Source organism: Triticum aestivum, chromosome 4A (genome assembly GCF_018294505.1).
Source record: "Triticum aestivum cultivar Chinese Spring chromosome 4A, IWGSC CS RefSeq v2.1, whole genome shotgun sequence".
Taxonomy (NCBI): Eukaryota; Viridiplantae; Streptophyta; class Magnoliopsida; order Poales; family Poaceae; genus Triticum; species Triticum aestivum.
Window position 1 is genome coordinate 536,061,080 of NC_057803.1, and position 72,089 is coordinate 536,133,168.

Consider the following 72,089-nt stretch of genomic DNA (forward strand, 5'->3'; position numbering starts at 1 on the left):
ATATAGACCCAGAGCCTCCAAAAATCATCCGATTGGGGTTAAATCAATATTTTGGTTTGACTAGATAAAAATATTTTTCTCCTCTCCAGCGCGACTTTTGGAAATTGTCTCCTTTCTCCAAAGTCATCTTTTCTCTGTCTTATAAAGGTATCTTTCTTTATACTTCCATAGTTTATTATTTCTAGACTAATACGATAGAATAATTAGATTATCAATTAGTCTATGTATTTATACATTAGACCCTAGCCGTAGCTATTTTTCTTCCGTAAAACAGCTTGACCCTGATTTTTCAAATAGCCATAATTTTTTACTCGTTCATCCAAATTAGATGAAACCAACGCCTATAGCTTCGTCTTGTTTTTATCTATCTAGTGAACCTGTCACGTCAACTTTTTGAAATTTTGAAATTTTGAAATTTGTATAGATTCATATTCAAACTTCTTTTGTTCATAACTTGAGTTTCGTAACTCCGATTTAGTTGATTCTTTTTGCAAATCGAAGCTCTTGACCTAAACTTTCTGATTAGGCCAAATTCACATAATTTTGGTACTGTTAGAAATTGTTTTATGTTGCAAGAGTTATTTGCTTAGTTTTGATGTTTTCCGAACTGTCTTCTTCGTTCTTCCCGATCTTCTGAGTGATTGCTTATGTCTGGTTCTATTGCTTGCTTACGATAGATTGACCGGAGTGTGACGAGTAGAACTATCAAGAGTTTTGAGTGTGAATTATCTTCATCAACATTGCAGGCAAGTTCACACTTTGATCATATCCCTTTTCATACCCAGTTTTTATGAATTAGTTTCAACCCTCAAACATTGCATGAGTAGGATTGATAACATGTGGGTATTGGGAAGTAGTTGATGAGGTAGGAACCTATTGCCCTGCATTCAAACCTTGGGAGTTACTATTACGTTATGCTTATACTGCTATGCTATGCATAGACGTGGTTTGGGTTTGAGAGTATTCATGACAGATGTGAGATTGTTAATTAATGGTTCAACTTAAGGTGGCAACTTAAATACACATCTGGGTGGATTGAGGCACCTGGGTATTCCAGCGATTGCCTATTTAGGCACCTGGGTATTCCAGCGATTGCCTGTTTTCTTTATGGACCGTCACCCAGGCTCAAAGGGATCATGAGATTATTCATACTAAAAACTTCCGTGTGCAGGCACAAGCTACTATGGGCTCTAGCATAGTTGATTAAGTCGTGCGAACTCTTACAGTGGTAGACTAGCAGATGTAGGGGAAAGTAGGTGTAACGCTCTACCCGATCGTAAGGTGCTAGCGCTTCTGAAAGACTATGTCTCGGTCATCCGTTTCTCAAACACCATGTAGTGCGAGAATCCCAACGGAGGAGATCGAGTCTTGTGGGGAAAAGTGCGCAAACCTCTGCAGAGTGTATAAACTCATCATGATTAGCCGTGTCCCCGGTTATGGATGTCTTGAGTATCTAGTACTTGGATTATCATGTGAATCTCATCATGTGACTTTAATTAATTTTGTTGGGTTTTAATGATGATGCTTAATTGGGATTGAGCGGGTGTCTACACTCTCAATGTTTAACAACCACCATGATAGTTAAATAAAATTTATTTCTTTGCAGTAGGGAAAAATTGGCTTTTCGCAAAAACCTTAACCATAGAGCTTTTCCACCAGCCATATATGCATGTAGTGATAGCCATATTTCATCATTTCTCTATGGTGTGAATTTGCCAGTACATTCAATGTACTGACCCTTTGTGACTGCAACATCTCATGTTGCAGGATTTTCTTACGACGAGTAAGTGATACGTTAGGGTTACGATTTCAACACTCAACTTTGTCGTTGGTGTTGATGGGAATCCACAACCTTGTTACTTCCGCCGTTTGGATTGAGGTAATAGTATTTATGTTACTTTATACATGTGATTTACCTCTGTTTTAAATCCTCGAGTACTGTATGTGTCAGCATACCGATCCAGGGATGACACTTAAGCACAGAGACTTGATCCATTCGGGTCGGGTCGCTACAAGATGGTATCAGAGCACATGTTGACTGTAGGACGTGACCCTAAAAATTGGCAAGCCCATAGGAAAGATTTTCTCTACAACTTCATTTTCAAAAGATCTTTTACCTCTCTTCTCTTATGAGCTTATTCAAATATTCCCTTTTAGTGAGACCATACCCCTTTTCCCTTTTGACCACGAAGATTCGACTGATGAGACCACTCCAAGAAGTACAAGATATCGAACAAGTAAGATCATTTCGGAATGAAGAGGATTTTATCGTGCATTATAATAATGGAAACTACAACGGGTGAAGACTTCGAAGACTAGGAGAATTTGAAGGCCATGTAGAATTTTCCAAATTTGTATGACCTAGGAAGGCACCCCTTATGGAACTTGGCAGACTATTGAAGCTGTCAATACCCGAGATCAAGGTGTATCGGAGAAAGACCGAAACATGGAGCATGAGAACTCAAAGTTTTGTCAAGAAAACCCTAAGGCAGGAGATATCAACTATGGAAGACAGCTCATGGCAATGACAAGGGAAGAAACACGGTTATCCGTGATGTCATCGCCACTGATACTATGGTCACCGAGCTGAGCTAAGCTTGCATTTCTTCGGAAGCATTGGATGGTAGAAGGCTGATGGAGCACCTATCAGCAAAAGATGAAGTTTTATCCTTAGCCGGTGTATCACCAGGATCTGGAGTAGTACATTAAGAATTCTAAGATGGAGCTCTAGGAAGCCATATTTGACAAGGAAGCATTCATGAAGAACTTAGGACCTAGAAGCTGAAAGTAGCCAAGTTGGAGGAGCAAAACCTCGAGATACTGGAGATTCGTCAGGAACTGAAGGACAGTAGAACATGGTTCATGCCAAGGATAATCAAACCCAGAAGTTTGGGATGCAATTCCAGAATAATAAAGGACGTCATGAGAGACTTCGCATCAACATAGATGATCTAGTAAAAGAACTTGAGAAGACAAGCATGATCGGAAGAAGCCATTGGAAGCACGAACAAGACTTGAAGAGTTTGGCGACGTTGAAGATTTATTGACCATTAGAAGACCAAACCCCTGTTATACACTTACGTTAGATGCGACGATTGTGAGCTGTCATTTGTTTGATGTTTTTCGACAGCCACAATAAAAATCTGTCTTTTCAAAACTATTTTTTGTATTGTGTGCATCTCGCTCTATCTCTCTTGTCCCACCCCAAAACCCATGTACCCAATAGAGGATGAATGGAGTTGAGCTTGTAATTTTCTGGACCAATGAGTCAATTGGATACGGACCGATGGATTCAGAACATGGAGGATCACATGGAGAATAACCCTATAGTTGGAAATGATATGACCCCAAATGCTCTTTAGTGTTTTGAAAGAGGTGCTGCTACTTGGTAGAGGATGTACCAAACCATGAATGGATGGCAAGGAGCAACCACTTGGAAAGAATTTAAGTTGACTCTGCCAAAGTCTCGGCTTGTGTCCCAGAAGTTGAAGCCTTATGGAAAGGATATGAAGAAACCTTGTGCATGCAAGATTTGTGGAGAAATAGGACACACCCATAAAGAACACAAGGATGAATGCCCTAATCGTGAAGGAAGTCACCCAGTTGAAGAATGCCCAACTAGGCAGATTACTTGTTTCTTGTGTGAAGGGACTACCCACTATCCTACTCAGTGTCACATTTACCCCATGGTACGAAGAACCGTACAACAGAAGAAAGAAGTAAAGAAAGGAGTCCTTATGGAAATTTTAGAAGAACCCGTGATGAACGAAGATGTGGAGGACACACCTAAAGAAGACCTGAGTAAACCCTGCACTAAGTCTTGCTATTCATGTGGAGAAGAAGGACACATCTCCCAAAATTGTTTGAATGGGGATCTAGTAGAATTCCCGACAGAGGAAGTAGAATATGACCCACAGGAAATAGAAGCCCTGATTGGAATGGAAAAGTCCAGGAAGAGAAACCGATTGGAGCCCAGGAGGGACCTGAGTCATATCACCTGTTACAGGTGCAAGGAGTCAGGGCACTACGTCAACAGTTGCCCAAAAAGGAAACCTCGATACTTGTCAGAAGTAATATGTTTTAGTTGTAATGGAGCAGGGCACTTTGCCAGAGAATGCCCTAAGGAGAAGGAGACTTGTGATAATTAGTGGTGTCTGTGAGAAGTATAGTAGTAGTAGTAGTAGTACTGAGAGCATTTTTTTCTTTGAGGTGTTGAGTTGAGACATGTAATGGAAAAGCGAGAGATTGTAATCAATTGAGAGTGAATAAAGTTAGCATCGTTGGTACTGATATGGATTTTATGAGTTGTTACTCTATGAAGAAGGATTTTGACCATTTTTTGGATATGATAAATATGGTCTATGGAAGATTTGTGCATTTTTAGGGTGGTAGTACCCTGTAAGAACCCTTGACCCCTGGAAAAGATAAGGATACTCCACTGAGTGGATTTCAGACAAAATGAATACGAGTTTTGTCTCGATATGTGTGATACCCCAAGAGTATGTGGGACGAAGTTGGAGACCTTCAGTTGTTTGGACCAAATGTGATCAAGGAGTCAGAAGAGAATGTTAAGTTGATTCGAGATAGACTGAAGGTAGCTCAGTCTAGGCAGAGGAGATATGCGGACTCAAAAACTCAAGGAGGTAGTCTATGAGATTGGAGACAGAGCATGTCTTCGTACCCTCCACGAGGAGTTAAACGATTTGTAGTTAAGGGAAAGTTAGCCCTGAGATTTGTAAGACCATACCGAGTTTTGGAGCGTATGGGAGAAGTGGCCAACAAGTTGGAGTCACCCGAAGGACTGTCAGGAGTTCATGATGTGTTTTACGTTTCCCAGTTGAAGAAGTGCCATGTAGAGATGGCCAATATTCCCCTGTAAGGATGCTTGACCCTGGAAAGGATAATGGTGTCCCACGAAGTGGAATATGGACTTCATAATTATAAGTTTTATCTCGGTATGTGGGATATCCCATGAGGATGAAGAGATGAATTACTATTGGATATAAAGTAGGTATGATGTTGGAAATATGGATCAATGGAAATTCCACGATGAGTCTGAGTAATCATGCCCTAGTTTGGTGCCAATAGAAGGAAGGGAGACAATACAAATGGATGGATTTTTAGTATGCTAGGAAGCTGGAAGTTGGATGTTGGATTAGAGATCCGTTGCCCCGGTGATGAGTTCAAGGTTTGCAAGTGATGAGACGGGTCATAACCCACAGGCCCCAGGACCTGCCAAGAAGCAAGCACATTCTTGCTGAAGGAAAAACCTTGGAAGAAGAAGTTACGTTTAACGACAGATGATCTTATAGGAGTTTACGCAAAACCTGAGAGTTGTGAAGGAACGATAGATGTTTATTTGGGTTGCAGAATCCATGGATTTATCCGAACTTGGTTCGTTGACAAGAGAAATTCTGCAATGCTTGTGAGGATGACCGAGTGTTAGAATGCGAGATTCACTAAACCGTATACAGGGTAATGATTTGGGTGTGGGATGGATTGATCACCATACCGACTTACTCTTATTATTCGACTTGCTATATGGGATGGTAAATCTGAGAGACTTACCTATAGTAGAGAGATGACGATCAAAAACCTTGTTTAAACCTTAGAATGGTATAGCAATTTTTCCCTTGTACAAGGCAGCTTTTGCCAATCGTAGGTTATACGGTGAGGATCAACCCAGACCCATTTCCTGCAGGAGAAACCATAAATGGATGACCGCCATGAGATGTCGATAGTTGTTTAGTTTTTGTGCCAGACCTGTCAGCTAAGAAGACCCAGTCATGGAAGAACCTTACCAAGATGAAATGACAGAAGAATTGAGGAAAAGGTTATGCCACTACCGAAATAGCCCAGATAAGGAATTATCCTGAAGATCTGAGAAGACCAGCCCTATCAAGAATAAGGATGGAGTATATGAGTATTGATGGGACCGTAATGATGTTTCTAAGGGTGGTAGCACCCCAGACCCCTGGAAATGATCGATGGATTTTGAGAAGACCCCAACCCTAACCTATTTCTTTCTAGCCTCTCCGAATCTCGAGGACGAGATTCATTTTAAGGGTGGTAGGTTTGTAACATCCCAAAATTCTAAATTTTGGAATGTTATAATAAATAGATAGATTGATTGATTGTTTGATTGTTGTGTGATTGATTGAGTGAAATTCGAAACTTTTTGAAAGTTAAATGAGAGGGAATAAAAGGACTTTCCCAAACTTTCACCTTTTCCATTTTGATCTCCGTGAATTCAAATTCTTTTCAAATACAAAACCCACGAGAGAAGATGACATGACTTCTTCCATTTAAATAAATGAAAAGGGTTTTGAAAATATTTGAATTTCATTTGGAAATATTTTTAATTGAAAAACTTCAAGCAACTCAATGATTTTCATGAGAGAAGATAAAATGACTTCTTCAAATTATATGAAATATGAGTCGGGAGTTTAAAAGGATCAAAAATTAAAATCCTTTTGAAATTATTTTCAATTTGGAGTTATTTGGGTTTTATTAAAATTATTTTTCTCCAAAAATAAAATATACGTAAAATAGGTTAACATGATTCCCTACATCAGAAATTTGGAGATAAATAAATTTGAATTAATTTTGGTATTTTTAAAATGATTTTTATTGTATTTTATTAGACCAGTAGCACTCTTTGAATTATCTGAATTTGTGTGAATTTTATTTAATGCTAAGAAAATGTTCAGCTTCTAGAAAATCTTTTTCTGAAAATTTTAATATATAATATGCCTATATAAAGTTTTAGTTTTATTTCCGTTTTTCAGTTTATCGCTTTTTGTTTTAAAAAAACAAATAACAAAAACTGCGCGCGCGCCTGAAACTAACTGTCGCCCACGTGCGCATCATAGTACCAGCGGGCGCCCCATCTTTTCCTTTTCTTTATCCTATATGGGCCAGGCCGAGCCGGCCATATTCCTTCCTCATATTTTTTTCTACAGTTTTTCTTTTCTTTTCTATTGCTCAAAAAAAAATTACTGTGTGCGCGGCCGGCCGAACCGTGCCTTTTGGCCCATGGCGCACCTCCCATCTCTGTTTTGTATATTTTCGTCTACGTTTAGTCCCACATTACCTAGCCTTTGACCCTTAAACCTCTTTTTCACCTATAAATATAGACCCAGAGCCTCCAAAAATCATCCGATTCGGGTTAAATCAATATTTTGGTTTGACTAGATAAAAATATTTTTCTCCTCTCCGGCGCGACTTTTGGAAATTGTCTCCTTTCTCCAAAGTCATCTTTTCTCCGCCTTATAAAAGTATCTTTCTTTATACTTTCGTAGTTTATTATTTCTAGACTAATACGATAGAATAATTAGATTATCAATTAGTCTATGTATTTATACATTAGACCCTAGACATAGCTATTTTTTTCCGTAAAACAGCTTGGCCCTGATTTTTCAAATAGCCATAACTTTTTACTCGTTCATCCAAATTAGATGAAACCAAAGCCTATAGCTTCGCCTTGTTTTTATCTATCCAGTGAACCTGTCACATCAGCTTTTTGAAATTTGAAATTTCAAAAAAAAATCAGATTCATATTCAAACTTCTTTTGTTCATAACTTGAGTTTCGTAACTCCGATTTAGTTGGTTCTTTTTGCAAATCGAAGCTCTTGACCTAAACTTTCTGATAAGGCCAAATTCACATAATTTTGGTACTGTTAGAAATTGTTTTATGTTGCAAGAGTTATTTGCTTGGTTTTGATGTTTTCCGAACTGTCTTCTTCGTTCTTCCCGATCTTCTGAGTGATTGCTTATGTGTGGTTCTATTGCTTGCTTACGATATATTGACCGGAGTGTGATGAGTAGAACTATCAAGAGTTTTGAGTGCGAATCATCTTCATCAACATTGCAGGCAAGTTCACACTTTGATCATATCCCTTTTCATACCCAGTTTTTATGCATTAGTTTCAACCCTCAAACATTGCATGAGTAGGATTGATAACATGTGGGTATTTGGAAGTAGTTGATGAGGTAGGAACCTATTGCCCTGCATTCAAACCTTGGGAGTTACTATTATGTTATGCTTATAGTGCTATGCTATGCGTAGACGTGGTTTGGGTTTGAGAGTATTCATGACAGATGTGAGATTGTTAATTAATGGTTCAACTTAAGGTGGCAACTTAAATACACATCTGGGTGGATTGAGGCACCAGGGTATTCCAGCGATTGCCTGTTTAGGCACCTGGGTATTCCAGCGATTGTCTGTTTTTCTTTATGGACCGCCACCCAGGCTCAAAGGGATCATGAGATTATTCATACTAGAAACTTCCGTGTGCTGCCACAAGCTACTATGGGCTCTAGCATAGTTGATTAAGTCGTGCGAACTCTTACAGTGGTAGACTAGCAGATGTAGGGGAAAGTAGGTGTAACGCTCTACCTGATCGTAAGGTGCTAGCGCTTCTGAAAGACTATGTCTCGGTCATCCGTTTCTCAAACACCATGTAGTGCGAGAATCCCAACGGAGGAGATCGAGTCTTGTGGGGAAAAGTGCGCAAACCTCTGCAGAGTGTATAAACTAATCATGATTAGCCATGTCCCCGGTTATGGACGTCTTGAGTATCTAGTACTTGGATTATCATGTGAATCTCATCATGTGACTTTAATTAATTTTGTTGGGTTTTAATGATGATGCTTAATTGGGATTGAGAGGGTGTCTACACTCTCAATGTTTAACAACCACCATGATAGTTAAATAAAATTTATTCCTTCGCAGTAGGGAAAAATTGGTTTTTCGCAAAAACATTAACCATAGAGCTTTTCCACCAGCCATATATGCATGTAGTGATAGCCATATTTCATCATTTCTCTATGGTATGAATTTGCCAGTACATTCAATGTACTGACCCTTTGTGGCTGCAACGTCTCATGTTGCAGGATTTTCTTCCGACGAGTAAGTGATACATTAGGGTTACGATTTCTACACTCAACTTTGCCGTTGGTGTTGTTGGGAATCCACAACCTTGTTACTTCCGTTGTTTGGATTGAGGTAATAGTATTTAAGTTACTTTATACATGTGATTTACCTCTGTTTTAAATCCTCGAGTACTGTGTGTGTCAGCATACCGATTCAGGGATGACACTTAAGCACAGAGACTTGATCCATTCGGGTCGGGTCGCTACATGAAAGTAGGATGAATAGTAATTGTTTGATGACTAATAACACGGTTTGTTAGTTTTCAAGAAAGTTTATGATTTGTACTTTAACATGTGAATAGCTTGTTACTTGATCATAAGAAGTCCTATGAGTTAAGCTACTATTGTGATATATAATGATGCTTGAAAAGGTGATTGAAATTACCATTGATCAAACTTGTGCACCCACTAGCATTCACACTTCATAAATTATTTCTTTTATCATTTACCTACTCGAGGACGAGCAGGAATTAAGCATGGGGATGTTGAGACGTCTGCAACGTATCTATAATTTATGAAGTATTCATGCTATTATATTATCTGTTTTGGATGTTTATGGGCTTTACTAAACAATTTTATATTATTTTTGGTACTAACCTATTAACCCGAGGCCCAACCCAAATTGATGTTTTCTTGCCTATTTCAGTGTTTCGAAGAAAAGGAATATCAAACGGAGTCCAAACGGAATGAAACCTTCGGGAGAGTTATTTTTGGAATGGAAGCAATCCAGGAGACTTGGAGTACACGTAAGAGAAGCTTCGAGGAAGCCACGAGGCAGGGAGGCACGTCCCCCACCCTCATGGGCCCCTCGTGGCTCCCCTGACCGACTTATTTCGCCTATATATGTCCATATACCCTAAAAACATCGAGGGGCAGAATAGATCAGGAGTTTCGCCGCTAGAAGCCTCCGTAGCCACCAAAAACCCATCTAGACCCGTTCCGGCACCCTGCCGGAGGGGGGAATCCCTATTCGGTGGCCATCTTCATCATCCCGATGCTCTCCATGACGAGGAGGGAGTAGTTCATCCTCGGGGCTGAGGGTATGTACCAGTAGCTATGTGTTTGATCTCTCTCTCTCTCTCGTGTTCTTGAGTCAGCACGATCTTGATGTATCGTGAGCTTTGCTATTATATTTGGATCTTATGATGTTTCTCCCCCTCTACTCTCTTGTGATGAATTGAGTTTTCCCTTTGAAGTTATCTTATCTGATTGAGTCTTTAAGGATTTGAAAACACTTGATGTATGTCTTGCATGTGGTTATCTGTGGTGCACTAAAAAAATACACTTCGGTGATGATACGTGTTATCACAGTAGGTCGCATTTTCTGTCATGCATGTACATCCATGACGATTTAATGATAGAATCAAGATAGTCATATTTGTGCTATCGTAGAAGTGTTCCATGACATTACCAAAATTATCATCACGGAAGTGTCCACTTCCATGATGATAAATCGCGCGTCACAGAAGTGCTTTCGTCAAGGGTGACCGACATGTGGCATCCACCGTAACGGAACACCGTTAAGCTATCGGGTCGGGTTTTAGATCCGATAACCCGTTAACAACCCCGACCAATGGGGATTTTCCACATGTAAAATCATCATTGGCTGGAGGAGACACGTGTCAGGTCCGCGTTGGCACAGGTGCCACTCATCCAATGGGCGAGACACGCCTATGATATGTTGACACGTGGACCGGCCCATCAAGTTTAAATGGGCCGGCCCAACTAAAGGCCCACAAGATTTTGCGGACCATAATGGGCCAGCCCAGCTAAAGGCCCACGAGATTTTGTGGACCATAATGGGTTGGCCCAGCTAAAGCCCATAAGATTTTGTGGGCCATAATGGGCCGGCCCAGGTAAAGGCCCACAAAATTATTGTGTGCCATAATGGGCCGGCCCAGGTAAAGGCCCACAAGATTCTTGCGGATCATAATGGGTCGGCCAAGCTAAAGGCCCACGAGATTTCGCCGACATTAATGGGCCGGCCCAGCTATAGGCCCACAAGATTTTGAGGACCCTAGTAGGCCGGCCCATTAACTGGCTGCCATGTTTTGGGCCAAATGTCGGCACATATTTGATCCGGTCCATTAATGGCCTGTCACGCTCCGGGCCTAATAGTGGCCCATATGAGATCCGACCCATTAAAAGCCTACCACGTTCTAGGCCAAATTACGGCCCAGATCAGGTCCGGCCCTTTAAGAGGCTTTGGGCTCAATTATGGCCCATATCAGATTCGGCCCGTCCATTGGACACTATGCTTTTGGGCCCACTTGCTAAAGGCCCACTTAGTAATTCGACGTGATATTAGTTTTGGCCTGTTAAGGGCCCGTTTAACATTTCGGCCCTATATTAATTTCAGCCTGTTAAAAGCCCGTCATATAGTTGGGCCTAACTACGGCCCGGTTTGCATCCGGCCTGCTCACAGCCGATATCTGATTGGGCCAAACAAGGACCGAGACAATTTTGGCCTGTTCAAAGCCCGTGATTTGATTCGCACAATCATGGGTCGGGGTTCATTTCGGGCTGCTACCGGCCCGTGAGCTGTTCGGCACGTTTCAGGCCCAACCTACATCGTGATTGCATGACGGCCCGATTATGTGCCGTAATTTTACGGTTTGGACGGTTTACTGTGAAGACAGGATATATATACAGTAAAATAAGTGCACCATCGTGAATAAGAAAAAACCTAGACTATACAATAAAGAAATTACGGCATATTACATCCATTGGGCATCAAAGTTCACCACTATGATAATAAAGCACAAGCAGACAGCAGATTACATACACTGGGCATCAAAGATCGCCACCAGTGCAAATAAACACGCCGACAAAATAATATACAAAACCGACATTACTTCAATAGAGTTCAAGAAAGGTTAGCCCTGCTGGGGAGCTGCAGCGCAAGCAGCTGAGCAAGATGATGAGACTGCGCTTGTTCAACATTTATATCTTCCTCACTCTGAAAGATAAACAAGCAGACAGATGACAGGTTTTGCACATAAAAGTATCAGTTTTGACAATTCATCACATTTCTTGCTGACGAACAAAGTGACACAGTTTAAAATTGCATTAAAAATATGGTATTGTTTAGGTCAAGACATGGCGGGAAATGACATTGCGAAGGAGTTGGCAGCTTCACGACACCACTAGATTACATATCAAGAACTGATAAGTATCAATGGTTAGTGTGCTGTCAATTTATACCATTTCAGATTGGCAAATAAAGAGGCGGTTTAAATAATACTAGAATAATATGACATTGTTCATAGTTAAGACATTGCAGAATATGACATTGTGCTGTAGTGGGTAGGTTCACCACACCACTGGATTACGGATGAAGGACAGAAGCATACATGAAGTGCAAAAGAAGATCACTTGCTCTGTATAGTTTAATTTACATGGTATGAAGAAGGAACTTGGTTGTCCAACTGAAAACTTAAATTGAGAAAGGACAAACTTTTGTTTATGAACTACATAATAAACTTTAAACAAGCAATTTTATGCAAACACCAAAAATAAACAGTTGTTGCAGTCATGCCTAACCAAATATATACAACAAAGTTTGAAGGCTTGAGATGGACAAACTTACATTATTGGTGAAGATAGGCTCTATAAAGGCCTTGTCCATGCTGATGGGGGGGGGGGCAATTCAAGAAGTTTACCACAGAATCTTCTTCAAAAGCATTGCCTTTATTCTACATTTTGTTAATAGTAAATATAGATGTGATAATATATGAAAAAATGGAGAATATTTAAGATAACATGAAGAGTGATGCTACATAACCAAGTAGCTAGAAATGTAAGTGCAGCGATACAGGCAAAAGGTACAGCCAAGAGCAATGCACAGCTAAACTTCCTCAGTACCAACCTTATGGTAAGAGTAAATATAGATCTGATGTGTAGAAAATGGAGGGCAAAGGAAAATAAGCTGCAGAGTGATGGTACATGAACAACTACCTGTCATTATAAGTACACTGATAAAGGACAACATGTACTTACAAGAACAATGCAGAGCTGAAAAAAACATTGGCATTGGATATATTCTACACTAATGTAACCATTCATACAGATCAGATAATTTGGAGCGAACAATTGATAAGCAAGCTATCATGCATACTTCTGTCGCATAATGAACCAGGTATGTATGCAAGTACAGTGATACAGGACAACAGGTACTAACAAGAGCAAAGCAGCGGGCAGCATATTTGCGATATCCTGTCATTCTTGTCAAACAGGAATTCTTCTTCAAGCAGATTTCCTGCAAAAAAGATCCATAAGGCACATGCGGAAAAGTAGAAGTTCAAATTGTCATGTGATTTCATAGACAGTACCTCATCCTGGGAACGATACCAGTGCATAACAAGGTTTTTCCATTCAATGTCTTCTAAATTTAGCATAGGAGACTTCACCGGAAATTCGTTTACAGACTTGCCGTCAAAGTGTGATTTCCTCAGGTAACACCGATACTGCTGCAATGCTTCCTTGAAAAGCACAAGCAAGCTTTGCTCGTCATGACTATCCAGATTGACCCTCGCCTAGTTACAAGAATGTAATATAAATCATTGATGTGTTCAATCAGCAGAAAACAGGAAAATAATAACCATGAATAATAGCACTTACACGTAAGTTGGACAGGAAGATGTGAAAATGGTGTTTGTCTTCACAATAATCTTCCCATGATGGGAATATATGCACGTAGTCCCTAACAACATTGAAAGCATTGTCTTTTAAACCGGGAATAAATGGAATGGGGTTCCAATCTGCAGGAATTGGCCGTCTCTGCAGTTGGGATAGGTCTTCGGCCGGTGGACTTGCTGTACTTTTTGCTGGAGTGGAATTTTTCTGTGGTACAGCTGGTGCTATGGCAAATGAAATCGGTATACCTTTTGCTGGAGTGCAGGTCCTGTGTGGTGGGGCTAGTGGTGTGGCTAGTGAAGTATGGGTACAGTCTGCTGGAGTCGGTCCTGCGTTTTGTGTCACTAGTTGTACAGCCAATATAAGTGGGGTGCTGTCTGATTTCTCCGGCACCACCACGTTTTTCAAGGACTTTGCTGGTGCTCCTTCAGGTTCGGCAATCACCCTCTTCCTTTTTGATGTCTGATGCACAAGAACAACAATTGAGTGGAAAAACATGGCATGATGACAGATGGAATATGTATTGATACTGGATGGGCATGGCATCTCGACATATATGATGAGTAAACTAAGCATATGGCGCTGCAACAACGTAGAAGAAATGCAAGACAACATATGCAAGATACACACAATCAATAAAGCATTGCCAAATTAGAACATGCACCTTGATGGGTGAACAGGACATGCCATCTGCCTTTGACTCCTCGAGGTTAGAATAGTCATTAGGATCATATTCTGAACAAGAATCAACAGGTGGGTGCTACATCTTGAGCTTGCGTTGGTTTTCTCGGAAGAGGAAGGATGATGCAGCAGAGTAGCGTAAGTATTTCCCTCAGTTTTTGAGAACCAAGGTATCAATCCAGTAGGAGCCCACGCTCAAGTCCCTCGTACCTTCACAAAGCGATAGCTACTCGCAACCAACGCGATTAGGGGTTGTCAAGCCCTTCACGGTCACTTACGAGAGTGAGATATGATAGATATAATATTTTTGGTATTTTTGGTATAGAGATGCAAAGTAAAAAGTAAAGGCAAAGTAAAAAAGCAAAGCAAGATTAAAGTAATGGAGATTGATATGATGAGAATAGACCCGGGGGCCATAGGTTTCACTAGTGGCTTCTCTCAAGAGCATAAGTATTCTACGGTGGGTGAACAAATTACTATTGAGCAATTGACAGAATTGAGCATAGTTATGAGAATCTAGGCATGATCATGTATATAGGCATCACGTCTGTGACAAGTAGATCGAAACAATTCTGCATCTACTACTATTACTCCACTCATCGACCGCTATCCAGCATGCATCTAGAGTATTAAGTTAAAAACAGAGTAACACCTTAAGCAAGATGACATGATGTAGAGAGATAAATTCATGCAATATGAAATAAACCCCATCTTGTTATCCTCGATGGCAACGATACAATACATGCCTTGCTGCCCCTTCTGTCACTGGGTAAGGACACCGCAAGATCGAACCCAAAGCTAAGCACTTCTCCCATGGCAAGAACTACCAATCCAGTTGGCCAAACCAAACGGATAATTTGAAGAGACTTGCAAAGATAACCAATCATACATAAAAGAATTCAGAGAAGATTCAAATATTATTCATAGATAGACTTGATCATAAACCCACAATTCATCGGTCTCAACAAACACACCGCAAAAAGAAGATTACATCGAATAGATCTCCACAAGAGAGGGGGAGAACTTTGTATTGAGATTCAAAGAGAGACAAGAAGCCATCTAGCTACTAACTATGGACCCGAAGGTCTGAGGTAAACTACTCACACTTCATCGGAGAGGCCATGATGATGTAGAAGCCCTTCGTGATGACGGCCCTCTTCCGGCGGAGCTTCGGAACAGGCCCCGAGATGGGATCTCGTGGATACAGAAAGTTGCGGCGGTGGAATTAGGTTTTTGTCTCCTTTTCTGATCATTTGGGGATACATGGATATATATAGGAGGAAGAAGTACGCCAGAGGAGAAATGAGGGGCCCATGAGGCAGGGGGCGCGCCCCCCACCCTCGTGACCGCCTCTTTTGTTCCTTGGAGCAGGGTCCAAGTCTCCTGGATCACATTCGGTGAGAAAATCACGTTCTCGAAGATTTTATTCTGTTTGGACTCCGTTCGATATTCCGTTTATCTGAAACACTGAAATAGGCAAAAAAGACAGCAATTCTGGGCTGGGCCTCCGGTTAATAGGTTAGTCCCAAAAATAATATAAAAGTGGAAAATAAAGCCCAATATAGTCCAAAACAGTAGATAATATAGCATGGAGCAATCAAAAATTATAGATACGTTGGAGACGTATCAGGCATCCCCAAGCTTAATTCCTGCTCGTCCTCGAGTAGGTAAATGGTAAAAAGAGAATTTTTGATGCGAGTGCTACTTGGCATAATTTCAATGTAAATCTTATTAATTGTAGTATGAATATTCAGATTAGAAAGATTCAAGACAAAAGTTTATATTGACATAAAAAAGAATAATACTTCAAGCATACTAATAAAGCAATTATGTCTTCTCAAAATAACAAGGCTAAAGAAAGTTATACCTACAAAATCATATAGTCTGGCTATGCTCCATCTTCACCACACAAAGTATTTAAATCATGCACAACCCCGATGACAAGCCAAGCAATTGTTTCATACTCTAACTTTTTCAAAAAAATTCAATCTTCACGCAATACATGAGCATGAGCCATGGATATAGCACTATAGGTGGAATAGAATGGTGGTTGTGGAGAAGACAAAAAGGAGAAGATGGTCTAACATCAACTAGGCATATCAACGGGCTATGGAGATGCCCATCAATAGATATCAATGTGAGTGAGTAGGGATTGCCATGCAACGGATGCACTAGAGCTATAAGTATATGAAAGCTCAAAAAGAAACTAAGTGGGTGTGCATCCAACTTGCTTGCTCATGAAGACCTAGGGCAATTTTGAGGAAGCCCATCACTGGAATATACAAGCCAAGTTCTATAATGAAAAATTCCAACTAGTATATGGAAGTGATAACATGAGAGACTCTCTACTATGAAGATCATGGTGCTACTTTGAAGCACAAGTGTGGTAAAAGGATAGTAACATTGTCCCTTCTCTCTTTTTCTCTCATGTTTTTTTATTTGGGCCTTCCCTTTTTTATGGCCTCTTTTTATTTGGGTTTCTTTGGCCTCTTTTTTTCGTCCGGAGTCTCATCCCGACTTATGGGGGAATCATAGTCTCCATCATTCTTTCCTCACTAGGACAATGCTCTAATAATGATGATCATCACACTTTTATTTTTCTTATAACTCAACAATTACAACTGGATACTTAGAACAAAATATGACTCTATGTGAATGCATCCGGCGGTGTACCGGGATATGCAATATGACAATGATAAATGTGTCATGAACGGAACGGTGGAAAGTTGCATGGCAATATATCTCGGAATTGCTATGGAAATGCCATAATAGGTAGGTATGGTGGATGTTTTGAGGAAGGTATATGGTAGGTGTATGATACCGGCGAAAGGTGCGCGGTATTAGAGAGGCTAGCAAAGGTGGAAGGGTGAGAGTGCGTATAATCCATGGACTCAACATTAGTCAAAAAGAACTCATATACTTATTGCAAAAATCTAGAAGTTATCAAAGCAAAGTATTACACGCATGCTCCTAGGGGGATAGATTGGTAGGAAAAGACCATCGCTCGTCCCCGACCGCCACTCATAAGGAAGACAATCAATAAATAAATCATGCCCCGACTTCATCACATAACGGTTCACCATACGTGCATGCTACGGGAATCACAAACTTTAACACAAGTATTCTTTAAATTCACAACTACTCAACTATCATGACTTTAATATTATCACCTCCATATCTCAAAACAATTATCATGCTTCAATCTTTTCTTAGTATTCAACACACTCAAAAGAAAGTTTCACAAATCTTGAATACCAAGCATATTATTATTAAGCAAATTACCATGCTATTAAGAGACTCTCAAAATAATTTAAGTGAAGCATGAGAGATCAATAGTTTCTTTAAAACAAATCCACCACAGTGCTCTAAAAGATCTAAGTGAAGCACATAGAGCAAAACTACTTAGCTCAAAAGATATAAGTGAAGCACATAGAGTATTCTATCAAATTTTAATTCATGTATGGCTCTTTCAAAAGGTGTGTACAGAAAGGATGATTGTGGCATACTAAGACACAAAGACACAAATAATACAAGACGCTCCAAGCAAAACACATATCATGTTGGTGAATAAAAATATAGCTCCAAGTAAATTACCAATGGAAGTGGACGAAAGAGGGAATGCCTTCCGGGGCATCCCCAAGCTTTTGACTTTTTGGTGTCCTTGGATTATCTTGGGGGTTCCATAGGCATCCCCAATATTAGGCTCTTGCCACTCCTTGTTCCACAATCCATCACAATAATTCACCCAAAACTTGAAAACTTCACAACACAAAACTTAAAGTAGAATACTCGTGAGCTCCGTTAGCAAAACAAAACAAAAGACCACTTCAAGGTACTGTAATGAACTCATTATTTATTTATATTGGTGTTAAACCTACTGTATTCCAACTTCTCTATGGATTATAAACTATTTTACTAGCCGTAGATTCATCAAAATAAGCAAACAACACACGAAAAACAGAATCAGTCAAAAACAGAACAGTCTGTAGTAATATGTAGCTAGCGCAAGATCTGGAACCCAAAAAATTCTAAAATAAGTTTCTGGACGTGAGGAATTTATCTATTAATCATCTGCAAAAATAATTAACTAAATATCACTCTCCAAATAAAAATGACAGCAGTTCTTGTGAGTGCTAAAGTTTCTGTTTTTTACAGCAAGTTCAACAAGACTTTCCCCAAGTCTTCCCAACGGTTCTACTTGGCACAAACACTAATTAAACACAAAAAACACATCCAAAGTAGAGGCTAAATAATTTATTTATTACTAAGCAGGAGCAAAAAGCAAGGAATAAAAATAAAATTGGGTTCCCTCCCAACAAGCGCTATCGTTTAACGCCCCTAGCTAGGCATAAAAGCGAGGATAGATCTAGGTATTGCCATCTTGGGTAGGCAATTCTTCAATTAGGCATCTACCATCTTTAGTAATTTATTTCATTTTATTAATTATCAAACTTTTTGGCACAAGATCTAAAAATTCATTTGTAATAAATGGTTCCTTAATGATAGCAAAAAGATTGGGATGAACACTTATAGATTTAAGATCCGCAGTTTCCTTACTAGATGATTCACCCTTATTTTTAGGAACATACATAAGCTTGGAAATTTTAGTAGGAGGACTTGGAGTATTCTTTACGGAAGAAAAAGCGGTTCCCAAGTTTGTAATGATACCCTCAAGTTTATCAATTCTAGTAGAATCTAAGTTCTTCTCTCATTAACTATGGGTTCCTTTTCCTTAATATTTTTCAAAGTCATTCCTACCTTAGATCCATATTGAGTAATTTGATTGTGGATCTTTTTATCTAGATTTTCAATTGATTCAATAGTAGCAACTTTATTTTTGATAATTTCAGGTCTTTGCATAACATGCTCCAAAGTTAACGTGGTTCCATTAACCAAAAGAGGTGGTGAGCCAAATAAATTTAGCATAGCATTATAAGAATCAAAAGTATGGCTACCCAAGAAGTTCCCTCCGGTAATGGTATCGAGGATATATCTATACCAAGGATTAACACCTACATAAAAATTGCGAAGAATAACTAAGGTAGATTGCTTCCTGGTAGATCTATTTTGAGCATTGCAAATTCTATACCAAGCATCTTTTAGATTATCTCCCTCCCTTTGTTTAAAATTTAGAACTTCACTCTCGGGGGATAAAGGAGAAGATATGAGACTAGTCATGACGACAACCAAACAAACTAGCATACAAGCAAACAAGAGGCAAGCGGAAAAAGGGGGGGGAAATAGAGAGGGTGGATAGGGAGAGAGGGCAAATAAAACGGCAAGGGTGAATTGGGGGGGAGAGGAAAACTAGAGGCAAATGGCAAATAATGTAATGCGAGAGATAGGGATTGTGATGGGTACTTGGTATGTTGACCTTTTGCGTAGACTCCCCGGCAACGGCGCCAGAAATCCTTCTTGCTACGTCTTGAGCTTGCGTTGGTTTTCCCCGAAGAGGAAGGGATGATGCAGCAGAGTAGCGTAAGTATTTTCCTCAGTTTTTGAGAACCAAGGTATCAATCCAGTAGGAGCCCACGCTCAAGTCCCTCGTACCTGCACAAAGCGATAGCTACTCACAACCAACGCGATTAGGGGTTGTCAAGCACTTCACGGTCACTTTACGAGAGTGAGATCTGATAGATATAATATTTTTGGTATTTTTGGTATAAAGATGCAAAGTAAAAAGTAAAGGCAAAGTAAAAAAGCAAAGCAAGATTAAAGTAATGGAGATTGATATGATGAGAATAGACCCGGGGGCCATAGGTTTCACTAGTGGCTTCTCTCAAGAGCATAAGTATTCTATGGTGGGTGAACAAATTACTGTTGAGCAATTGACAGAATTGAGCATAGTTATGAGAATATCTAGGCATGATCATGTATATAGGCATCACGTCCGTGACAAGTAGATCGAAACGATTCTGCATCTACTACTATTACTCCACTCATCGACCGCTATCCAGCATGCATCTAGAGTATTAAGTGAAAAACAGAGTAACGCCTTAAGCAAGATGACATGATGTAGAGATATAAATTCATGCAATATGAAATAAACCCCATCTTGTTATCCTCGATGGCAACGATACAATACGTGCCTTGCTGCCCCTTCTGTCACTGGGTAAGGACACCGCAAGATCGAACCCAAAGCTAAGCACTTCTCCCATGGCAAGAACTACCAATCTAGTTGGCCAAACCAAACGGATAATTTGAAGAGACTTGCAAAGATAACCAATCATACATAAAAGAATTCAGAGAAGATTCAAATATTATTCACAGATAGACTTGATCATAAACCCACAATTCATCGATCTCAACAAACACACCGCAAAAAGAAGATTACATCGAATAGATTTCCACAAGAGAGGGGGAGAACTTTGTATTGAGATTCAAAGAGAGACAAGAAGCCATCTAGCTACTAACTATGGACCCGAACGTCTGAGGTAAACTACTCACACTTCATCGGAGAGGCTATGATGATGTAGAAGCCCTCCGTGATGACGGACCTCTTCCGGCGGAGCTCCGGAACTGGCCCCAAGATGGGATCTCGTGGATACAGAAAGTTGCGGCGGTGGAATTAGGTTTTTGGCTCCGGTTGTGATCGTTTGAGGGTACGTGGATATATATAGGAGGAAGAAGTATGCCGAAGGAGCAATGAGGGGCCCACGAGGCAGGGGGCGCGACCTAGGGGGGGCGCCCCCACCCTCATGACCGCCTCTTTTGTTCCTTGGAGCAGGGTCCAAGTCTCCTGGATCACGTTCGGTGAGAAAATCACGTTCCCGAAGATTTTATTCCGTTTGGACTCTGTTTGATATTCTGTTTATCTGGAAACACTGAAATAGGCAAAAAACTGCAATTCTGGGCTGGGCCTCCGGTTAATAGGTTACTTCCAAAAATAATATAAAAGTGGAAAATAATGCCCAATATAGTCCAAAACAGTAGATAATATAGCATGGAGCAATAAAAAATTATAGATACGTTGGAGACGTATCAGGCATCCCCAAGCTTAATTCCTGCTCGTCCTCGAGTAGGTAAATGATAAAAAGAGAATTTTTTATGCCGAGTGCTACTTGGCATAATTTCAATGTAAATCTTCTTAATTGTGGTATGAATATTCAGATTAGAAAGATTCAAGACAAAAGTTTATATTGACATAAAAAATAATAATACTTCAAGCATACTGTCGGTGTCAAAACCGGCGGATCTCGGGTAGGGGGTCCCGAACTGTGCGTCTAGGCCGGATGGTAACAGGAGGCAGGGAACATGATGTTTTACCCAGGTTCGGGCCCTCTTGATGGAGGTAAAACCCCACGTCCTGCTTGATTAATATTGATGATATGGGTATTACAAGAGTAGATCTACCACGAGATCAAGGAGGCTAAACCCTAGAAGCTAGCCTATGGTATGATTGTTGTATATGGAGTTGATTGCCTACGGACTACAACCCTCCGGTTTATATAGACATCGGATAGGGTTAGGGTTACATAGAGTCGGTTACAATGGTAGGAGATCTTGAATATCCGCATTTCCAAGCTTGCCTTGCACGCCAAGGAAAGTCCCATCCGGACACGGGACTAAGTCTTCAATCTTGCATCTTCATAGTCCAGGAGTCTGGCTGAAGGTATAGTCTGGCTACCTGAACACCCCCTAATCCAGGACTCCCTCAGTAGCCCCTGAACCAGGCTTCAATGACGACGAGTCCGGCGCGCAAATTGTCTTCGGCATTGCAAGGCGGGTTCCTCCTCCAAGTCCTTCATAGAAGATTGTAAACACCAAGAGTAGTGTCCGGCTCTGCAAAATAAGCTTCCACATATTGCCATAGAGAGAATAATATTAACACAAATCAAATCTGCTGACGTATTCCGCAGTGCGTCATCACACTACAGCCAAGTCCTTCACTCGAATCATTTTTACACCTCATCGTGTTTTGCGAGGCGGTTTCCTTGGCACGTCTTGTCAAAGCAGAGATTGTGTACCCCCCCTTTTACGGGATTCTCATCAATACGGACGTGGTGACCCAACCACGCCACTTATCACGGCGCTTGGGAGGCAAGCGAGTTTTACTAGGCAGGTGGGGACGCACAACCGCATCCGCCCATATAAGGGGACAAGGATCCACCTTTTTACCTATGCCTTCTTCCTCCTTTGCCTATCCATCTCTTGCGCACCCGAGCTCCAGTGCCCAAGCCCGCACTTCCCACCTCAACCTTCTCCAGCAATGTCCGGAGAGGGAGGCAAGTGGATGGTCTCCTCCGTCATGGAGGGTAAAGTCAAGAAGCTAAGGAAGGCCGGATACCTATGCAAGGACATCGCGCACCGGCTTCCCGAAGAGGGGCAGCTTCTCCCCACCCCAAGGCCCCATGGGAGGGTAGTATTTCTCCCCCACTTCCTCCGCGGACTGGGTTTTCCACTCCACCCATTTGTCCGGGGGCTCATGTTCTACTACGGCCTGGATTTCCATGATCTGGCTCCGAACTTCATCCTCAACATCTTGGTGTTTATCGTCGTGTGCGAGGCTTTTCTCCGCGTCCGCCCTCATTTCGGCCTCTGGCTCAAGACCTTCAACATCAAGCCCAAGGTGGTGCACGGCAGCCAGGCGGAGTGCGGAGGCGCCATGGTGGGCAAGATGGCCAACGTCCTATGGTTCGAGGGCTCTTTCGTGGAGACCCTAAAGGGATGGCAATCCGGGCGGTTTTATATCACCGAGCCGCGCGATCCGAAATGGACCACAGCCCCCGAATTCTGATCCGGACCCCCCACGCGGCTTATGTCCTGGAAAGAGACGGGCCTGTCATGGGGTGACGAAAAAGAGGTGACCGGATTGCAAACATGCATCCAGTCCCTGGTGAATAAGTCAATTCGGCTTGTTAATGTAATCCAGGTTATGCTCGTCCGTCGGATCCTCCCATGCCAACAACGGGATTTTAATCTGTGGGAGTTCGACCCGGCGCAGCATCAAATCCTCAGCAGGCTCTTCGACACGACGTACGAAGACGCCTGGAAGATGCTATTCAAGGGCTCCGAGGCTCCCGCATCTGCTTCCGAGGACCGCGGATACAGCTCGCAGCGTCACGCTAGCGAGGTAAGCCATCTACACCTTTTACAGGATGTTAAGCTTTTTTCATAGGTTGACTCTATGCGGGATCTAAACTCCCTTACCTTTGACAGGCTTGGCGGGCGATATCCGGACCGATTAACTGTCCGGCTCCGCTGCTCGAAGACCCAGCCCCAGCTCTACTAGTGAAGCTGCTGGTTCCGGTGCCTTATGTGGTGCCGGAGAAGAGGGCCAAGAAGAAGAAGACCACGGGGACTCGAAAGAGTGCCCGCAATGTGGTGGTGTCGGACTCGTCATCTGACGAGTCCAAGATGCCCTCCTGCCGTGAAAACGAGGAGGAGGAAGAAGAAAACTCTCCCCCCCAGCGGAGAGAGAGGAGAGAAGAGGAAGGCCGCCCCAACGGGGGAGGCCGAGGGGTCTAGGAAAAGGATGACCCCTCCGCCGGACTACGCCCCCAACACCGAAGAGGGCAAAGAGGAGTGGCCAAACAGGGCCAAGCGTCCGGCGAAATCGTAAGTTCGGATATCAGAGTAACTCATGATGTCCCTTTGTTGCACAACTTTCCCTAATGTCGAATGTAATTGTGCAGTCCGCCCCGGGCCGAATTCGACGAATCGTCGGGCGGCTCCCTGGACTCATCGGACGTGAACTCAGTTCCGCCCGCTGTCTCCCCCCGCACTGCAGACGATGCCGAAGTGGCATCGCGACAAGCTCCGAGGCAGGAGGAGGTGGTCCTGGAGGAGCCGCAAGGCAACCTCCCGGACTCTGGGAGTGAAGGGGATAAGGCTCCCCAGGGCTCTCAGTCCGGCTTTGTGCTGGACACCGCGCTGGAATCTTCCACAGTTCCGGACCGCGGTAGGTGAACTCCTTCCAAGAGGAGCAAGCCTTCTGAGCCGGCGGCCTCTGTCCAACCGGAGGTGCCGGACAATCTGCTGGAGGTGCTTGACGACGCCTCCATCGACGAGGGGCACCGTACTATTATGAGTACGGTGATCCAGAAGGTTCAGTCCGCCAAGAGCGGACTGACTAAAGCTTGCGCTAGCCTTCTAACAGGCTTCGAGGTAAGTAAAAATATGTAAAAATATTACCGTATAGACAGTAGCCCCTGCGCTCTGTTTGGCATTCAGAAAGAAAAGCCGAATAGAGGATCTATTAAATTTTGCAGGAGTCTAAAAAAAGAGTCAATATGCGTATGCAGGCTTCGCTGCTATCCACCACCGCACTGACTGCGGAGGTGTGTGTCCTGAAGCAGGACCTTGAGCGGACCGAGCAAGAGCTCGGCCTTGCCAAGCGGCGGCTCGAGGAGGAAGAAGGTAAGAAATACATTACAGGAAAAGTGCCTATAAAAAGGCTTGATTGCAAAAAGAGTAACAGGATTGTACTGCTTATTGTAGGGGCCACAACTGAGGTGGCGACCCTTAAGTAGGCGCTGTCTGAGGCCGAAAAGAAAACGGCCGCGGAGCGCACCGAGCGAGACAGACTTGGGGCTTAGGTCGGTGAGGTGCAGCAAGAGCTTCAGGCTCTCATGAAAAAACATGAGAGTTTGGAGCTGGAGTCGAAGGCGCAAGCATCCGAGCTTGCAACGGCCCTAGAGGCTGCCAAGTCTGCCAAGGCCGAAGCCCAAAAGGCCCTCCAAGAGTTGGAGGAGATGAGGAAGATAGCAGCGGGTAAGGCATTCTTTATGCAAAGCAGAAATATAAAAGTGAACTACCTGTTACTTACCTGAATCCGGAGCTCTCCAGGGGCATTCGCAGATCTTCCCCGCAGCGTATCCGACACCGCCGCATTCTACCGAGCTGAAGAGGGTATCTCGACGGAGAAGGTGTTATGGTCTCAGTATTCTGAGGCCGGACACCCTGTGCCCTTGAGCGACCAGCTGAAACAGCTGGTCGAGCTCCACAAGGCGGCCGAGCACGCCATGAAGGGCTTCATAGTTCGGCTGTGGCCCGGAGAGGCCCTGCCTGGGAGCTATTTTGGGCTGGTGCGGCGGCTGGTGGAGGCCTGTCCGAGGCTTGAGGTCATCAAGCGCTCCGTCTGCATCGAAGGTGCCCGTCGGGCCCTTGCCCGTGCAAAGGTGCACTGGGGTAAGCTGGACGGTGAGAAGCTTGTGAAGGACGGGCCGCCGCCGGGGAAGGAGCATCGCAAGCCCGAGAACTACTACAAGGATGTTCTTGCAGGTGCCCGCCTTGTGGCGGATGAATGTACCAAGGATGTGACATTTGAATGAACTCGCTCGTGTTTATCCTGTGCGCTGAAAACTTGTTCATATGCGCTAAGCAATGCTTATTGAATTTAAAATATTACTTTCTGTGCAGCCGTTTATCAAAAATTGAGAGATGGCCAGTCGTCGGCTTCTGCCCCCGTGCCACTAGTGCTGGGGTGTTCGGGATAAACCTGAGCGCTCTTTTTCCCATAGTTGGGTCCTGCGAGGGAGGCACTCAGCACAACGAACCAGGCAATCAGACTATAATGCTTGAACACTCTCACTTAGCCATAGAACTCTATAATTTTAAATTTCGGCGAAGTCCCTAGTTCGGAAGACCGAGTTCGGGGCGCTATCCACGCCTTGGCCGGACAAAGCCAGCTCCTTGCTCGAAGCGGCATAAGACTTTAGGGACTCGAAAAACCTCTCGAACAGCGACCGGTCTCTCGCCACATCATGACAGTCAGTTTTAGCTTTCTCCACTGAGGTGCTTAACCCAGCTGAACCGGGGCACAATCGCAGTGGTTCTCCTAGTGCTACCTTAGACGATAGAGCGAAACGTAAGGCACCAAAACATAGGAGTCGGGCAAACCCAACTATTGACCCAAATCATGATTCGGAGCCGATGCATATAGTGCTATAAGTTCGGGGTGCTGCACTTGTGAAAGTGTACGGACTTCTCACACCATTATGAGGGGTACTGAAGCCCCTGGCGTGTTTGCCGTACCATGGTGTACGGGTGCAATCATGTCATTTAATAAACATAAATGTGAAAAGAAGACAATGCAAAAAATAGACAAGAAGCTAAGCATTGTTTATAGAGAGGCTATTTATCAAAACCGAACGATACAAATAGTGCGGTAAGCAAAAGATATTGGACTATTCAGTATGTCCTGACCAGGGGCAGGCCGCAGAATTGTATTTAAAACAGGTATACCGCTCGTAACAGAGACCACCTGGGAGTTCCATAATGCGGCATGGCTTGTCTGCCTCCCTGGATCTTGCATCGTTTGTGCGGCAGTCGAATTGCCGAACAGGTCGTCCGAAGTATGGAGTCCTGAAAGTAAGAAAAAATTAAAAAAGAATCCGACAGCCCCTAGTACGTTTTAAGCCGTATTTTGGGCATGCCGTTATTGTGCCCCTTCCCCTATGCCCATGGTATTTCAAAGGCGTAGTTATGTACGCGAGGTACTGGTTTCGCTATGTCGTGAAAGCTGGGGTTGGGGCCGCATTGCTACGCTTGCTCAGAGTGTGCTAGGCGGTCCTGCTGTGGGTTACTCCGGGCGTGCTTGGCAGTGTCTGGCTTTTTAATGGCCGGGCTGGAGAATTGCCTGAGAAGGCTACTTTGTACCTCCGCTACGAGAGCCACCGTATGCTCCTCCGTACGGAGGGAGCGTTCGGTGTTTCCATTGACCGTAATTACTCCTCGAGGGCCTGGCATCTTGAGCTTGAGATATGCGTAGTGCGGCACCGCATTGAACTTTGCGAATGTGGTTCGTCCGAGCAGGGCGTGATAGCCACTGCGAAATGGGAATATATCGAAGATTAACTCTTTGCTTTGAAAATTGTCCGGGGATCCAAAGACCATGTAAAGTGTTACTGAGCCTGTACAGTTGGCTTCTACACCTGGTATAACGCCTTTAAAGGTCGTTCTTGTGGGCTTAATCCTTGAGGGATCTATGCCCATTTTCCGCACTGTATCCTGATAAAGCAGGTTCAGGCTACTGCCGCCGTCCATGAGGACTCTTGTGAGATGAAATCCGTTGATGATTGGGTCGAGAACCAATGCAGCGAAGCTGCCATGACGGATGCTAGTGAGATGGTCCCTTCGATCAAAGGTGATTGGGCAGGAGGACCATGGGTTGAACTTTGGGGCGATTGGCTCCATCGTGTATACATCCCGTAGCGCACGCTTCCGCTCCCGCTTGAGAATGTGGGTTGCGTATATCATGTTCACCGTCCGCACTTGTGGGGGAAAGCCCTTCTGTCCATTGTTGTTCGGCGGCTTGGGCTCCTCGTCGTCGCTGTGCAGCCCCTTGTCTCTGTTTTCGGCCCTTAACTTGCCTGCCTGCTTGAACACCCAACAATCCCTGTTAGTGTGATTGGCTGGCCTTTCGGGGGTGCCATGTATCTGGCACGAGCGATCGAGTATTCGGTCCAAACTGGATGGGCCCTGAGTATTCTTTTGAATGCCTTTTTCCGCTGACCGGATTTATAGCCTTTGAATCCGGCATTGACTGTCGTGTCTTCATTGCTGTTGCTGCTAACGCGGCGTTTTTGCCTATTCCGACGTGTCCTGCCACTTTTGTCCTTGGTATCCGAATAACCAGGGTTCTTTGATAAGTTGTTACTACAAGCTAGCCAGCTGTCTTCTCCCGCGCAAAAGCGGGTCATGAGTGTCGTGAGGGCTGCCATGGATTTCGGCTTTTCCTGTCCCAGGTGCCGGGCAAGCCACTCGTCGCGGATGTTATGCTTGAAGGCTGCTAGGGCCTCTGCGTCTGGACAATCGACTATTTGGTTTTTCTTTGTTAGGAACCATGTCCAGAATTGTCTGGCCGATTCCTCTGGCCGCTGAATTATGTGGCTTAAGTCGTCGGCATCTGGTGGTCGCACGTAAGTGCCCTAGAAGTTGTCGAGGAATGCGACTTCCAGGTCCTCCCAAGAACCAATTGAGTCTGCTGGCAAGCTGTTAAGCCAATGCCGGGCCGGTCCTTTGAGTTTGAGCGGGAGGTATTTGATGGCGTGTAGATCATCGCCGCGTGCCATGTGGATGTGAAGGAGATAATCCTCGATCCATACCGCCGGATCTGTTGTGCCATCGTATGATTCGATGTTTACGGGTTTGAAACCCTCTGGGATTTTATGATCCATTACTTCATTCGTGAAGCATAGCGGGTGTGCGGCGCCTCTGTACTGGGCTATATCACGGCGCAGCTCGGAAGAGCTATGTCTGTTGTGTTCGGCCCGACTGGATTTGTTCTATCCGGAGTGAAGATCATTGTCATATGCCGTAGGGCGCCTGCGCGATCCGTAGATCGATCTTGTTTGTCTTGCCTTATCCTCCAGTATGTCTCGCAGGTCGGTTGCATTTTCCCGTGCCTTAGTTGAGCGGCGTCGGGGCATGGCTTGGGTGGAGGGCCGAGAGGCCTCTCTGTCACGGCCGCGAGGTGGCCGGTCTGCCATGTCATGCGCTGGTGATGTAGGTGCTTCCTCCTCTGATCGGGGTAGCGGCCTGCGCTTCGGGTAACTCTTGGAGGGGCGTTCGAGTTCATACTCTTCGGCCGCAAGGACTTCAGTCCATCTGTCAGTTAGCAAATCTTGGGCAGCTCTAAGCTGTTGCTGCTTTTTCTTGAGGCTGCTTGCCGTGGCTAAAAGCCTGCGTTTAAAACGCTCTTGTTCGGCGGGGTCTGATGGTATGACGAATTCGTCGTCATCAAGGCTTGCCTCATCTTCGGAGGGAGGCGTATAGTTATCATCCTCGACCTCTCGGTCTGCCGTTCTCTCATGAGGGTTGGCTTCTCCATCTTCCTGTGCCGAATCTTGCTGAGGTGGGTGTTCTTCGGCGCTATCCGGGGTAGTATTATCTCCCGTGCCAGAATCACCGTTTTTGCTTTGGCGGGATTTAGAGCGGCGCCGCTGACGCCGGCACTTTGGCTGTTTCTTGGGGGCGTCATCCCCCACTGTTCCATCGCCATCTCCATCTTTTGGAGTATCCACCATATATATGTCATGTGACGAGGTGGCCTTCCAGCGCCCTATAGGTGCTGGTTCCCGTTCGTCTCCTACATCGTCGTCCATGCCGTCGATGTCTTCGGAGCTAAAGTCAAGCATGTCGGTTAGATCGTCGACAGTGGCGTGGTGGGTGGGCTTTGAATTTCCTCATTGTCCGTATCCCACCCTCGCTGACCGTAGTCCGTCCAGGGCTCTCCTGATAAAGAGAGAGACTTAAGAGAATTCAGGATGTCACCAAAAGGCAAATGCTGAAAGATGTCTGCGGCGGTGAACTCCATTATCGGCGCCCAATCGGATTCGATTGGCGGGGGCGCGGGGGGTTCGGAGTCCCGGGAGGAGTCTGGATCCTCGGAGTCATGGGTCATGCAGAGTGTGGGGCTAAAGTTCGGCTCGATCATATTCGGGACCGCAGCCCCCGAGGTGACGTCCAACCGCTCATCCTCGATTGGCGCTATAGGCCCCGAGTTAGGGGCCGGAACCGATGTGTGTGCGGCCTCCAGGACACTGTCCGGGGGCAGAGCTAGATCATGCCCCTCGAGATAGTGCGGCGCGCTTGGCCGTGGCTCGAGCCCGTCGAAGATCAAGTCTCTGCGGATGTCAGCGGTGTAGTTTAAGCTTCCAAACCTGACTTGATGGCCAGGGGCGTAGCGTTCGATCTGCTCCAGGTAGCCGAGCGAATTGGCCCGCAGAGCGAAGCCGCCCAAGACGAAGATCTGTCCAGGGAGAAAAGTCTCACCCTATACCGCATCGTTGTTGATGATCAAAGGAGTCATCGGGCCTAAAGGCGACGACACAAAGGAACTCTCAATGAAAGCACCAATGTCGGTGTCAAAACCGGCGGATCTCGGGTAGGGGGTCCCGAACTGTGCGTCTAGGCCGGATGGTAACAGGAGGCAGGGAACATGATTGTCGGGGAAACTGATCCACGAACACCTATGGGGCCGGCGGACCAAGCCCCTTTCGGTTCGGCGAGGGGCGGAGATCACACGAAGAGCAGATCGAGGCGAAGCACACGAGCAGTTTACCCAGCTTCGGAGCTCTCCGGAGAGATAACACTCCTACTACTGCTTGTTTGATTATCTTGTGTTCTTGCTCCCGAGAGAGAGCGTAGTGTTTTTCTGGGTTCCGAACCAGTCGAACCTCCTCTATGTTGTGCATGGGCCTCCTTTTATACGCTAAAGAGGTCACCGACAGGTGGCAACGCAGAGAAGGGTACAAATGTAAAAAGTGAGGTGGTTGGTACAGTCATTTGTACAGTGCACCCTACCTAACCCTGACGGCAGGGGACAAGGGCATTAAAAGCCCGTCTGAGTCGCCCAAACAGTATAGAAAAGGACCGTTAGGGGCGCCACCGTTCGCCATGATGGAGATCTTGTCAGCTTCGCATGCCACTGCGCACCGCTGGCTGCACAGCCTCCCGCCACGCGCGCCTGGAGAGGCCCCCAGAGCGACACATTGGTGGATGTGCTGGAGCGTGGGCACAGAGTGGCTGCCTGCCGCGGCAAGCGCCTTGCTGCTGCTGTTATCTTGTCGGGTCCGGAAGCTTGTCGCTCACCGGGTCTCGAGGTACCTTGGTTGGTTTTCCCGGCAAGCTCCTCTTGCCGGGGCCTTGTTGCCTTGCCGGAGCGCGTGGCGCGTCACGGCAAGTTCCTTGGAGTGCCTTGGTTGGCCTTCCCGGCAAGCTCCTCTTGCCGGGGCCTTGTCTCCTGAGCTTAAATACTTTGTTCTTGAATGGCTCCAAGGGAACCACGGAGGATCTTGGCGTTCGCCCGGCAAGCCTTGCCGCGGGGTGCTGCAACTGCCCGTGCACAAGTTCGGGGTACTAGGGTACCCCTATTCTAGTACACCGACAGGAGCCCCCGGGCCTGGGCCAGACACGGTGCCGAGCGCTATTGGGCCAGGCCCAAGACAGGGCACGGGCACACGCGGACTGGGCCACGCCGAATCTCGCTCTGTATCCACCGCGCTCCCCCCTAATGGCACGCGTCGAATGCGGCGTCGTGGGAGAGATCGTGGGTGGTTCTTTATTCGGAAGGGCGAAACGTCCGCCCCGTCCCTCTTTATAAGCAGAGGAAATAGGGGCAGTTCGTTCCCCCTCGCTGGTTGCTACTACTCCATCTTCACGAACCTCCGCCGCTCCCCCCTTCTTCTCGAAGCCGAGAGAGCAGCGCTCCGCCCCTCATTGCCACCAGCATCACCAACGCCGTCAACCTCCCCCACCACCTCCGCCATGGCTCCGAAAGCCGACAAGGGAAAGGGCGTGAAGTCGGCCGAGGCGCAGCGGCTCGCGGCGCTGCGGAAGGAGCGGGCGATCTTCTCCCCCCAGCTCGGCGCGAAGGAGTTGAGGGAGTACTTCTACCTCTTTTGGGCGACGGAGACGCGTGCGCATCCGCGCACGAGGGTACTCCCGGCCGCTGCTTCGGAACTGGCTCCAAACGGGTACCCATTCTTCGCGCTGTTCTTCTATTGCGGGCTCTGCCCGCCCTTCTCGGAGTTCTTCTGCGATATCATGAACACCTACGGCCTCTGCCTCCTTGATTTCACCCCACCCCCAACGCCGTTCTGACCATGGCAGTTTTTGCACATTTGTGCGAAAACTTTGTCGGAGTCCACCCCAATGTTGCCCTTTTCCGCCACTTCTTCATGCATCGGGTAGAGAGAGGAGAGCCGCTTGCCGGAGGGATCGCCTGGATCTTGAGAGTCGGCAAGAAGGAGGCGTACTTGGAGGGTGAGCTCCACAGCAAGTGGGAGGAGTGGAGAGCAGAGTGGTGCTGGATCGTCGAGGAGAATCCACAGCCCTTCACCGCCGTGCGCGAAGCTCCAATAGTGCATGGCAATGACTGGAGCAACGTGGCCCCGGAAGACGAGAGGGTGAAGATCGCCATTACTAGGATCCTTCACCTCAGGCTTGCCGGGCTCACTGTAGGCGCTGTAGGCGCAGATTTCCTCCGCCGCCGCATCGCCCCCTGCAGGAGAGGGGGAGGCCTGCCTGGGAATTCAAGAACTCGGCGGACATCATGAGGCTGCGGCCGGGCCTCAACTACAACTTCACCGTCTTGGAGCTGGATGCAATGCTCCTGGAGTTGTTCAAACGCGATCCCCAGCACCCATTCACACTGCCGAGGGGCGTCGTCCCATTGTGCAATAATTCTTCGCTTGACCGGATCCGTGCCATGATGCCGTTGTGCAATTCACATGGAATCGTTCCAACTTGGCAAGAGCCTGCGGATGACGTCATGCAAGCATTCTTCGACAACTTGGAAGAAGTGCCGGTCCGCGCTGACGAGCAGAAGAGCCTCACCCGTGACACCACCGACGAGGAGCTGCAGCGCATCACCACTAGGGCGGAAGAGGCTGCGGCCGCAGCTGCCGCGGGCGCGTTCGGGTTCACTGTGGAGGAGGCGGAGGCGGCAGAGGCGGCAAACCTCGCCGAGCGCGCGGAGTTCATTGGCGAGGAAGAGTCTGCCAGCTCTGAAGCTGAGCTGAGCGAGGCCGGCGAGGAAGAGCCCGAGCCTTCAGAAAGCTTGCCACAGGCGGAGCCCCCGGCCCCGCCAAGAAGGCGTCTTCGCAGGGCCGTGGACGTAGCGGGGCGGCAGCCGGGTCAACAGCCGCCGAGCCGTGCGACACGCTCTACCGCGGCAAGCAATGTTGCCGCGGGAGCGCCTCACGCAGCAGCGGCAACTGGAGCGGGATCTTCCCGGGCCACCGCCACTGCCCCCGCCAAGCGGGCAAGGGATCCTACTCCTCCGCCTCGCCGCACCGGAGGGGACCGGACTTTGATCTTTCCGCGCTCAGCTCCGACGAGGAGGAAGAAGAGTAAGTTTCTTTGGTGCTCTTGTAGTTCTTCAATCTTGCTGTTTTTATCTTGTATCTGACTTGCTTCAATCTGAACTCCTTTCTTTTCAGGACGCTGGCCCAGAGAGCGGCGAAGAGGGCCAAGGCCGTGGTGATTGTCATCGAAGATGACCCCACCGTGTCAGCAGGGGGTGGGTCCGAGACCACCTTGACGGACCCGGAAACCACTCCTCAAAGTAGCCCCCAGCGCAGCCCCCAGCGTAAGTTCATAGTTAGCTTTCTGCTGTCAGACGCGCATGAGTGCTTTTTCCTTTGTTGATATCTTGCTTGTTGATTTGTGTAGGAGCAGAGCAGCCACATCAGGAGCGCCCGGAAGCTGGTCCCAAAGTGCCATCTGCTTCGACTATGCCGCCAAGGGAGGAGTCCCCGGCAAGGGAGCGCTCTCCGGCAAGGGAGAACTCTCCGGCAAGGGACAACACCGTCGATCCTGCGGCGGCCGAGACCGCAACTGCAGATCTTGGCACAGGTAATTCACTTGTCCAAAAACTTTCCCTTGGGTTCTTCTTCTTCTGATTTTCTTCTCTTGGATTTTTGATTGATCTTTCTCCCTTCTTCGTTCTTCAGACCCATCTGCTGCCGAGCCAATGGAGACAGAGGGCGCCGGCGAGGAAGGCACGCATGGCAGCACTGACGACGCCGCCGCCAACGAAGAAGGGGCCGGTGCTGATGAGACCGCCGGCGAGGATGCCGCCAAGGCTGCCGCCGCAGAAGCCGGCGAGGGGTCGGGCGATCACACTGACGACCCTGAGGCCGTAGGAGCGCCAGGCGCTGCGCCGACCACCGATCCCTCTGCCGCTGCTGCGGAGCCGGGCTCCGAGGAGCCCCAGCCCGGCGCCTACTTGAAGGCCGGCGACGATATCTTCATCAAGCTACCCTGGGCGTCGAGCTCCAGGGCGCCGGTCGAGGGGGAAACTTTCGATGAGGAGGTGCTCGCCTCCGCTGGACTGTTGTTGGTCGACGCGCCCAGCAGCAGCAGTGGTGAGCCTGAGGAGGAGCAGCTGCTGCGGAAGCTGCTGTCACTCTACCGCACACGGCAAGCCAAGCTGGCTTCCCGGGAAGCGCTTGTCGCGAAGGCGGGAGTTGATATGGAGAAGCGCGCGGAGGAGCTCCGGGGCCACAATCAAGAAGCTCTCCGGTCCCTGGAACAGGAGCGGAAGCGACTCGCCGAGGAGCGCACGGCCTTCCTTCTCGAGAAGGCTGAAGCTGAGGAGGAACAAAGGCTGGCCGCCGAGAAGCAGTCCGTGCGAGAAGGCGAATTGGTGCAGCGGAAGGCCAACCTCGACAGCTACGAGGAGGAGCTCGCCGAGCGCGAGCAAGCACTTGGCGGGGCGCTCAAGGAAGCAAAGGACGCTGCCACAATCGCAGAGGCCACCAAGAAAGAGCTGGAGGAGAAGGTGGCGCATCTGGAGGCCAACATTGGGAAGAGCGGCGAGGAGCTTGCCGCGCTCAAGCGTGAGCGTGAGAAGGATGCTGCCGCCCACGGTGAGCTGCAAGGGCTTCTCGCTGAGAGGGGCAAGGAGCTCAACGCTGCCAAGGATTCCAATGCAGACCTGAAGTTGAAGCTGGCCACGCTGACGCAGACGCTAGACAACGCCAAGGAGCGGGAGAAGACCTTGTCGGAGAAGGTCAAGGCTGACAAGGCGCTGCTGGAGAGCATCGCAGTTACCCAGAACTCATTCAGAGATACTGTGGAGCACTGGACCGAGGGTCTGGTGAATATTACCGCAGTCATCGACGAGGTGCTAGCGCAGCTGGGGATGGAGGACTTTGGGTATCCCTCCGACGAGAATCTCCAACCCAGCGCCAAGCTCAGCCTGTTCTTCAAGGGCGTGGCGACGGCACTCCAGCGGCTCCGGGAGAGGATCCCAAAGCAGCTGGCCGACGAGTCGCGCAGAATCTGCGCCGGAGTTCTCTAGAAGGTGCTGATGAAGGTGGCCTTCTGCAATCCAGGCCTCAGCTTCACCAACGTCCTCAAGTCCTTGTCGCCAGATGCTGATCGGGACGCACTCAAGGCCCTTGTCGCACTCATTGTGGACAAGGTGAGCGAGATCAAGAGGGTTGAGGGCGATCGTGTAGACTAGGCCGCCCATTTCTTCTTTTCCCTTGTCGCTGCTAATCATGTTATGAAAACAGTCTGTTAGAGCTGCGACAAGTTATCTTGTAATATAACTTTATTTCTGTTATCAATTGCTATGTTATTTCCTCTACTAGATTCCTTCCTTTGTATGTTTTTACCCTACGCTTCTAGGGAACTTGCCGGCGCAGGCACCCGAGCCGCGAGCGCTGAGTGCGGAACGTCAGCAGCCTGCTGGCGGCGCTGCTTCCGACAAGAAACCTTGTCGCGACTAGATGCAACACACTTAAGTTGTTGAGCGGACTCGAAACAAAGTAAGGGCGCAACTAGCCACGAGTTGGTTCCTCCGCGCACAGGTTTTCCATACAAAGCAGGGTCGTTCGAGGAAGATAACTCAAAAATTTAAAAACTGATTGCTCAAACTTTGGCAACTTAGCTTTTCTGTCGTTTGCTTCCAGGCAAGGCAAAACTTTGCTTGAACGACGCCTGGTCCATACCACAATCTTCTCCTTCCCCCCCGGCAAACTTGTGTGCGATGAAACCTTCTTTTCCTTTGTTGAAAAGAAGAAAGAAGAGAAAATAATGATATGGAGCCCTTCGGCTCGTTATTGCTTACCGGATGTAGGTGCTGCACAAAGTGTCAGATAACGCATGCAAGAAAGAAACTAATGCATGGAATCGACAAGTTGTGCGGAGCACATGGGGTTCAATTTATGCACGGGATCTGCGCCCGGCTTTGTACAAAGGATTACATGCAACAACGGCAAGACTTGTACAAAAGGTGGTTGCCGGAACGGGTTCCGGCAACCGCGCCCTACGGGAAAAACTTACGAAGATGTTCTATGTTCCAGGAGTTGCTCACCGGAATGCCATCTTCGGTCTCAAGGCAGACAGCGCCGGGCCTTGTGACTCGTTTCACCCGATAAGGGCCTTCCCACTTTGGCGTCAACTTGTTGGAATTCTAGGCGGACTAAACGCGCCGAAGAACAAGGTCGCCTTCCTCGAAGCTTCTGGCCTTAACTTTGCGGCTATGGTAGCGGCGCAAAGCTTGCTGGTATCGAGCAGCTCGTACAGCAGCCTGAAGACGATCTTCCTCAAGGAGCAGCGCGTCGTCTTGCCGCAGCTGTTCTTCCTCAAGCTCATCATAAGCGAACACTCGAGGCGATCCGTATACGAGTTCCATGGGGAGAACTGCCTCTGCTCCATAGACTAGAGCGAAAGGCGTCTGGCCAGTGGCTCGATTTGGCGTCGTTCTGATCGACCAAAGAACCACCGGCAGCTCCTCAATCCAGTTTCTTCCGCACTTGTGCAGCCTGTCGAAAGTTCTGGTCTTGAGCCCGAGCAGCACTTCAGCATTTGCCCTCTCTGCTTGACCGTTGCTTCTCGGATGAGCAATAGAAGCGAAGCAGACCTTGGCGCCAAGGTCTTGGACGTACTGCATGAAGGTGCGACTCGTGAATTGTGTGCCGTTGTCGGTGATGATCCTGTTAGGGATCCCGAAACGGCAAACAATTGACCTGAAGAACTTGACTCCTGACTGTGCTGTCACCTTCCTCACTGGCTGCACTTCCGGCCACTTTGTGAACTTGTTGATTGCGACGTACAAGTACTCAAAGCCCCCGACAGCTCGGGGGAAAGGGCCAAGGATATCGAGCCCCCAGACCGAAAATGGCCAGGATAAAGGGATCGTCTGGAGAGCTTGAGCTGGCTGGTGTATCTGTTTGGAGTGGAACTGGCACGCTTCACACTTGGTTACTTGTGTAGTTGCATCCTGGAGGGCTGTCGGCCAAAAGAAACCTTGCCGAAAAGCTTTGCCGGCAAGTGCTCTTGCGCCAATGTGGTGGCCACATATGCCTCCATGTATCTCTGCCAACAGCTTTTGTCCATCTTCCCGGCAAATACACTTCAATTTCACACCGTTGAGTCTTCTTCTGTACAGTATGCTATCGACAAACTAGTACATACTTGACTGCCGGGCTACTTTTTCCGCTTCTTCTTGCTCTTCGGGAAGTTCTCCTGTCTGAAAGAAATGGACAATCTGCTGTGCCCATGCTGGAGCTTGTGGCTCGACAACAAGGACTAAAGGCACATCTGCTGCTGCGGGAACATCCGCTTCTACGGCAAGGACTTGCGGCCCTGCCGGAGCTTGATGTTCCCCGGCAAGCTTGCCGGAGCAAAACTTGTCGGGAGCGTCTGCTTCAACGGAACAAACCATAAGGCTTGCCGGAGCAGACTGCCCCTCAGCATCCTTGATGTTGATCTTGGGGACTTTCTTGGCGGCGGCTTCGGGGAGCTCTGCCGGAAAGTAATCACCAGAAATCAACTTCCTCTTCTTGCTTTGTCCAGTTGACGGTGTTACGGATGGTTGAGTCAACTTGAGCACAAAGATCCCTGGTTCCACAGGTAACTTTAGTGCGGCGCACTTTGACAGGCCATCAGCAATGTCATTCTGAGCTCTTGGGATATGCTCCATCTATAGGCCGTCAAAGTGCTCTTCTAGCTTCCTCACTTCATCAACATATGCTTCCATCAATGGACTCTGGTAGTTCTTGTTCACTTGGCGGACGACAAGTTGTGAGTCACCCCTGACAATGAGCTTCTTGATCCCAAGGTCTGCTGCGATTCTGAGACCGGCAAGCAATCCTTCATACTCTGCAGTATTGTTGGTTGCTTGCTCCTTGGGAAAGTGCATCTGGACTACGTACTTGAGGTGCTCTCTGGTGGGCGCGACAAGCAGCACGCCCGCACCAGCGCCTTGCAGCGAGAAGGCGCCATCAAAGTACATCAGCCACTCTTTGCTTGCCTCTTTGACGGGGATGCTCGTCTCTGGAATTTCTTCATCTGGTGTTGGCGTCCATTCTGCTATGAACTCTGCCAATGCTCTGCTTTGGATAGTTGAAGTGCTCTCAAACTTGAGGCCAAAGCTTGACAGTTCCAGCGCCCACTCGACAATCCTGCCTGTCGCTTCTGGATTTTGCAGTATCCTCTTAAGCGGAAAGCGAGTGACGACTGTGATCTCATGTGCTTGGAAGTAATGGCACAACTTTCTCGAGGCCATGAGGAGGCCGAAAAGCAACTTCTACACACCAGAGTACCTTGATCTAGCCCCCTGTAGAAGGGAACTGACAAAGTAAACTGGACGCTGCACCATTCTCTTCTGCATCTTATCATGCTCCTGCGCATATCCATCTCTGTCAGGACCAGAGCTCGTCGGCGAAGCCCCCTGCTTGTCGCTGGATGCATCTGCCATGGTTGCTGGCCCATCATCTGCCTCCCTCTCCGCCACTAACGCAGCACTAACCACTTGATTGGTTGCCGCTATATACAGCAGCAACTTCTCTTGCGGCTTAGGTGCGACAAGTGTTGGAGTGGAGGACAGGTATCTCTTCAAGTCCTGCAGCACAGCCTCTGCCTCCGGAGTCCATTTTATTGGACCTGCCTTTTTCAAAATTTTGAAAAATGGCAGGGCGCGCTCAGCAGATCTAGAGATAAACCTGCTGAGAGCAGCCACGCAACCGGCAAGCCTTCGTACATCCTTGACGCGCTTTGGTGCTTCGATCTGCTCAATGGCCTTGATCTTGTCGGGATTGGCTTCAATTCCCCGCTGAGACACGAAGAACCTGAGAAGCTTTCCAGAAGGGACTCCAAACACGCACTTCTCGGGGTTAAGCTTGAGGTTGACCTTGCGCAGATTTGCAAATGTCTCGTCTAAATCTTGAATCAGGGTCGCCTTGTTCTTGCTTTTGACCACTATGTCATCCATGTAGGCTTCCACATTTCTGTGCATCTGCGGCTCAAAAGCGTGGTGGACTACCCTTGCGAATGTTGAACCAGCATTCTTCAAACCGAAAGGCATTCGTACGAAGCAGTGCGTGCCACACGGGGTGATAAATGCGGTTTTCTCTTCATCCTCTTCTGCCATGAAGATCTGATGGTATCCTGAGTATGCATCAAGAAATGAAAGCAAATCACATCCGGCTGTGGAGTCAACAATCTGGTCAATGCGCGGCAAGGGAAATGGGTCTTTGGGACAAGCTTTATTAACATCAGTGAAGTCAATACAAAGCCTCCATTTCCCATTAGCCTTGCGCACGACAACGGGATTGGCCAACCACGTGGGATGGAGCACTCCTCTGACAAGGCCTGCTGCTTCCAACTTCTTGATTTCTTCTGCGATGAATTCTTGGCGCTCCACTGCTTGTTTCCTGACTTTCTGCTTGACGGGCCATGCATGAGGACAGACGGCAAGGTGGTGCTCAATTACTTTCCTGGGAACACCGGGGATATCAGACGGTTGCCACGCAAACACGTCGACATTCGCCCGCAGGAAAGCAACGAGCGCGCTTTCCTATTTGGGGTCAAGAGTGGCGCTGATGGTGAAGGTACCACTAGTGTCGTCCTCTTGGCGGACACCTTCTTGGTCTTAGGTGGAGCTGCCATTGCTTTCTTACACTTGCCGGTGGAGCTCGATGGTGCGTCCTCGATGGTAGCGCAGCACTCCGAAGAGGTGCGCTTGCCGGAGTGGGCATCAGAGCTCTTGCCGGACTTGGTCTTCTTCTTCCCCCCCCGGGAGCTTCAGCGGCAAGTGTCTTGCGTTCTGCCGCGGCTGCTGCTTCCCGGTAGATCTTGTTGGCACAGATAAGAGCATCCTTCTTGTCGCCAGGGACAGAGATGATACTTATCGGGCCTGGCATTTTCAGTACGTTGTACGCATAGTGAGAGGCTGCCATGAACTTGGCGAGTGCCGGACGGCCAAGGATTCCATTGTAAGGTAATGGAAAGTCAGCAACATCAAACGTGACCCTCTCAGTCCTGAAGTTCAGTTCGCTGCCAAATGTTACCGGCAACGTGATCTTTCCCTTCGGCTTGCTCCTTCCCGGGTTGATTCCTTGAAATGTACCCGTCTCTTCGAGCTCGCTGTCAGGGATCTGGAGTTTCTGGAGCACCACGGAGGAGATCAGGTTCAAGCTGGCCCCGCCGTCAACTAGCATCTTAGTGACCTTGAGGTTGCGGATTGTTGGTGAAACCAACATCGGCAAGCACCCGACTGCAGTTATGCGATCAGGGTGCTCCTCAATATCAAAGATGATAGGCGTGCTGGACCATTTCAGAGGCTTGCGTGACTCGATGGGTGGTTCTGCTGCATTAACTTCCCGCACCCACTGCTTGAGCTGACGGTGCGAGGTATGCAGAGAACCACCACCGTCAACGCACAGGACCTCTGTGGCTTTCTGGAACTCCTGCTCATCAGTCTCCTCATCATCCATGTCTTCATCGTCGTCGTCATCTTCATCCTTGTCGCAGCCGCGAGGAGGTCTGTCTCCTTGCTGCTGCTTGGCCTTGCCGCGGCGTCCTCCTCGACCGGGACGTTTCTTGCCGGATCCCTCAGCACCTTCCTGGGCCTTCTCCTTGTCGCGCCGCTCGTACTCAGCTTTCTGTTGCTCAACAAGTTGCTCGACTTTCTTGCAGCTCTGGAGATCATGGCCCTTGGTGCGGTGGATCTTGCAATACTGCTTGTTGGTGCCGTCCTGCTTGTCGACGACCGCCACCTTCGTGGCAACCTCCTTGCTGGAGTCACCAGCTTTGGCTTTCTTGGCGCCACCACCGTTGCCGGACTGCTCAACAGCTAGCACCTCTTTGCCTTTCCTCTTCCTGTTGTTCCGCCGCCGGTTTTTCCTTGCCGGGGCAGCATCTTCACTGTCAGATCCTCCCACTCCTACATTCTCTCCGGGGAGTCTCCTCCCTTCCTCAGCACGTGCACACTTGTCGGCCAGTGCATATAACTCACTAACGTCCCTGATCTTGCACATCGCCATTTCCTCCCGCATCCTGCGGTTTCGCACGTTCTGATGGAATGCGCTGATCACCGCGGCAGGGTGGACGTCTGGGATGTTGTGCTGCACACTGCTGAATCTCTGAATGTACTTGCGCAGGGGCTCTCCTTCCTTCTGGGCGAGCAGATGAAGATCACTCTCCTAGCCATGAGGCTTGTGTCCGCCTGTGAAGGCGCCGACAAACTGATGGCACAGATCAGCCCAAGAGGATATGGAGTTGTCCGGCAAGTGCATGAGCCAGGATCTGACGTTGGGCTTGAGCACCAGCGGGAAGTAGTTGGCAAGGATCTTGTCATCCCGTCCCCCGGCAGCCTGCACCGCAATGGTGTAGATGCTGAGGAACTCCGACGGATGCGTCTTGCCGTCATACTTCTCCAGTACGTCTGGCTTGAAGTTCTTTGTGCTGGGCCACTGGACTTGCCGCAGCTCACGAGTGAACGCAGGGCAACCTACCGCGTACGGCAGATCGCCTGGTTCCCCTGGCGCATGCATGTCGACAGAGGGCCCAGCGCGCTTGTCGGATTGATGTCACGCTTCTCTTCGATGCTCGATGCGAGTTCGAGCGTCTTCTTGTTGTCGATCATGAAGAACTTGGCGCTGATCGCGACGAGCTCGTGGATCCGACGATGCGGTGGAGTCGCTGTCGAGGTGGATCCGGCGAGTCAGCGATCTTGGCCTTCGGGGTGGTGATCGCATGGTAGTTGCACCTCCACCCTTTTCGTCGCCACCGGCTCGCGCCCGGCAACCCTGCCGCGGCGGCGACACGCTCGGCCGCCGTGGAGTGTCGCCGTTGGCGTAGCCGATGAGACTCTGAATGGTGGCTCTCCATTCGTCGATCTTGTCCGACGTCGGAGGGTAATCCAGGAGCAGTTGAGCTCGCGCCAAAGCTTCTGCTGGAGTGGTGGGTGGCAGTGGCGGACGGCGCGAGGAGCGGGACGTGCTCGGACTTCTAAAGATGTTAGAAGGAGCAGTATCCCGTCCAGGCGACCGTGCCCCGCTCGTGCCAGCACGCTGGCGTGCATGCTGGTCTTGAGAGCCCCGAGATCCACCAGCTTGGTCTTGGCCTATCATGCGTATGGCACTGCGAGTGCCATGACGCTGTTGGTCTTGCGCCTCCTGAGAGTGGCGCGGAACATGTACAGTCGTCGAGGTTTGTGCAGCCTTGTCCTTGGACCTGGCAGTATCATAAGCTTCCTCGTCGACGTCCATTCTTCCGCCGGCGTCCATTCCACCACCCGTTCGCTCCAACGGTGGCGGAAGTGACGTGGACGGAGCGGCTGCCGCCGAAGTCTTCTTCTTCGGTGGCATGTTGATGAAGGGAATGAAGATCTAGCTCGCGTGAACGCCGGATCAGGTTCACACAATCTCGACGCCCCCTACCTGGCGCGCCAAAGATGTCGAGGAAACTGATCCACGAACAACTATGGGGCCGGCGGACCGAGCCCCTTTCGGTTCGGCGGGGGGCGGAGATCACACGAAGAGCAGATCGAGGCGAAGCACACGAGCAGTTTACCCAGCTTCGGAGCTCTCCGGAGAGATAACACTCCTACTGTTGCTTGTTTGATTATCTTGTGTTCTTGCTCCTGAGAGAGAGCGTAGTGTTTTTCTGGGTTCCGAACCAGTCGAACCTCCTCTACGTTGCGCATGGGCCTCCTTTTATACGCTAAAGAGGTCACCGAGAGGTGGCAACGCAGAGAAGAGTACAAATGTAAAAAGTGAGGTGGTTGGTACAGTTATTTCTACAGTGCACCCTACCTAACCCTGACGGTAGGGGACAAGGGCATTAAATGCCCGTCTGAGTCGCCCAAACAGTACAGAAAATGACCGTTAGGGGCGCCACCGTTCGCCACGATGGCAATCTTGTCAGCTTCGGATGCCACTGCGCACCGCTGGCTGCACAGCCTCCCGCCACGCGCGCCTGGAGAGGCCCCTAGAGCGACACGTTGGTGGATGCACTGGAGCGTGGGCACAGAGTGGCCGCCTGCCGCGGCAAGCGCCTTGCCGCTGCTGTTATCTTGTCGGGTCCAGAAGCTTGTCGCTCACCGGGTCTCGAGGTACCTTGGTTGGTTTTCCCGGCAAGCTCCTCTTGCCGGGGCCTTGTTGCCTTGTCGGAGCACGTGGCGCGTCGCGGCAAGTTCCTTGGAGTGCCTTGGTTGGCCTTCCCGGCAAGCTCCTCTTGCCGGGGCCTTGTCTCCTGAGCTTAAATACTTTGTTCTTGAATGGCCCCAAGGGAACCACGGAGGATCTTGGCGTTCGCCCGGCAAGCCTTGCCGCGGGGTGCTGCAACTGCCCGTGCACAAGTTCGGGGTACTAGGGTACCCCTATTCTAGTACACCGACAACGATGTTTTACCCAGGTTCGGGCCCTCTTGATGGAGGTAAAACCCTACGTCCTGCTTGATTAATATTGATGATATGGGTAGTACAAGAGTAGATCTACCACAAGATCAAGGAGGCTAAACCCTAGAAGCTAGCCTATGGTATGATTGTTGTATATGGAGTTGATTGCCTACGGACTACAACCCTCCGGTTTATATAGACACCGGATAGGGTTAGGGTTACATTCGGTTACAATGGTAGGAGATCTTGAATATCTGCATCGCCAAGCTTGCCTTCCACGCCAAGGAAAGTCCCATCCGGACACGGGACGAAGTCTTCAATCTTGTATCTTCATAGTCCAGGAGTCCGGCTGACGGTATAGTCCGGCTACTCGAACACCCCCTAATCCAGGACTCCCTCACATACTAATAAAGCAATTATGTCTTCTCAAAATAATAAGGCCAAAGAAAGTTATCCCTGCAAAATCATATAGTCTGTCTATGCTCCATCTTCACCACACAAAGTATTTAAATCATGCACAACCCCGATGACAAGCCAAGCTATTGTTTCATACTCTAACTTTTTCAAAACTTTTTCAATATTCACGCAATACATGAGCGTGAGCCATGGATATAGCACTATAGGTGGAATAGAATGGTGGTTGTGGAGAAGACAAAAAGGAGAAAATGGTCTCACATCAACTAGGCGTATCAACGGGCTATGGAGATGCCCATCAATAGATATCAATGTGAGTGAGTAGGGATTGCCATGCAACGGATGCACTAGAGCTATAAGTATATGAAAGCTCAAAAAGAAACTAAGTGGGTGTGCATCCAACTTGCTTGCTCATGAAGACCTAGGGCAATTTTGAGGAAGCCCATCATTGGAATATACAAGCCAAGTTCTATAATGAAAAATTCCTACTAGTATATGAAAGTGATAACATGAGAGACTCTCTACTATGAAGATCATGGTGCTACTTTGAAGCACAAGTGTGGTAAAAGGATAGTAACATTGTCCCTTCTCTCTTTTTCTCTCATGTTTTTTTATTTGGGCCTGCTCTTTTTTATAGCCACTTTTTATTTGGGTTTCTTTGGCCTCTTTTTTTTCGTCCGGAGTCTCATCCCGACTTATGGGGGAATCATACTCTCCATCATTCTTTCCTCACTGGGACAATGCTCTAATAATGATGATCATCACACTTTTATTTTTCTTATAACTCAACAATTACAACTGGATACTTAGAACAAAATATGACTCTATGTGAATGCATCCGGCGGTGTACCGGGATATGCAATATGACAATGATAAATGTGTCATGAACGGAATGGTGGAAAGTTGCATGGCAATATATCTCGGAATGCCTATGGAAATGCCATAATAGGTAGCCATGGTGGCTGTTTTGAGGAAGGTATATCGTAGGTGTATGATACCGGCGAAAGGTGCACGGTATTAGAGAGGCTAGCAAAGGTGGAAGGGTGAGAGTGTGTATAATCCATGGACTCAACATTAGTCATAAAGAACTCATATACTTATTGCAAAAATCTAGAAGTTATCAAAGCAAAGTATCACGCGCATGCTCCTAGGGGGATAGATTGGTAGGAAAAGACCATCGCTCGTCCCCGACCGCCACTCATAAGGAAGACAATCAATAAATAAATCATGCTTCGACTTCATCACATAACGGTTCACCATACGTGCATGCTACGGGAATCACAAACTTTAACACAAGTATTCTTTAAATTCACAACTAATCAACTAGCATGACTTTAATATTATCACATCCATATCTCAAAACAATTATCATGCTTCAATCTTTTCTTAGTATTCAACACACTCAAAAGAAAGTTTCACAAATCTTGAATACCAAGCATATTATTATTAAGCAAATTACCATGCTATTAAGAGACTCTCAAGATATTTTAAGTGAAGCATGAGATATCAATAGTTTCTTTAAAACAAATCCACCACCGTGCTCTAAAAGATCTAAGTGAAGCACATAGAGCAAAACTACTTAGCTCAAAAGATATAAGTGAAGCACATAGAGTATTCTATCAAATTTTAATTCATGTATGGCTCTCTCAAAAGGTGTGTACAGCAAGGATGATTGTGGCATACTAAGACACAAAGACACAAATAATACAAGACGCTCCAAGCAAAACACATATCATGTTGGTGAATAAAAATATAGCTCCAAGTAAATTACCGATGGAAGTGGACGAAAGAGGGGATGCCTTCCGGGGCATCCCCAATCTTTGACTTTTTGGTGTCCTTGTATTATCTTGGGGGTTCCATGGGAATCCCCAAGCTTAGGCTCTTGCCACTCCTTGTTCCATAAGCCATCACAAGAATTCACCCAAAACTTGAAAACTTCACAACACAAAACTTAAAGTAGAAAACTCATGAGCTCTGTTAGCGAAAGAAAACAAAAGACCACTTCAAGGTACTGTAATGAACTCATTCTTTATTTATATTGGTGTTAAACCTACTGTATTACAACTTCTCTATGGATTATAAACTATTTTACTAGCCATAGATTCATCAAAATAAGCAAACAACACACGAAAAACAGAATCTGTCAAAAACAGAACAGTCCGTAGTAATCTGTAGCTAGCGCAAGATCTGGAACCCCAAAAATTCTAAAATAAATTGCTGGACGTGAGGAATTTATCTATTAATTATATGAAAAGATAATTAACTAAACATCACTCTCCAAACAAAAATGACAGCAGTTTTCGTGAGCGCTAAAGTTTCTGTTTTTTACAGCAAGTTCAACAAGACTTTCTCCAAGTCTTCCCAACGGTTCTACTTCGCACAAACACTAATTAAACACAAAAAACACAAACAAAACAGAGACTAAATAATCTATTTATTTATTACTAAGCAGGATCAAAAAGCAAGGAATAAAAATAAAATTGGGTTGCCTCCCAACAAGCGCTATCGTTTAACGCCCCTAGCTAGGCATAAAAGTGAGGATAGATCTAGGTATTGCCATCTTGGGTAGGCAATTCTTCAATTAGGCATCTACCATATTTAGAAATTTCTTTATTTTTATTAATTATCAAACTTTTAGGCACAACATCAAAAAATTCATTTGTAATAAATGGTTCCTTAATGATTGCAAAAAGATTGGGATGAACACTTATAGATTTAAGATCCGCAGTTTCCTTACTAGAAGATTCACCCTTATTTTTAGGAACATACATAAGCTTGGCAATTTTAGTAGGAGGACTTGGAGTATTCTTTACGGAAGAAAAAGCGGTTCCCAAGTTTGTAATGATACCCTCAAGTTTATCAATTCTAGTGGAATATAAGTTCATTCTCTCATTAACTATGGGTTCCTTTTGATTAATATTTTTCAAAGTCATTCCTACCTTAGATCCATATTGAGTAATTTGATTGTGGATATTTTTATCTAGATTTTCAATTGATTCAACAGTAGCAACTTTATTTTCGATAATTTCAAGTCTTTGCATAACATGCTCCAAAGTTAACGTGGTTCCATTAACCAAAAGAGGTGGTGAGCCAAATAAATTTAGCATAGCATTATAAGAATCAAAAGTATGGCTACCCAAGAAGTTCCCTCCGGTAATGGTATTGAGGATATATCTATACCAAGGATTAACACCTACATAAAAATTGCAAAGAAGAACTAAGGTAGATTGCTTCCTGGTAGATCTATTTTGAGCATTGCAAATTCTATACCAAGAATCTTTTAGATTTTCTCCCTCCCTTTGTTTAAAATTTAGAACTTCACTCTCGGGGGATAAAGGAGAAGATATGAGACTAGTCATGATGACAAGCAAACAAACTAGCACACAAGCAAACAAGAGGCAAGCGGAAAAAGGGGGAAATATAGAGGGAGGATAGGGGGAGAGAGAGGGCAAATAAAACGGCAAGGGTGAATTGGGGGGAGAGGAAAACGAGAGGCAAATGGCATATAGTGTAATGCGAGAGATAGGGATTGTGATGGGTACTTGGTATGTTGACTTTTTGCGTAGACTCCCCGGCAGCGGCGCCAGAAATCCTTCTTGCTACGTCTTGAGCTTGCGTTGGTTTTCCCCGAAGAGGAAGGGATGATGCAGCAGAGTAGCCTAAGTATTTCCCTCAGTTTTTGAGAACCAAGGTATCAATCCAGTAGGAGCCCACGCTCAAGTCCCTCGTACCTGCACAAAGCGATAGCTACTCGCAACCAACGCGATTAGGGGTTGTCAAGCCCTTCACGGTCACTTACGAGAGTGAGATCTGATAGATATAATATTTTTGGTATTTTTGGTATAAAGATGGAAAGTAAAAAGTAAAGGCAAAGTAAAAAAGCAAAGTAAGATTAAAGTAATGGAGATTGATATGATGAGAATAGACCCGGGGGCCATAGGTTTCACTAGTGGCTTCTCTCAAGAGCATAAGTATTCTACGGTGGGTGAACAAATTACTGTTGAGCAATTGACAGAATTGAGCATAGTTATGAGAATATCTAGGCATGATCATGTATATAGGCATCACATCCGTGACAAGTAGATCGAAACGATTCTGCATCTACTGCTATTACTCCACTCATCGACCGCTATCCAGCATGCATCGAGAGTATTAAGTGAAAAACAGAGTAACGCCTTAAGCAAGATGACATGATGTAGAGAGATAAATTCATGCAATATGAAATAAACCCCATCTTGTTATCCTCGATGGTAACGATACAATATGTGCCTTGCTGCCCCTTCTGTCACTGGGTAAGGACACCGCAAGATCAAACCCAAAGCTAAGCACTTCTCCCATGGCAAGAACTACCAATCTAGTTGGCCAAACCAAACGGATAATTCGAAGAGACTTGCAAAGATAACCAATCATACATAAAAGAATTCAGAGAAGATTCAAATATTATTCATAGATAGACTTGATCATAAACCCACAATTCATCTGTCTCAACAAACACACTGCAAAAAAAAGATTACATTGAATAGATCTCCACAAGAGAGGGGGAGAACTTTGTATTGAGATTCAAAGAGAGAGAAGAAGCCATCTAGCTACTAACTATGGACCCGAAGGTCTGAGGTAAACTACTCACACTTCATCGGAGAGGCTATGATGATGTAGAAGCCCTTCATGATGATGGCCCTCTTCCGGCGGAGCTCCGGAACAGGCCCCGAGATGGGATCTCATGGATACAGAAAGTTGCGGCGGTGGAATTAGGTTTTTGGCTCCTGTTCTGATCGTTTGGGGGTACATGGATATATATATAGGAGGAAGAAGTACGCCAGAGGTGCAACGAGGGGCCCACGAGGCAGGGGCGCGCCCTAGGGGGCGCGCCCCCCACCCTCGTGACCGCCTCTTTTGTTCCTTGGAGTAGGGTCCAAGTCTCCTGGATCACGTTCGGTGAGAAAGTCACATTCCCGAAGATTTTATTCCGTTTGGACTCCGTTTGATATTCCGTTTATCTGAAACACTGAAATAGGCAAAAAACAGCAATTCTGGGCTGGGCCTCCGGTTAATAGGTTAGTCCCAAAAATAATATAAAAGTGGAAAATAAAGCCCAATATAGTCCAAAATAGTAGACAATATAGCATGGAGCAATCAAAAATTATAGATACGTTGGAGACGTATCAGTGGGGAGCGTATGAGTTTCATTGCATCCAGAATGGCACTCAATGCCTTGGTGCCAATTTTGTAAGTCATTGCAGTGTTTAGCTTCAAGAGTGTGCTAGTGCGACACAAAGCAGCTACACAGATCATAGTGTAGATATAACGGGAAAACCTTAAGCATCAGAGTAAAATCAGCAAAGTGGAACTTGCTAGAATATATGTGCTAGTATTGCGGTACGGCTAGAAAGGCTTCGGATACCAGCTCTCTTCAAGTGAAGGTGCGGTACTGTTAATATCAGTGTAACTCTCAAAGGCGACACAGCTCCCCGCATTTCCTTGCTATTCTTATAGGATTCAAGTGGGCAGGCCACTACAAATCCTATTCTTATGTTTACAAGATCCTACGAATCAAAGAGGCTCAAAGTGTCCATCACAACCGACCGTATAGACCTCTACACTGCAAATGTCCCTGCTCATCTTCAGTACAAGGAACATACTGTACTACCATCATACTCCCTCCGTTCCAAAATATAAGTCTTGGTAGAGATTTCCACTATGGATCACATACAGATGTATCCAGATACATTTTAGAGTGTAGATTCACTCATTTTGCTCCATATGTAGTCCATGGTGGAATCTATACAAAGACTTGTATTTAGGAACGGAGAGAGTACATATTAAAGAAGAATGGAAGAGGAACATGGTAAAGAAGAGCAAGCAGATTTTGGATAATAAAATGTTGGTTGCGCAGTGCCCACACATGATGAACCAGAGCGCATTAAGAATGCAACTCCCAGCTGTCTCTCGACCATTTCAGGCGGTTGGATGAAGATCCTACGTCTCCTAACCCTTCTTCTTCCTCGTCTCTAATTCTTCCCATACAGAACACCGCACGGGCCGCCGGCCGGACCGCCGGCCCCCACCTCCTGTGTTCCTCCACCACCCCCGCCCCAACCCCCACCCGCGTCGAGTTTTCTTCGTTCGGCGAGGCCCCTCAACCACCTGAGCCCCTTCGATCGCACCGGCGAACTCCGGCGAGCTCTGAAAAATCGACTGACCCAATTTTGAAATTTAGTCTACTGTGATTTAACTGGTGTGGAATCTAAAAGGGGAAAACCATAAGCATTGGGAGTATAGTGTTGAGCGTACCATGGCGGATCTGAAGGTGCAAACCGGACAAAGGCAACTTCGCAACCAAGACAAGAAATCAGAGTAAAGCAGTGACGATCTATTTTCTTGCTGCGATAAATAAGTTGAGCAGATACGAAAGAGTACCGCCTCTGGTGCGGCGCCATGTACGCATCTGCTGAGAATTTGACGGTGCTGCGGTAGCGATGGCTGTCGGTGGCGTGGAAGCAGATCTAGGAGGGTAGACGGTGGCGGCGGGGCGCGGTGGACGATACGGTCGTAGGAGCGGCGCCGGCAAGGTGGACGACGGCGGGGATGAAGCGAGAGGACGGGATGCAAGGATCCCGGTCTGAAGTCATGGATGAGAGAGGTCGATCTCTTGTAATGGACGGCGGCGTCGGGGTATCAGCTCTGGCATGGTGGAGGAGGACGGCGGTGGATGGGGTGGCGGACGGCGGCGGACGGAGGAGGGTGGGGTGGAGAGGGTGTTTTGGCGTCCACGAGGAACGAATGGGGAAAAGGGAGGTAGAGAGGAAGGGGGAGCCATGTATTCAGGGCGCGCTTGTCTCAAATGCGAGGAAATTTACAAACTTAGCCCCCGTTTCAAATTTCTACTACATCACAGCAACATTAGTCAGTTGGGGATAGGACGATAATCTCGCATACACCGAATATTTGCCGACGAGAGTTTGTTTTTGGCGCCCACCGTGTATGAATATGAACCGGGGAGGGAGTCGATTTCGGCCGAGGACACACTGTGTTTTGGTGCCCACCATGTATGAATCCGGGTGAGAGGCGGTTACGTCACGTTTGGGTGAAATTACAAACCTACCCCTATCGAAACCGATAGAAATCCAGCAGATAGGCTTTGTGTGGCAGGGATAGGCAGTAGTGATTTCCATCTCGCAGATTTTGGTTTCGGGCGGTTACTGCGACTTTCCCCGCTTCATTCAAATTTTTCAGAGTGCACGTTTACCATGCCAACTCAATTCAAATCCCGTTCATATTCTATTTTTTCGGGCGGGATCCATTTTCAATTGGAATTACACTCTATATACATCATTTTTTATATATACTTTCAAAAGCACAACACCGTTTATACATAAATATAGTTTACAAATGGCATGATCTAAGATTCATAAGGTTGTATCCATCAATTTGGATTTTCAAATATTTGAAACCACTTTATGTTGAAATCTAATGTATGCATTCCTCGCTAACTGTCTCCAATTAATGTGTGTTTCATGCGGGTTTTTTTACTTCTCAAACATGTATAATGTGTTTCACACACGCAACATATAGTGTAATCCTGTTTAGACATTAATTGCATATAAACCATACATTGTTTGTAATTGAAGAATCTATGGATCACCAATATTGATAAACTATATAACATTACATGTGTGCCCAAATCCAAATGAATATGCATGTTTGATACACCAATTTGCATTATGATATTATCGATGTCGTGATCTCCAGTTTAAATATTTGAATCCCCTTTAATCCAAATATTCGTTTCATATAGCTATCACTCATGCTTATATAGGACTATCTCTCTGGACCTATATGTGTTCATCGTCTCTCAGGTATCTCTCGTGCTACCTGTATGTCGACAATGATCTTTTATCTTTGTAACACACTGACGGTACTCTCTCCCTCGACCTTCATCACTCTATATCTCTCTAAGTATATCTCGATCCCTGCTATGTGTCTCTAACTATGATTCTCCATGTGGAATCTCTTTCTCTCACACAAACACAAAACTTTGTCTCCCGGGGTCTCATTTCTCTCTACTATTCCCATGTGTGCCACTCGCACACCCCTCATATAGAGATGTCTTTCGCTCCTTAGATATGAGAACCTACGACTCTTCCTCTTCAATATCTCTTTCTCACACACAAACACAAACTCGGTCTCCCAGGGTCTCATATTTCTCCATTGTTCTCTTGTATGTCGCTCACACCCACCCTCTCTCCCTAGAGATATCTTGCATTCCCTCGTATGTCTCTCTAGCTATCACTCTCGTTGTGAAATATCTTTCTCTCTCGCAGACACAAAACTCCGTCTCTCTGGATCTCATTTCTCTCTGATATCTGTTTGTATGTGACTCACATGCACTCTCTCTCTATCTCTCTCACACCCACACACATAACCCAGCCTTCTGATCCACTCGACTCCTATCTCTAACGCACACTAGCTAGCATCTTTATCTTTCTATTTATCTGTTTCTCCATCAACCTTCTTTCTCGCCCTCACTCTTGATTACTATCACGCACAGTACATATGTTTCTCTCTACATGCAGTCAAGTGCCCTCTCACACACATATATAACTTCACCCTTTGAACCACTCGACGGTCATCTCCAACACCCAAACTAGCGGATGTCCCTCTAGCTAGCATCTTCATCTCTGTATCTATCTGTAGTTTCTCCGTCAACATTTCTTTCTCGCACGGAGTCTTGCCTCCTATCACCCACACTATATATGTCTCTCCATACATATGCATTTATAGGTTGGTCTCTTTTGCACAATCGTTGCGCCTAACTCCCTCTGCTCGCCATAGATGCATGCTCCAGCCCACGCCACTATCTCTTAAAGACAAAAACACATGCTCAATTGTCGGGCCTTCTTCCCTGCATTCTCACATGCATGCATATTGTCATACCGATCCGTCTCTCCCATGTCATTGATCTTATGACTTATGTCTTCTTTCTTTTATCTCGATCATGCGCGCGCACACACACACATCCCATGTATACATGTATACCTCTCACACATGCACGTTCAAAGTCTATATGTCTCCATACATAGTTAATTACCCTCAATCCTAACGCCACATCGAATCGTTCTCCTCTTTTGTGCACATAACTTCTGCCTGGATGGGTAAAACACACACTCACACTTAACAATCTCCTTCTAGCTACCCCCCCCCCCCCGCCTCTCACTCTTCCCCTATATCCCCGAAACCAATAAGACCATCCCTTTGTTTAATTCCTGCCTACATGCACCATTGATATATAGTAGTCTTCCTCGGTGTCTCTCGAACAAACACGTTCTCTCGATGTCGACTCCTCTCACGCGCACACACCTTCTCTTCCCTCTCTACGGGCATTTTCTCTCTCGCACCCCATCGTTGGTGGCCTCTTCCATACACATCACCTCTCTATGATGAAGCCATGCACACTTAAATTACATCCGCCCACACACATGCACACACACACACACACGCCCCCACACACACACACTAAGACTCCATCTCTCTCTCTCTCTCTCACACACACACACACACACATGCGCACGCACGCACGCACCCCCCCACACACACTAAGACTCCATCTCTCTATCTCACACACACACATAAACTAAGATTCCATCTCTCTCTCTCTCCTCTCTCTCTCTCACACACACACCCCACACACACACTAAGACTCCATCTCACACACACATGCTCTAGGCGGAGCATTTGTTCCTACCACCCTTCATCCAACCTTACCCGTATGATAAATAATCACCTTTATTTACTTGCATAACATGGACAAATTCCACTTTACTTTAGTAGTCAGTAAACTTATCATCTGTACCCTTATAAAAAAATGAGTTGGTGGTGATGGTGTGTCTGCCATCTTGTAATACAGACCATATGATCTATATCTGAGGATAGAAAGCAAACTATGATAATTTTATAAAATATACCCGCACCTCTCTCCACATCATTATCTCCCGCAACCTCATTGCTCAGCAATTAAAACAGGAATAAGTCTCTAGAACAATCTAGCATGCATGGTGGCTGCTGCCACCTGCCGGTGCCATCCATCCCCATGCCTTCGACCATTTGTAGCGACCCGACCCGAATGGATCAAGTCTCTGTGCTTAAGTGCCATCCCTGGATCGGTATGCTGACACACACAGTACTCGAGGATTTATAACAGAGGTAAATCACATGTAAAAGTAGCGTAAATACTATTACCTCAATCCAAATAGCGGAAGTAACAAGGTTGTGGATTCCCATCAACACCAACGGCAAAGTTGAGTGTAGAAATCGTAACCCTAACGTATCACTTACTCGTCATAAGATAATCCTGCAACATGAGATGTTGCAGCCACAAAGGGTCAGTACATTGAATGTACTGGCAAATTCACAACATAGAGAATGATGAACAATGGCTATCACTACATGCATATATGGCTGGTGGAAAAGCTCTATGGTTATAATATTTTTGCGAAAAGCCAATTTTTCCCTACTGCAACGGAATACATTTTAATTAACTAACATGGTGGTTGTTGAACATTGAGAATGGTTGACAGCATTCTCAATCCCAATTAAGTGACATCATTAAACCCAACAAAATTAATTTAAAGTAACATGATGAGATTCACATGATAATCCAGGTACTAGATACTCAAGATGTCCATAACCGGGGACACGGCTAACCATGATTAGTTTATACACTCTGCAGAGGTTTGCCCACTTTTCCCCATAAGACTCGATCGCCTCCGTTTGGTTTCTCGCACTACATGGTGTTTGAGAAACGGATGACCGAGACATAGTCTTTCAGAAGCGCTAGCACCTTACGATGGATAGACCGTTAGACCTACTTTCCCCTACATCTGCTAGTCTACCCTGTAAGAGTTCGCACGACTTAATCAACTATGCTAGAGCTCATAATAACTTGTGGCTGCACACGGAAGTTTCTAGTATGAAAAATCTCATTATCCCTTTGAGCCTGGGTGGCGGTCCATAAAAAAACAGGCAATCCTGGTCTACCCAGGTGCCTAGACAGGCAATCTTGGAATACCCAGGTACCTCAATCCACCCAGATGTGTGTTTAAGTTGCCACCTTAAGTAAACCATTAATTAACAATCTCACATCTGTCATCAATACTCTCAAAACCCAATCCACGTCTACGAGCATAGCATGGCACTATAAGCATAACGTAATAGTAACTCCCAAGGTTTGAATGTAGGGCAATAGGTTCCTACCTCATCAACTACTTCCCAATACCCACAATTTAATTAGATCCTAATCATGCAATGTTTGAGGTTTGATCTAATGCAATAAAAACTGGGTATGAAAGGGGATATGATCAAAGTGTGAACTTGCCTGCAATGTTGATGAAGATGATTCACACTCAAAACTCTTGATAGTTCTACTCGTCACACTCCGGTCAATCTATCGTAAGCAAGCAATAGTAACCACACATAAGGAATCACTCAAAGTATCAGAAAGATCGAAGAAGACAATTCGGAAAACATCAAAACCAAGAAAATAACTCTTGCAAGATAAATTTTTTTCTAATAGTACCAAAATTATATGAATTTGGCCTTATCAGAAAGTTTAGGTCAAGAGCTTCGATTTGCAAAATGAATCAACTCAAACGGAGCTACGAAACTCAAGTTATGATCAAACGAAGTTTGAATTCAAATCTGATCTAATAAATTTTAAACTTTTCAAAAACATGTTTGAGTTGGATTACTGGATAGAGGAGATCATAACGAAGAAGTGGGCGTTCGTTTCGTTGGATTTGGACAAAAGAGTAAAAAGTTATGGCTATTTGAAAAATCAAGGCCAAGCTGTTTTACGAAAGAAAAAATAGTTACGGGCTAGGGTCTAATGTATAAATACGTAGACTAATTGATAATCTAATTATTTTATCATATTACTCTAAAAATAATAAACTACGGAGGTATAAGAAGAAAAAAACAAAGAAAGATACATTTATAAGGCAGAGAAAAGATGACTTTGGAGAGAAGAGAAAATTTCTAGAAGTCGCGCCAGAGAGGAGAAATATATTTTCTTAAATGAATCTAGTCAAACCAAAATATTGATTTAACCTGAATCGGATCATTTTTGAGGCTCTATGGGTCTATATTTATTGATGGAGAAGAGCCTTAGGGGTCAAAGGCTAGCCAATGTGGGACTAAACGTAGACGAAAATATACGAAACAGAGAAAAAAAAGGCGGATGGGCCTAAAGGCCTTCGGCCGGCCGCTGCGGCTGCGGTTTTTTTTTACAAAAATTCGGCCTTTAGAAATAAAAAAATAAAAAGGCTGACTGGGCCTGGCCCATTTAAGAGAAAAAAACAATGGGGCACCAGAAGCTACTATATTGCGCATGTAGGCGATAAATAAATACGGTCTGCACGTACAGTTTAAAAAAAAAATAAAAATAGAAGGAAAACCGAATAACAAAAATAAAATAAAAATTTTATATAGGCATATTATGTATCAAAATTTTCAGAAAAAGATTTTCTACGACATGAACATTTTTCTAGCATTAAGTAAAATACACACAAATTCTAATAACTCCAACAGTGCTCCTGCGCTAATAAGATCCAACAAAATCATATTTCTCTTCAATTTTCTGTTGTAGGGAATCATGTTACCCTAATTTCCATATATTTTATTTTTGAAGAAAAATAATTTGAATAAAACTCAAATAACTCCAAATTGAAAATAAATTCAAAAGAACTTTTGAATTTAGTTCTTTGAAACTCCCAACTCATATTTCATATAATTTGAAGAAGTCATTTTATCTTCTCTCATGAAAATCATTGAGCTGCATGAAGTTTATGAATTGAAATATTTCCAAATGAAATTCAATTATTTTCAAATACCCTTTCATTTAATTTAAATGGAAGAAGTCATATCATCTTCGCTCAAGGGTTTTGTATTTGAAAATAGTTTGAATTCATGGAAATCAGAAAGCAAATATGAAAGTTTGGGAAAGTCCTTTTATTCCCTCTCATTTAACTTCAAAAAGTTTTGAATTCACTCACTTTCAGACAATCAATCAAATCTATCTATTTATTATAACATTCCAAAATTTAGAATTTTGGGATGTTACAAACCTACCACCCTTAAAATGAATCTCGTCCTCGAGATTCGGAGAGGCTAGAAAGAAATCGGTTAGGTTCGGGGTCTCTTCAAAATTTCATCAATCGTCTCCGGGTCTGGGGTGCTACCAGCCTTAGAAGCATGGTTACGGTTTCATCAAAACTCATATACTTCATCCATATTGTTAACAGTGTCGGTCTTCTCACATCTTCAGTATAATTCCTTTCTGTGGGCTCTTCCGGTAATGGCATAACCTTTTCCTCAATTCTTTTGTCCTCTCATCTTGGTAAGGTTATTCCGAGACTAGGTCTTCTTACCTGACGGGTCTAGCGCCAGTACAAAACAACTAATCGATATCTCATGGTGGTCAACAAATTTATGGTTTCTCCTGCAGGAAATGGGTCTGGGTTGAACCTCACCGTATAACCTACGGTTGGCAACAACTGTCGTGTACAAGGGAAAAATACTTATACCATTCTAAGTTTAAACAGGGTTTTGATCGTCGTCTCTTTACTATAGGTAAGTCACTCAGATTTACCATCCCATATAGCAAGGCGAATAATAAGAGTAAGTCGGTATGGTGATCAATCCATCCCGCACCCAAATCATTACCTTGTATACGGTTTAGCGAATCTCGCATTCTAGCACTCGGTCATCCTCACAAGCATTGCAGAATTTCTCTTGTCGACGAACTGGGTTCGGATAAATCCATGGATTCTGCAAGCCAAACAAACATCTATCGTTCCTTCAGAACTCTCAGGTTTTGCGTTACTCCTATAAAATCGTCGGTGGGTAAGGTCGTACTCTCTTCCAGGGTTTTTCCTTCAGCAAGGATGTTCTTGCTTCTTGGTAGGTCCTGGGCCTGTGGGTTATGGCCCATCTCATCACTTGTAGTCCTTGAACTTATCATCGGGCAACTGATCATTATTCCAACTTCCAACTTCCTAGTATTCTTAAATCCATCCAATTATACTGTCTTACTTCCTTCTATTGGCACCAAACTAGGACATGATTACTCAGACTCATCATGGAATTTCCATTGATCCATATTTCCAACATCATACCTCCTTTATATCCAATAGTAATTCATCTCTTCATTCTCGTGGGATATCCCACATACCGGGATAAAATTTATACTCATGAAGTCCATATTCCACTTCGTGGAACATCATTATCCTTTCCAGGGTCAAGCATCCTAATATTGTCCATCTCTGCATGGCAATCTTCAACTGAGAAACGTGAAACACATCATGAACTCCTGACAGTCCTTCGGGTAACTCCAACTTGTAGGCCACTTCTCTCATACGCTCCAAAACTCGGCATGGTCCTACAAATCTCGGGGATAACTTTCCCTTAACTCCAATTCGTTTAACTCCTCGCAGAGGGGTCACACGAAGACATGCTTTCTCTCCAATTTCATAGACTACCTCCTTGCGTTTTTGAGTCTGCATAACTCTTCTGTCTGGACTGAGCTACCTTCAGTCTATCTCGAATCAAATTATCATTTTCTTCTGACTTCTTGATCACATTAATTTGGTCCAAACAACTGACGGTCTCCACTTCATCCCACATACTCTTGGGGCATCACACATATCGAGACAAAACTCGTATTCATTTTGTCCGAAATCCACTCAGTGGAGTATCCTTATCTTTTCCAAGGGTCAGGGTTCTTACAGGGTACTACCACCCTTAAAATGCATAAATCTTCCATAGACCATATTTCTCTTATCCTCAAAATTGGTCAAAATCCTTCTTCATAGAGTAACAACTCATAAAATCCATATCAGTACCAACGATGCTAACTTTATTCATTCTCAAGTGATTACAATCTCTCGCTTTTCCATTACATGTCTCAACTCAATCACCTTGATACAAAAGAGTTGTTCTCCCTTCTACTACTATACTTCTCACAGACTCAACTATTTATCACAAGTCTCCTTCTCCTTGGGGCATTCTCTGGCAAAGTGCCCTGCTCCATTACAACTAAAACATATTACTTCTAAAAAGTATCAAGGTTTCCTTTTTGGGCAACTGCTGAGGTTGTGCCCTGACTCCTTGCACCTGTAACAGGTGATATGACTCAGGTCCTTCCTGGAATCCAATCTGCTTCTCTTCCTGGACCTTTCCATTCCAATCAGGGCTTCTATTTCCTGTGGGTCATATTCTACTTCCTCCGTCGGGAATTCTACTAGATTCCTATTCATACAATTCTAGGAGATGTGTCCTTCTCCACATGAATAGCATGACTTGGTGCAGGGTTTAATTGGTTCTTCTTTGGGCGTGTCCTCCATCTCTTCCTTCATCACGGGTTCTTCTAAAATTTCCATAAGGGCTCCTTTCATTACTTCTTTCTTCTGCTGGATGGTTCATAGTACCATGGGGTAAATGTGACACTGAGCAGGATAGTGGGTAGTCCCTTCACACAAGAAACAAGTAATCTGCCTAATTGGGCATTCTTCAACTGGATGACTTCCTTCACACTTAGGGCATTCATCCTTGTGTTCTTTATGAGTGTGTCCTATTTCTCCACAAATCTTGCCTGCACAAGGTTTCTTCATATCCTTTCCATAAGGCTTCAACTTCTGGGACACAAGCCGAGACTTTGGCAGAGTCAACTTAAATTCTTTCCAAGTGGTTACTCCTTGCCATCCATTGATGGTTTGGTACATCCTCCACCAAGTAGCAGCACCTCTTTCAAAGCACTGAAGACCATGCTGGGTCATATCCTTTCCGACTATAGGGTTATTCTCCATGTGATCCTCCATGTTCTGAATCCATCGGTCCGTCTCCAATTGACTTATCGGTCCAGGAAAACATGAGTTCATCTCCATTCATCCTCTATTGGGTCCATGGGTTTGGGGTGAGATAAGAGAGATAGAGAGGGATACACACAATACAAACAAAAAGTTTTAAAAAGACGGATTTTATTTGTGGCTGTCGGAAAAACTTCAAACAAATGACAACTCACAAACGTCGCATCTAACGTAGGCATATAATAGGGGTTGAGTCTTCTAAAGGTCAATAAATCTTCGAAATCGCCAAACTCTTCAAGTCTTGTTTATGTCTCCGATGGCTTCTTCCCATCGTGCTTGTCCTTTTTCAAGTTCTTTTGCCAGATCAACTCTGTTGATGCGAAGTCTCTCATGACGTCCTTTAATATTCTGGAGTTGCATTCCAAACTTCTAGTTTCAACATCCTTCGCATGAACCAGGGTCCTACTGTCCTTCAGTTCCTGAAAAATCTTCGGTATCTCGAGGTCGTAGCTCCTCCAGCTTGGCTACTTCAGCTCCTTGGTCCTAAGTTCTTCACAGAATGCTTCTTTGTCGAATATAGCTTCCTGCAGGTCCATCTTAAAATCCCTGATGTAATACTCCAAATCCTGGTGATACACTAGCTAAGGTTAAAACTTCATCTTTTGCTGATTAGGTGTTCCATTAGCCTTCTTCCATCAAATCCATTTTGAAGACATGCATCCTTAACTCAGCACGGTGACAATAGCATTAGCGGGTGATGACATCACGGATAACCGTGTTTCTGCTCTTATCATTTCCATGAGCTATCATTCCATAGTTGATATCTCCTGCCTTAGGGTTTTCAAAACTTCGAGTTCTTATGCTCCTTGTTTCAGTCTTTCTCCGATACACCTTGATCCCGGTATTGACAGCTTCAATAGTCTGCCAAGTTCCATAAGGGGTGCCTTCCTAGGTCACACAAATTTGGAAATTCTTCGGAGTCTTCAAATTCTCCTAGTCTTCAGAGTCTTCAACAGTTGTAGTTTCCATTATTATAATGCACGGTAAAATCCTCTTCATTCTGAAATGATCTTACTTGTCCGATATCTTGTACTTCTTGGAGTGGTCTCATCAGTCGAATCTTCATGGTCAAAAGGGAAAAGGGGTATGGTCTAACTAAAAGGGAATATTTCAATAAGCTCAGAAGAGAAGAGAGGTAAAAGATCTTTTGAAAGGGAAAGTTGTAGAGAAAATCTTTGCTATGGCTTGCCAGTTTCTAGGGTCATGTCCTACAGTCAACATGTGCTCTGATACCATCTTGTAGCGACCCGACCCGAATGGATCAAGTCTCTATGCTTAAGTGCCATCCCTGGATCGGTATGCTGACACACACAATACTCGAGGATTTATAAAAGAGGTAAATCACATGTAAAAGTAACATAAATACTATTACCTCAATCCAAATAGCGGAAGTAACAAGGTTGTGGATTCCCATCAACACCAACGGCAAAGTTGAGTGTAGAAATCGTAACCCTAACGTATCACTTACTTGTCATAAGATAATCCTGCAACATGAGATGTTGCAACCACAAAAGGTCAGTACATTGAATGTACTCGCAAATTCACACCATAGAGAATGATGAACAATGGCTATCACTACATGCATATATGGCTGGTGGAAAAGCTCTATGGTTATAATATTTTTGCGAAAAGCCAATTTTTCCCTACTGCAACGGAATACATTTTAATTAACTAACATGGTGGTTGTTGAACATTTAGAATGGTTGACAGCATTCTCAATCCCAATTAAGTAACATCATTAAACCCAACAAAATTAATTTAAAGTAACATGATGAGATTCACATGATAATCCAGGTACTAGATACTCAAGATGTCCATAACCGGGGACACGGCTAACCATGATTAGTTGATACACTCTGCAGAGGTTTGCGCACTTTTCCCCACAAGACTCGATCGCCTTCGTTTGGTTTCTCGCACTACATGGTGTTTGAGAAACGGATGACCGAGACATAGTCTTTCAGAAGCGCTAGCACCTTACGATGGATAGACCGTTACACCTACTTTCCCCTACATCTGCTAGTCTACCCTGTAAGAGTTCGCACGACTTAATCAACTATGCTCGAGCCCATAATAGCTTGTGGCTGCACACGGAAGTTTCTAGTATGAAAAATCTCATGATCCCTTTGAGCCTGGGTGGCGGTCCATAAAAAAACAGGCAATCCTGGTCTAACCAGGTGCCTAGATAGGCAATCCTGGAATACCCAGGTACCTCAATCCACCCAGATGTGTGTTTAAGTTGCCACCTTAAGTAAACCATTAATTAACAATCTCACATCTGTCATGAATACTCTCAAAACCCAATCCACGTCTACGAGCATAGCATGGCACTATAAGCATAACGTAATAGTAACTCCCAAGGTTTGAATGCAGGGCAATAGGTTCCTACCTCATCAACTACTTCCCAATACCCACAATTTAATTAGATCCTAATCATGCAATGTTTGAGGTTTGATCTAATGCAATAAAAACTGGGTATGAAAGGGGATATGATCAAAGTGTGAACTTGCCTGCAATGTCGATGAAGATGATTCACACTCAAAACTCTTGATAGTTCTACTCGTCACACTCAGGTCAATCTATCGTAAGCAAGCAATAGTAACCACACATAAGCAATCACTCAAAGTATCAGAAAGATCGAAGAAGACAATTCGAAAAACATCAAAACCAAGAAAATAACTCTTGCGACATAAAACAATTTCTAACAGTACCAAAATTATATGAATTTGGCCTTATCAGAAAGTTTAGGTCAAGAGCTTCGATTTGCAAAAAGAATCAACTCAAACGGAGCTACGAAACTCAAGTTATGATCAAACGAAGTTTGAATTCAAATCTGATCTAATAAATTTTAAACTTTTTAAAAACATGTTTCAGTTGGATTACTGGATAGAGGAGATCATAACGAAGAAGTGGGCGTTGGTTTCGTTGGATTTGGACAAACGACTAAAAAGTTATGGCTATTTGAAAAATCAGGGTCAAGCTGTTTTACGGAAGAAAAAATAGTTACGGGCTAGGGTCTAATGTGTAAATACGTAGACTAATTGATAATCTAATTATTTTATCATATTAGTCTAAAAATAATAAACTACAAAGGTGTAAGAAAAAAAAGATACCTTTATAAGGTAGAGAAAAGATGACTTTGGAGAGAAGAGGAAATTTCTAGAAGTCGCGCCGGAGAGGAGAAATATATTTTTCTTAAATGAATCTAGTCAAACCAAAATATTGATTTAACCCGAATCGGATGATTTTTGGAGGCTCTATGGGTTTATATTTATTGGTGGAAAAGAGCCTTAGGGGTCAAAGGCTAGGCAATGTGGGACTAAACGTAGACGAAAATATACAAAACAGAGAAGAAAAGAGGCGGATGGGCCTAAAGGCCTTCGACCGGCCGCTGCGGCTGCGGTTTTTTTTTTACAAAAGTTCGGCCTTTAAAAAATAAAAAAATAAAAAGGCTGACTGGGCTTGGCCCATTTAAGAGAAAAAAAACAATGGGGCGCTAGAAGCTACTATATTGCGCATGTAGGCAATAAATAAATATGGGCAGCATGTACAGTTTTTTTTAATAAAAATAGAAGGAAAACCGGATAACAAAGATAAAATGGAAATTTTATATAGGCATATTATATATCAAAATTTTCAGAAAAATATTTTCTATGATATGAACATTTTCTAGCATTAAATAAAATACACACAAATTCTAATAACTCCAACAGTGCTCCTGCTCTAATAAGATCCAACAAAATCATTTTAAAAAATCAAAATGATTTCAAATTTATTTCTCTCCAATTTTCTATTGTAGGGAATCATGTTACCCTAATTTACATATATTTTATTTTTGGAGAAAAATAATTTAAATAAAACTCAAATAACTCCAAATTGAAAATAAATTCAAAAGAACTTTTGAATTTAATTCTTTGAAACTCCCAACTCATATTTCATATAATTTGAAGAAGTCATTTATTTTCTCTCATGAAAATCATTAAGCTGCATGAAGTTTATGAATTGAAATATTTCCAAATGAAATTAAATTATTTTCAAATACGCTTTCATTTAATTTAAATGGAAGAAGTCATATCATCTTCGCTCAAGGGTTTTGTATTTGAAAATAATTTGAATTCATGGAGATCAGAAAGCAAATATGAAAGTTTGGGAAAGTCCTTTTATTCCCTCTCATTTAACTTTCAAAAAGTTTTGAATTCACTCACTTTCAGACAATCAATCAAACAATCAATCAAATCTATCCAACCATGAGGGTTTAAATTGGAGCAAGTTGCACCGAACCCACCAAAAAAACTATCCCACCCAAGAGGTGCTAACTGGAGATAGTTCTCATTGGGACCACTGCAAAATCACTTTTCTCTCTCCATGAAGTGCATTTATTGTCAATCTAACCCTGTCACCCAAACACCTCTTTGGCTACAGTTAGTTCAGGGTTAGTCATGAGTTAGTCTAACCTCTAGCTAAGTTAGAGTATCAAACAGGAGCAGTATAGGACATGCAAGTTTCTCAAAGCATACAGGCAAATTCGTAAATGAAAGGATTTCTTTTTTTGAAAACGAAACATGAAAGGAAAAAAAATTAGAATGCTCTTGGCATGTCGCTAACATGTGATAGTTAACCGACCTCAATAGACGGCAGAAACGCCAGCCCGCCGCACTTTGATAGAGACGAGGAGGGAGAAGCGATACATGCTGCTGTATTACTAGAGATAGGTGTCGCACGGAAGCCAAGAAATATGGTGATAGCGTGGGTTAGCCATGTACTAGTATGATGTAACTACACTGGGCTGCCATGTTTCGTACTCTTCCAGTCCACTATAGAGATGATTGGTTAATTTATATCGCTAAATAATATTAAATATTATGAGTGCAGACGCTCCACCACGAGGTTCCTTGCTCCTTCTCGGTCGTCCGGAATCTATGTTCTTCCACTATTTTTTTACGTGAGCTTTGTTCATCCTTTTGCCAACACGCGAGACATCTAGCATCAAGGTGCACGTGTTATGCAAGGATCGTTCCATCTATATGAAGAACACGTGGGACTGGAACTACGAGACGGACATGTACCCAGGAGTGGACGTACGAACCTGAGTAATGTAGCATAGTAAGTGAAGTAGAAAGGCACAAATGGTATGAACATGCGTGGCATATAGGGTGTGTTTGGTTGCGTTCTTGTCTCAGCATAGTTGTTCCCTCTTCATGCATGCTCAATGTAACGCCCTCGATGCGGCTATATCTCCCACGTGTCGAAGCACGACTTAGAGGCATAACCGCATTGAAAGCAATGTCGCAAGTGAGGTAATCTTCACACAACCCATGTAATACATAAGGGAAAGGGATACATAGTTGGCTTACAATCGTCACTTCACACAATTACATGAATAAAGCATTACATCATCCAAATACACTCAAGGTCCACTATGGAACCAAAATGAAAGAAGACTACCCCAAATGCTACACAGATCCCCGATCGTCCCGACTGGGCTCCACTACTCATCAAATGGAACAAAACAACACAAAGGACAAGATCTTCATCGAGCTCCTCTTGAGCTTGGTTGCGTCACCTGCTCCATAACATCGGCACCTGCAAACTGGTTTTGGAAGTATCTGTGAGTCACATGGACTCAGCAATCTCACACCCTCGCGATCAAGACTATTTAAGCTTATAGGTAAAGTAAAAGGTATGAGGTGGAGCTGCACCAAGCGACTAGCACATATGGTGGCTAACATATTCGCAAAAGAGAGCGAGAAGAGAAGGCAAAAGCACGGTCGATGAACTATGATCAAGAAGTGATCCTAAAACAACCGACGTCAAGCATAACTCGAACACCGTGTTCACTTCCCGGACCCCGCCGAGAAGAGACCATCACAGTAACACACGCGGTTGGTGCATTTTAATTAAGGTCAACTTCAGGTTTTTTACAACCGGACATTAACAAATTCCCATCTGCCCATAACCATGGGCACGGCTTTCGAAAGTTCAAAACCCTGCAGGGGTGTCCCAACTTAGCCCATCATAAGCTCTCACGGTCAACGAAGGATATTCCTTCTAGCGGGAAGACCCGATCAGACTCGGAATCCCGGTTACAAGACATTTCGACAATGGTAAAACAAGACCAGCAAAGCCACCCGAATGTGCCGACAAATCCCGATAGGAGCTGCACATATCTCTTTCTCAGGGCACACCGGATTGTCCAAGGTTCCGGTAGGCCAGCCCAGAGTTGCCCCTGGTGGCCACCGGCAGCTGACAGGTTGGACCAACACTCAGAGGAGCACTGGCCCGGGGGTTTAAATAAAGATGACCCTTGAGCCGGCCGACTCAAGGAAAAAAAAGGCTAGGTGGCAAATGGTAAAACCAATGTTGCGCCTTGCTAGAGGAGTTTTATTCAAGGCGAACTGTCAAGGGGTTCCCATTATAACCCAACCGCGTAAGGAACGCAAAATCCGGGAACATAACACTGATATGACGGAAACTAGGGTGGCAAGAGTGGAACAGAACACCAGGCATAAGGCCGAGCCTTCCACCCTTTACCAAGTATATAGATGCATTAATTAAATAAGAGATATTGTGATATCTCAACAAGTAAACATGTTCCAATAAGGAACAACATCTCCATGTTCCAACAAAGAACAAACTTCAATCTTCACCTGCAACTAGCAACGTTATAAGAGGGGCTAAGCAAAGCGGTAACATAGCCAAACAACGGTTTGCTAGGACAAGGTGGGTTAGAGGCTTGGTTTAACAATATGGGAGGCATTATAAGCAAGTGGTAGGTATCGCAGCATAGGCATAGCAAAAGAGCGAGCAACTAGCAAGCAAAGATAGAAGTGATTTCGAGGGTATGGTCATCTTGCCTGAAATCTCGCAAGGAAGAAGAACATAGTCCATGAAGAAGGCAAACGGACGTAGACGAATGGGTCCTCACAAACGCGACGTTACCGGAACCAACCCGAAGAAGCAACATTGGAAAGAAGCACACAACATAGTAAACAAACCACACATAAACATGGTATGATATGCGAGATGCGGTATGCGATGCATATGCATGATTTGCAAAGGAATGATTGCACCTGGCCTCAACTTGGAAAACCAAGAGTGCCACTGGAAAGGTGAGGTGATTTCGGTTGAAATCGATATAAATATCACCGGAATCGGATGCAGGGTTTGGAAATGGCAGGCAAAACAAATATGGCACCGGTCTGCAATAAACAACAAGTAGCCATCTAAATGCAACAAGATAAATATGCTACAGCACTCAAACATGGCAACAAAATACATGGCAGGGATCCACTCAAGAATTTTGACAATAGATGAACACTGAGCTACGGCTAATTCATGCATTAACAGATTCAAACAAGCATGGCAAAAGTGCAAATGATAACAGGTTTCAGACTTGGTGAAATTAACACAAGTCTGGAATTTATCAACAGGAAGCACACTTTAGAGCATGAAAACTACATGCTACGGGAACTTAACATGACAAAGCAAGGCATGGCATGAAGCTACTCAAAGCACTTAACAAAAGTCCCTTAGTGACCTTGAGCCAAAAGGGATCAGAAAATACAATTGCAATCATGTGAACATAGCAAAAACATAAACAGATTCAGACTTGGTGAAAAACTGGAGCATGCAAAACAGTTAACAAGTAGGCATGTTTACGAGCGCGATGCACTCACTACAGAGTATGACATGACAAACTAAGCATACACCCATCAAGAAGACATGGCATAGGAGCTAGACATGGCAAGAATAACAACATAGCATGCACGGATCAATAGCAACATCCTCGGCAAAACCGCTAAACATGTCAACAATCTGCCAGGATTCACGATATAGCAAAAGTAGAGCTCGATTGACTCAAGCTAGGGTGCTCCATAAATGCAAACAAAGACATGGATGGATAGAGCACCTCAATGTTAACAAAACATCCTTACTTATCATCCTCAAAATAGGCACGAGTCACTAGGAAACAATATGAACATATGGCATAACGACAAAAACAGGACAAGGACTTAGAGAAATTCCAAGTCCCTGAAATCAGCATTACCGATTACGCTACTTTGCAAGCTTGTGCTAGTCACCACATATATCACAAAAATACATGGTAAGCATCTCTGTAAAGATGGCATGGCATATAACAAAACACATGTAGAGCTCAGGATCATAGCATGCACACATTAATCATGGCAAAAATGACAAAATGCCATTTGCTGAAACAGATCTGCCAAATTCATCACATAGCCCTCTTCCAACAGCATTTTGGGCATCAAGATGAGCTCAAATGAAAATGATGCAATGAGATGAAATTATGTACTCGTCGAGACGAACATTTTGATATGCTACACGCACAAATCAGAGCTATGCATGTAGAGTTACGATGCGAAGAAAAATGCCAAAAATACTGAGGACTTAGCGAAATTTACCACTCCGAGAACGGATCTAAAGTTTGACCCGGGTGCACGCAGATCGAGGCGGAGCCGGATCTCGCCGGAATAGTGGTTGATCGCCGGAGGTGCAGATCCGGCCGGCAAGGGAGAGGACGGAGGGCGGCCGGAGTCGTGGCGGCGCCAGCGTCGAGGCGGTGCGGTGGTGGAGATGGCCGGCGAGCGAGGCGAGCGGGGCGGCGGCCGGAGCAACGCAGGGCGGCGGCGCGGCGAAGGGTGGTGCGGCGAGCCGGCGCGGTGGCGCTGGACCGGTGAAGGCGACAACGGCGAGGCGCGCTGTAGGCGGCGGGGAAGGACGGCGCGCGGGGCGCGCGAGTGCGGCGGCGGGCGGCTCCGGGCCCGGGCAGGCCTGCCTCGGGCCCCGCGGGCCGGCGGCGGCGGGAGGCGGTGACGCCACTTGGCGGTTGTTGATTGGCGCAGGAGGCGGCTGCGGGTGATGTGTCGCGACGCTATTGGGCGGAGTGAAGTGGCGGAGGCAGCGGACATGTCCGGCGCGGTGGGAAGCTTTTGTCCGGCGGCGCGAGGAGTTTTTAGGGTTTCATCTGCGCGAGTTTTGGAGGGGATCACATATTTATAGGTAGAGGGAGCTAGGAGAGTCCAAATGGGGTGCGATTTGTGGCCACGCGATCGTGATTGAACGACCGAGATGATGGAGGGGGTTTAGGTGGGTTTTGGGACACTTTGGAGGGTTGTTGGGCTGCAACACTCACGAGGCATTTACGGTCCCTCGGTTAACCGTTGGAGTATCAAACGAAGTCCAAATGGCATGAAAATTGACAGGCGGTCTACCGGTAGTAAACCAAGGCCGCATGACAAGTCTCGGTCCAATCCGGAAATGTTTAACACTCGCACACGAAAAGAGGTAGAAAGGGACACCGGGTGACATAGGAGCGCCGGATTGCAAAACGGACAACGGGGAAAATGCTCGGATGCATGAGACGAACATGTATGCAAATGAAATGCACATGATGACATGATATGCAATGCATCACACGCAAGGAATGACAACACAACAACAACGAATAACTGGAGGACAACTGGCACATCGGTCTCGGGGCGTTACACTCAACTTAACACCCCTCTTCATGCATGCTCTCTTCATGGATGCTTCTAGTGTATTTGTGCTAAACTAGTGTGGACTGATGCACCCTCCATACACTCTACCAAACACCCAAAAGTAGGTCGAGAAGGGAACTCTTGGGCGGCATTTGTCTCTTACTACGTACTACCACTAAATGTTGTACGTGCAATGCATGGTGATGTTATGGAGTACGTGCCTAAGTACTCTACTACTACTATATTATTTGGAGGCACATATTAACTTTTATATTTGTTTACGTGTATGCCCCGAGACCTTCAACTAGACGTGTCTTTCTCTCCAGGTCGCACTTTGTATCGTTCATACCACTAAGTACTACTACGTGTGGTCTCTGACCCAGAAGTGGAAGAAGTGGAGATGCTCTACCACGCTGTTTTTTTACGCTGGGCTCTACCACGTTGTTCATGTCCCACACCTTTCGCTGACGCGTGGGACATCCAGCACGTGCTGTGTTTTGCACCCTTCGTCCTAAGAGTTGAAACACTAGCATTCATCAGAAATAAAAAAATAATTATAAATCGGCAGTGATACTATTTTTTTGCGAACCAATCAGCAGTGATACTATACCACGTGGTTTCCTTACTCCTCGATATCGGAAAGAATACTTCCGTTCGCCAACATGTGGGACGCCGACCATCCTTGTCCACTTGCCATGCACGCAGAACTCCAAGGGAGAGTCACCCAGCTCGTCGCGCCGCAGTAACAATGACTAATGAGCCGTCAAATCACAGGCCCACTTCCCACTTTGAAGTTGCTCGGACGAAGGAACCATCATGACTTCGTTGAATTTATCTTCTTGAATAAAACTACTGTACCACCAGTACTGCTAGCTACAGTAGTTACTCCAACAAAGGCCTCCTTTTGTTCATAGGATAGGAATATGAAAATCATAGGAAGTGAGATGACATGCATCTCAATTCCTATAGAGAAAGAGATGCCATTTGATGCTTAGGATAGGAATTTTTCCATTTAGTCTAGGCTAATGTACTGGTAATTTGCTCTAAAAACTACAGTAGTAACTAGTAGTATTGGTGCATGCTCGTACTCAGACACACACATTAACTACTAGTACTACTACTTCTCACATGCTGGCCAGACGCCATCGTTCTCCTTCCCGGCTATGTCGGCGACACCCCACCGTGCTTGGATCTCCACCGACCTCTCCGCAGCAGCGCGTGCGTCCTTTTCTTTCTTGCGGCGGCGGGCCTCTATTTTCTTGAGTGCTTTCTGACTTTTCCGCTCCCTTTGTGTGGCTTTGACTGCCTCTTGCTCTACCGCCCATTCGGCCTTGGCATCTTCAAATTCCTCCCACATAGTTGTGAGGTCGCGAGCGGCGATGAACTCGGCACGGCGGGATGCCATCGTTTCCCTACCATTTTGTGTGCGATCATGGGCAGCGAGGAACTCGGTGCGGCGCGATGCCATCACTGCCTTACCGGTTAGTGTGCGTCGCGGTGGCATGAACGATGCTTGGTGAGAGCTCTGGGGTGGAGTGGCCGGACAACCGTATAGTGCATTGGTTTGTCAAGAGCTCAAGGATAGAAGACGAAGCAAATTTGGATTCCCCTTCAATCCTGGTCATTTATTACCGAGTAAAATGCATTGGCGGTCATCGAACTTGTCTTGATAGCTCACTTTGATCATTGTATACACTTCGTCATTTTGTTCTGGATTTCTATCGATCGATCGCGCGGAAATGTTACGCTTCGCAAGTTCTAAAGGAAATGGCGGCACACTTACAACTCGTATGTGTCGCAACACCGACAGTCCGGCTCGCAGGCCGCTCACCAGAGGGGACACGCGTTGTCTTGCAATTTCACTGACATGTGGGACTGTAATTGAATAAACCGTTGATAGCCGAAATCTAATCGCTCGGCGGGCGTCGGCTGAGAAGAGAGAAATGAGGGAGGGAGAAGAGATCGCCCGCCCGCCGCGCACAGACTCCAAGAAATATATGGTAATAATGTGAGGTGGGCCATGCTGGAGTCCAGACCGCTTCCGGAGCCCGCTCTCACCGCCCTGGCCCCTCAAGACACCAGCTGCCCGCCGCATGCATGCATAGCAAGTAGTACTCCTTATGTGGAGGAGAGAGAGGCATTGACAAAGTCAAGGAGTGGGCTCTACAAGAGCCCGTCTCTACACGTGCTCCTAGGTATAAAAAAATTCTTAAAAAAGGCATAAAAACAATATTTCTTAAAAAAGAAAGGTAAAAAACATTTGAGAGGAAATAGATAGAGAGAAAGTGAGAAAAAGCTGTAACCTGGGCATTACATGAGGAAGGAGGGAGTGGTGCACATGCCAAGTTCACTGGGCTGCCGTGTTTCACACTGCCTCCGTTGTAACAGTGGAGACAATAGCTTTCATCAGAAATAAACAATGAATACTCGTTGCTCGTCCTCTATATTGGAAAGAATACTTTCATTCGCCGACATGTGGGACGTCGACCATCCTGGTCCACCTGCCATGCAAAAAATTATCCTGGTCTACCCCGGTCGTATCACAGGCCCAACCTTTTCCACTGTAAGTTGTTCGGACGAAGGAACCATCATGACTTCGTTGAATTCCGCTTCTTCAAGAAAACTTACTGTACTCGCAATACTGCTACCACACGCGAAGACTGGATGGCATTGTACCACGTCATATCACTGAAACCCACTAGGCCAAACTAGCCCGCCTAGGTCATCTATTTTGGAACAGAGGGAGTACGTCTCTGCACTGCTATGATTTTGTGTTGCACATTCTCTGTACTTTTGCTACAATTTTCCTACCCTATGAACCAAATGAGGCCTGAATGTATGTCGACTATTTTCTGATCGATCGCTAAGCCTACAATTTTAGGAGCTAGGGCTATTGGTCGATTGACGAGGGATAAGTATAAGCGTAC